The 71,016-nt window shown below is 44.9% G+C and overlaps 3 protein-coding genes across 9 annotated transcripts in view; all 3 read left to right on the top strand.

The window, feature by feature from the left end:
* The window catches only part of HOXD3 (homeobox D3), a 32,574-nt gene extending 23,493 nt beyond the window's left edge, over window positions 1-9,081 (top strand). For 6 of the 7 annotated variants that reach the window (XM_075028387.1, XM_075028384.1, XM_075028386.1 and 3 more), the window contains 3 exons: window positions 776-859; window positions 4,607-5,152; window positions 5,605-9,081. In XM_075028387.1, coding sequence (XP_074884488.1) covers window positions 4,657-5,152; window positions 5,605-6,359 — 1,251 coding nt within the window. In that variant the 5' untranslated portion in view covers window positions 776-859; window positions 4,607-4,656 and the 3' untranslated portion in view covers window positions 6,360-9,081. Of the gene's footprint in view, window positions 46-775; window positions 860-4,606; window positions 5,153-5,604 lie in introns of all 7 variants that reach the window. The other variant, XM_075028382.1, reaches the window with a different exon arrangement.
* Window positions 9,082-15,269: 6,188 nt separating this feature from the next.
* HOXD1 (homeobox D1) lies at window positions 15,270-16,107 on the top strand. Its single transcript, XM_075029297.1, has 2 exons — window positions 15,270-15,708; window positions 15,836-16,107. Exons 1-2 carry the CDS (start codon window positions 15,270-15,272, stop codon window positions 16,105-16,107), a joined length of 711 nt encoding a protein of 236 aa, XP_074885398.1.
* A 14,667-nt stretch (window positions 16,108-30,774) lies between these two features.
* Window positions 30,775-64,710, top strand: MTX2 (metaxin 2). The gene is given in 11 exon segments (XM_075028381.1): window positions 30,775-30,834; window positions 30,836-30,899; window positions 44,777-44,824; window positions 45,803-45,849; window positions 56,141-56,213; window positions 59,290-59,366; window positions 60,116-60,208; window positions 60,938-60,976; window positions 61,387-61,512; window positions 62,152-62,228; window positions 64,210-64,710. Coding segments are annotated over 11 exon segments (915 nt in total). The 3' UTR covers window positions 64,421-64,710.
* Window positions 64,711-71,016: the final 6,306 nt, after the last annotated feature.

Below are 71,016 nucleotides of genomic sequence, written 5' to 3'. Positions count from 1 at the left end.
TGTTGTGAGCTATTGGAGGCGCTTCCGTTGGTTGTTCATTAAGTGGTGAGTTATTGCTGTACGAGCCAAAGGTCATTTCAAAGGCTTATGGTGGCTAGATATCGTCTTTATAATGACCTGGGCTTCTTTGTGGGGGATTTTCTGGCACTCTTAAGTTCTTAAAGTCCTGAGTCGACACGTTACACAGCTAGACGCAAAATGCTCATTTCGAGCCACAAATATTTGCGGCGCATTGTCAAGGCTGGGGTTTCTTCACTCATCTTTCTGTCTTAACCGGGGGCCGGGGGGAGGAAAGGAGAGACCTGCGCTAGCTGCCTTTCCGCGGAGTGCTCCGCGGGCCGTGGATGCGTGGGTTGTGTCCGACGGGGGTGACGGCAGCTCCCCTCGAATGGCGCTCCCGTCCCCCCCGCCCCGTGCGCTGCCTCTCCTCTCCTCTCCCCTCCGCGCCCCGGGCCGGGCCGGGCCCTCGGAGAGGCAGGGGCGGCTCCGCGGCCGCCGCCGATGCGCGGGGCCCGGCGGAGCGGCTGCCGCAGGCCGCCCTGCCCGGGTCCGACCCGCAGCCCGGGTATTTTGCTCGTTCGTTTGCTCCCCGCCTCTCTCAAAGCGCTATTAATAAATGAAGAGAAACATCTGCCCTTTGTCTGGTAAAAGATCTGGCGCGGACGGAGCGACACGGTGAGGGGCTGCGGACGAGAGGTGCATTTATTAACACAGTCCTGAGGAAGAAAGTCCAAAACAAAGCCGTTTCCGCTGAGAGTTCTCCCTTCTGTTGCAGGTCCGTGCCCAGGGATTATCCAAAGGAACCTGAAGATCCTACCCACACAGTTAAAGTCAAAAATCAAGAAAAAACATAAGTGTGGTGAGTTCTCTGAATTTCCTTTCCCATCCACCTCTCGCTTCCCCCGGCGCGACAGGCCCTCCTTCACAGGGAGCGAAGCCCGGCCCTGCCGCCGGCCCGCCGAGCGGGGCGCGGGGAGCGCGGCTCGGCTCCCCCCGGCGCTCCCAGACGCTCGGGCCCTGCCGCCGCCCTCACCGCCGAGCCGGCAAGAGCCCGCGGAAAGTCCCGCTGACGGCTGCCCGTGGTCAGAGGGAGCCGAGCCGAGCCGAGCCGGGCTGGGGAGCGGCCAAGCCCTGGACCCAGCCGGGGGGCAGCGGGGGGCTCCCCGGGGCGGGGGTGGGCTCCGGTTTAAGAGGGACCCCACGTCGGCCCCCGCTCCATGCAGGAGCCAGCCCCCCAACCCCCGCCGCTCCGCTGTCCGCGGGGCCCCTCCGCCATCCCCGGTGCTGTCAGCCCCCCCTCAAAGGCGAGACACACACACCCCCCCGCCCCGGCTCAGGCGCAGCCCCAGCGGTGGGTGCCCGGCGGCCCGCCCGGGGCAGAGGGTCCCCATCGCCCGGCTCCCCCGCCGGCGGCCTGGCGCGGCGGCCGGCTCCGGCGGCGGCTCCAGCGCTTTCCTTATATACGGGGCTGCCCCGGGCCGGCGGCCGGGAAACGTGCCGAGCAGGGGATTCTTTTGCGGGGGTCCCTCCTACGCGCCGGCTGCTTTGCACTTCTGAAAGTGCCGGGGCTTGGGAAGAGTTTTCCTTTTCATTCCTGGCCGGAGCGTTTACTGCCACGGCGCTAGCAGTCATAAATTTTGTTACAAACCGCAATGACAGGTGCATTGATATGCGCCCTGAGAGCTCCGGCTGCTTTAATAACCGCTCCGCTGGCCGCTCTCACCGCCTCTTATTTATTCGGTATCATATTAGATATTGATCCTAAGCAGAATTAAGTGTAGTGGAAGTTTAGTAGAGAACTGCTTAATATGAGAGTGGCGGGAGGAAAGCGACTGGCAGAGCCGGGCCGGTGCCGGCGTGGGCCGGCCGCGCTCCGCGCACACGCGCGGGTGGACGCGTGGGCTCCCGGCTGCTCCCCAGATAGGGCCGTGAGAGGGTCAGTAACCTCGAAAAGCGCTGGAACGAGTGGCGGGACAAAAAGCCCCATTATGGTGTGCAGCGCCTAACAGTTCAGATGAGGTTAACCTTTCTGGAGAGGAGGAAGGGAAATCTGAAACACAGACATGGATACTTTGCGGTTTCCTACCCTCCGTGCCTCCAAGCCCACCTCCCACGGCTCGGTCTCGCCATTTGGATGTTACTTTTTTTTTTCTTTTTTTCTTTTTTTTTTTTTTCCCCTGGGGGCTGTTTCTGGCCAAACCACCAAGTGTTGAGCCCCTGCTTTGGTGTTACCTATAAAAACATCACCCCAGGCCTTGCACTCGTGGAAAATCAAACCCTGGAAAGCTCTCCCTCTCCCTCTTTCTCTGCCTCTCTCTCTTTTTAAGATCTAAAGATGAGCCACCAAACAGTTGAGCATTGTCCATGTGATTTATGGCCCATAGCCTCCTTTTTAGGTTCAAGCAGAGTTCACAAGCAGTTGGTATTTCAGAAAAGAAATAAGGCTTTTAACAGCTTAACAGCAATATTCTTTCTTAAGATTCTGCGTATTCTTTTGGGAACTATATTTTACAAGGCACATAAAAGCCTACGCTCAAGGCGGTGTTGTGCTAACAAAAGTCCTCAGTCCAGACCGCTCCCGAAAATGTAGATGATAGAAGTGGAAAAATGAGGGACAGAGTTATTTTGCACAAAAATACTTTCAAGACTCGTCAAGATTATCGCAGCGTATTAAAACTCATCTGAATCGTCACCGTCCATTTCCACTGGCATTTTTAAACTAAAATTTTCCAGGAGAGGAAAATAGCTCTTTTCTCATTTCCATCAGCTTCGCAGATCATCCCAAGCTTTTGTTCAGGGAAGAAAAGGACCCCGGCGGTTTGTGACAGGGGATAAACCGCCGAGAGCGGCCGGGGATGGCAGCTCGCTGAGGTTATTCTGAGTTATACAGACGTGCGTCCCGGTTTTTTAGAGAACAAATCAGCGGTACTTGGCGGTACCACTTGCTGCAGGAGAAAGAGCAGTACTCCGGTAGTATTGCTTAAGTATAGGCTGGAGAATGGTAATAATCGGACACTGTTAAAAAATTCCTGGCTACTCTTCTCTGGTATGTTAATAGGCTTAAACCCTGAAGAAATACAATGAACTCTTAAGACACGTTGAGTTACAGACTTACATTGTCAGGTGAAGTATGTGCTAACTTACAAAATTACTAAAAATGTCGGAGAAACCCCCTATCCGACAAGAAAAATAAGAACAGGGAATACTAACAAGCCGCAACAAAATCGCGGAACACTTTCTATCTTGCAACAAGCGCAGAGAAATTTCGGGAGCAAGAGGGGTAAAGGGAACAGCACCCTGCCCCACAGCGTCTGCCCTCAGGGCGCTCCGGGCCGCCCGTGCGTTTTCGGTCTGAGCAGCCTGATCGGGCGGCCGGGGGGGCGGGGAGCGGAGGGCCGTGAGTCGGCAGGCTGGAAAAGGAAGAGAACCCCCTAAAAATCATCTCCAGCGGCTCAGGTTCTTTCTACGGGGGACAAATAAAAGGGAGGAGAAACGTTGGGTGAGGGAATTTAATTCATCACAGAATTAAAATAGGGGAGCTGACCTGCGAGTTCCTTTATAGTGCAAAGTGAAGGGAGTGAATGGCGCCGGTTACACTTTAACTCCGGAGGAATCCGGGGGAAGAAGGAGGCCGGGTTTACAAAGGGGACGGGATTTTTCTGCCTCTGCCCGGCCGCAGCCCGGGCTCAATCCATCATGTCAGCCGTGCGCTGCCGTGCGCACGCGTGCCGGGCGGGCGGGCGGGGGGCGCCGGGGGGGCTCTGGGCCGAAGTGGGCCGGCGGGTCCCCGGGGACAGCGCCCGGCGCGGCCTCGCCTTGCTCACCGAGAGCCCCGGCCTGCAGCCGCGGGGGCCGACCCAGCGACACTCGCGCGGGAACGGTCCAAAGACAGAACAAAGCGAGAACACGGCCCCCAAAATGCCTCAGAAGGTGGCCGCTGGGAAGTCCCGCCAATGTGTCCCCGTTGCCCCCAGCACCATCGCTCTCGGGCGGCTCCTTCCCCGCTGTCCCCTGGTCCTTCCTTTGCGGGCCCTGCTCCCTCCCTGGTCTGCCCGGTTTGCCCTGGCTCCTGCCTGGTGACCCTGCTCCCTCCCTGCAGGCTCTTGCTCCCTCCTTGGCGACCCTGGTCCTTCCCTGGTGTCACCTTGTCCTTCTCTGGTGGCCCCTGCTCCTTCCTTGATGTCCCCTGTTCCGCCTCTGGTGTCCCCTGCTCCTTCTCTGGTGTCTCCTGCTCCTTCCTTGAGGTCCCCTGTTCCTTCTCTGGTGTCCCCTGCTCCTTCCTTGATGTCCCCTGCTCCTTCCTTGATGTCCCCTGCTCCTCCTCTGGTGTCCCCTGCTCCTTCCTTGGTATCCTCTGCTCCTTCTCTGGTGTCCCCTGCTCCTTCCTTGGTGTCCCCTGGTCCTTCTCCGGTGTCCCTGCTCCTTCCTTGATGTCTCCCAGTCTCTCCCCGCTGCCCCCCGCTCCCGCCCCGCCGCCCCCGGGCCCACCGGCCCAGCCGAGGCTGGGGGTGCCGGGGTGCGGGGCGGGCCGGGCCGGGCCCGGCCGCTCCCGGCCGGCGCCCCGCACTGAAGGTCTCTTTTGTGTCCCCGCTGTCCCCCTCCCCAGGTGGCTGCGAGTGGCCCGGGCCGACGACGTGAGGCGCGGGGCGGCGGTCAATGTTATTTGAGCGGGGGCCGCGGGCCTCGGCGATCGCAGAGCGGAGGATGCAGAAAGCCGCCTACTACGACAACGCGGGGCTCTTCGGGGGCTACACCTACAGCAAGGCCGACGCCTACCCCTACGGCGCGGCCCACCAGCCCTACGGCCAGGCCGGCCTGGACGGCGAGTACCCCGGCTCCGCCTGTTCCGTCCAGGGCTCGGCGCCCGGCCGCGCCCCGGCCCACAAGGGCAGCGAGCTGAGCGGCAGCTGCATGCGGACGGCCGGGGGCGGCCCCGGGGGCAGCCAGCCCCCGGGCATCGGCGAGCAGCAGCCCCCGGCGCTGCCGCCCTCCTCCCCGCCCAACCCGCCTCCCAGCGCGCCCCCGCCGAAAAAAGCCAAGGGGGGCCCCAACTCCTCGGGCTCGGCCACCGCCACCCTCAGCAAGCAGATATTCCCCTGGATGAAGGAGTCCCGGCAGAACTCCAAGCAGAAAAGCACCTGCCCCCCCTCAGGTAGCCCGACACCCCCGCCCCGGCCCGTAGCCCGCCCCGGGAGCCGGGCTGAGCGCCTCGGGCTGAACCCCTCGGGCTGAGCCCCCCCCGGCCCTGCGCCAGGTCCCCTTCTCCTCCAGCTGCCGTCGCCCCCGCCCCTCTCTCGGGGGTCCCGAGGGTCCCGCCGCAGGTGAGGCAGGCCGGGGGCGGCCGCCCCGCTCCCCCTGCCAGCCCGGCGGCGGCAGGCGCTGCCCCGAGGGGTCCCGGCAGCCCCCGGGCGGCCGCTGGGGGGAGGCAGCCGCGGGGTGGGGTGGGGGGTGCGGGCAGGGAGGGGGGGAAGGCCGCCCCCGGGCCCCCCTGCGCCCCCTCCCCGGGCGGCGGCAGAGCGAGGGGGGGCGGCGGGGCTCCGGGGGAGCCCGGGGGGGGGGCTTTCGGGGGGGACCAACGGCTCTCTGTGGCTCTTCTCCCCGCAGGAGAGAGCTGCGAGGACAAGAGCCCCCCCGGGCCGGCCTCCAAGCGGGTGCGCACAGCCTACACCAGCGCGCAGCTGGTGGAGCTGGAGAAGGAGTTTCACTTCAACCGCTACCTGTGCCGGCCGCGCCGGGTGGAGATGGCCAACCTGCTCAACCTGACCGAGCGGCAGATCAAGATCTGGTTCCAGAACCGCCGGATGAAGTACAAAAAGGACCAGAAAGCCAAAGGCATCATGCACTCCCCCGTCGGACAGTCCCCGGACCGCAGCCCCCCCCTGAGCGGCCCGAACCACGTCGGCTACTCCAGCCAGCTCCCCAGCGTCAACAGCCTCAGCTACGACGCGCCCTCGCCCACCTCCTTCGCCAAATCCCAGCAGAGCATGTACGGGCTGGCCGCCTACACGGCGCCGCTGAGCAGCTGCCTGCCGCAGCAGAAGCGCTACGCGGGCGCGGAGTACGACCCCCACCCCATGCAGAGCGGCGGCGGCGGCGGCTTCGCCAACCCCAGCCTGCAGGGCAGCCCCGTGTACGTGGGGGGCAACTTCGTGGACTCGATGCCGGCCTCGGGCCCCATGTTCAACCTGGGGCACCTGCAGCACCCCTCCTCCGCCAGCGTGGACTACAGCTGCGCCGCCCAGATCCCCGGCGGCCACCACCACGGACCTTGCGACCCCCACCCCACCTACACGGACCTCTCCTCCCACCACACCTCTCAGGGACGGATGCCGGAGGCGCCCAAGCTCACGCATCTGTAGCGGGGCGGCGGCCGGCGGGGCCCGCTCCCCTCTCCATTACCTCACTTTTCGGACGGGACAGTGTTACTTTAAAGCTCTCGAGTGCCAACAGTATTAGCGGCTGCGTCTCCCCTAGCAGCTCCCTTCTCCCTCCCGCAGCCCCGAGCAGGTCCGTGGGCAGGAGCCCTTCTCTGAGGGCCGTTGTAAGCGTGACAGTGCAATACACTGCGAGCCGGGGGACTGGTAAGCCGGTAGTGATGTGCTCGAAGGTAAGTCGTGGAGGTGCCGTGGTGTTCCGCGGCGCGTCACGCCGAGGGGTTTTAGACCAGTCGCCAGCGGTGGGAGCTCGCCCGCGCGCGGGCTCGCTTCAGAGAAGTTCATTTATGAATTCCGCCGTAACGTAAGGGTCGCATCGGACTAAACGATATGTATTTATTATTTTAAGCGAGACATTTTTGTATCACTGATTATTTATCCTCGTCTTAATGTATTTATGTGGGTATTTGTAGAGTTTCCTCACCAATACTTCGGGAGAGCGATTCAGGTCCGTGGTGACTTACATTTCACCTATTTAGTATATTCGGTCTGAGCTAGTTGAGAGAGTAGTCTTGAACAGTTGTAACAGTGGCTGGTGTTTGTAGTTTATGTAAGGATTAATTAAGACGGCAAGTCGTGAGTCGTTAATAGAGTAAAACAAACTGTGGCATCGCACAAAGAGCCGTTACACTTTAAAAAAAAAAAAATATCGAAAGTATTTTTAAAGTATTTATTTCTAACCGGCTGGCCCCACTCGAGCGCCTCGGTGGCTCGGCCGGCAGCTGGCTCGGCCCGGTGAAGCCACCTTTGGTTGGAAGCACAGCCGCTTTGAGGAGGCGATCTACAAAGTGGGGCGCTTGGCCATCTTGTTTTGGAACAAATCCTGCATACGAAAACCTCGGTGAGGTTAACATTTATTTATTGACTGGGTATCTATCGCACATATTATTATTTCGGTGGGCTATTTTATTTTCTTTCTTTTTTTTTTTTTAATTAGGCTCTGGCTATCTGAAATAGGAAAGAAATTAGAAGCTTAGAATGCAAAAAAATTAGAAACCCTCTGATAGTGCTAATTTCATTAGGGTCTCCATAGCAATCTGCGCAGCAGCTGCCGCCTCCTTTGTTATTTATACTGTTGTCCTTATACTAACCATAAATCAATTTTTTAGACATCTTTGGAAGCCCGAGCTTTTCCTCTTGTTTTTCATAAACATAAACTTTGAAAGAAAATTGACAATCAGATACACACAGCCGAAGGGGAGCCACCGAGGCGGGGTGCGGGCAGTGGCCGGGCGATGCTGCCGCGCTCCCCCGCTGCCTGGCGAGGACGGTCCCGTCCCCGGGGCACTGCCGCCTCTCTCTGCCACGAACGGGACAGCTAACACGGGGAAGAATATAAAAAAAAAAAAAAAAAAAAAAAAAAGAGGGAAAAAAAGAAAGGAGGAAAAAAGAAAAAAAAAAAAGGAATGATGCTCTGAACCCTCGTGTTTCCTCCTCTCTAGTTACCTGGCTGTGTTGAATCCCTTGCTGGATTTACAGAGATACTTCTTTTGTAAACTTTGTCATTAAAGTCTCTTCCTGACGGTACATCTCGCTCCGAGAAGACTATTCTTATCTCTTTCTAAAAGTGTCGAGTTAAAGATTAATCCGAACTTCTGTATTCCCCACCAAACTGTCTGACGCGCCACTTCCCAGTTTGACAAACACTGCAGCTCCTACTCCATCCTCTAATGACAGGACCTGGCATTCCTATTGTGAGAAATATTTTAACTCCTCCAATTCTGGTCAACACAGACAAGTTTTCTTTCTTTCTTTTCTTCTTCGTTTCTTTCTCCTCCCTGCTTTCTTCCTCGCCTTCTGGTATTTATGTTTGGCTGGACAGTAACGATTCGAAATATTACTTAGGGTTTTATTTTCCCCTCTGTGCAATTTTAACAATGTCGTGCTACGTTGAGAAGTGTATCTTTTGTTAAATTTCACTTTCACCCGAGCAAATTTGGATATATGTGTTGTAGATCTGTAAACAAAGCAGAACAGAATAAACTACTTTGTTCGGAGACATATTTTAACCATTTTGAGCCCTAAAATTGTTTTCTATGGAAGTTTTCACACAAATTGTTCCTTAGAAGCTGCAGCCAGGAGTAAACAAAACATACAAACAACGCAAAAAGTAAGGCTAAACACCACTCGTGAATTATGCTTCTGTAATATTCCATATATATATATCTGTTTGTATCTCCAGAACTTTCTGTGATCAATGTACCCACAACTGAAATCATCCATCTAGGTTTTTTTGTGTGTTCTTGAAAACATGACATATTTCGCATCACCTGCTTCTACCTGCGAAATGGCAAGGCACCACCATTTCCGCAGGGCCGTCCCTGGTGTAACCCAATGTGCTTTTCCCAAGCGTTTCCCACCTTCGTGCTCTGTAGGTTGTTCTTCAAACAGTGTCTCCTCTGACTTACACTATTAGTCCTTCATTAAATCTGTTAAGAAAGCAAAGGCCGTTTATAGATAGCCGTTCCCCAGCTCTGAGGCAGAAGGGGATTTCAGAGGAACCTTGACCACAAACACGGTGTTACTGAGGCACACTGCTCTGAATTATTTTCATATTGCAGAAAGATGGGGTTTGCAGTTTCCAGTGGGGGAGGCAGAGGAGCATGTGCAAGGGGGAATCTTCTTGTAAATAAATTCACTTTCTTCTCCGTGACTCTGGCAGAGGTGTCTCGTTTGTAATGCAATAGAAGTCCGTGATGATAACCTAATTATAGAAGTAATGTTACTTTAGCGAGATCGCTGGCATTTTTACAATGTTTGTACAAGCATCAGCAATCTAGAGGAGAGACACACTTTGGCACAAGCCAGACTTTTTCTTGGCTCATCATTTAAAACCCATAAATTATAAACAACTCCCTTTCACACTCAATAGGAACTCACCTCCTTTGCAACAGCATCTGATGTGCTGAACTCCGGTCACCTATTTAGAACACAAATCGTCAGCCAAGGCCAGGCCTGGGGCTGATCCCAGCCTTGCCTTTCTTTGCAAATAGGAGCCATAGCACCCCTTCCCCCCCTTCCCTGCTCCCTCCATCCATTCCAGACCCATAACAGGGTCACTGAGCCAGGGCCTCTCAATGCCGGCAGCACTGCAGCAGTGTTTGGGATAGGAAGCTGCCGACAGCACCGGCTGAGAGGTATCAGGGGTGCCCCGAGCTTCAGCGAGGCCGTGCAGGTTCTCTTGTTCAGATCAGTGGGTTTTGGGTCTCCATTTGCTGGTTTGGCCCTTACAGTAACATACCATTTCATGGGGCCACAGCAGTTTCCCTGCTGCAAAAGGGAGATGAGGCTTTGTGTTAGCTCTGTGCAGTCAGTGCAGGGCTGAGCTGCCCCGTTGCACCCTGTTTCTTTTGAGGGGGGCCCCATCCATGACCCACTGTCTAGGGCCTGGTGAGCAGCACCAGGGCAGGGGGACCTAGGCAGGCACAGCCCGGGGCTCCCAGGGAGGCCACTATCTTGCAGATGCCACTTGTGTGGGGCTGGGAAAACAAAGCCAAATGCCTCCTGCACCATTAGCAAGTGCTGCCTGCACAGAGCACTGCAGACTCCCAGCCCTGGTCCCTAGGCAGGCCGGGGAGGGTGTCTGGGCCACCCCACCTGGCTGCCACCATAGGACTATGCCTGGGTCACCTGGGGCTGCAGGCAACCTTGTGCACTAGCGAAGAGGAGGCAGCTGGCTTCACACCCAGGAGGCAAGGACGGGCAGGGGGGAGGCTGGCTAAGAGGGAGCCCACCAGCACCAACCAGAAGACCCTTGACTTTCCTGGGGACCAGCTGGGTCACTGGAACCCCATGGCAAGAAGTCTGAAGGCAGGATCCGCCACTGGGGTCTCTGCACGCCTCCAGCCCCATGGGAAGCCCTATGAAACAGCCTGCAGGGATGTCCAGGCACCGAAGGGACTACTTGGCTAGGGAAAAAAGGGTGTAAAGGGGATGGGGCTGCTGAGCTACCACTGGGAGGGTGCCTTGCTGAAAGCTGTCAGCTGGGGAGGGAGGGAAGGAGCTGCAGGTTGCAACGCTGTCCTTCTATGTGCCAGTCTGCCGCGTGTGCCCAGCGGCCGCACACAATGGCAGCCCGGCGAAGCTGCAGCGTGCTGCATGGCGGAGAGGCCCAGGCGTCCGGCACCACCGCCGCAGACCTGCCTGGGAACAAAAGCTGGAGCCAGACGGGCAGCACAAAGGGGCTGGTGCTGCCGGGGCAATTAGGGCCACGGTGGTTGGCTGGGCACCACGTGATGTTGTATATTGATGAACCGGCTACCTCTGCTTTTAAAAGGCGTGAGATGGGCTGGACCAGAGCTCTGTTGGCCGCAGCCACTTTCCAGGGACTGAGCGGCAGGTTAATCCCTGAACGGGCAACGGCTCTCCATTCCCATGTGAGCAGCGGCAGTGGGTACGCCGTGGTCTTTGCTGGGAGTGGGGCTGGTGGGGGAGGGAGGGGACTGGCTCTATTAGTGGTCATCAATCACATGATGAGCACTTTTCGCTCGACAGCGGTTCCTCCTACTTCTGGTTGGGCCTGAGCCAGCTGGGACTCTACCAGAAACCCCAGCCAGCAGAGGCAGAGACCAGTCCCGGAGCCCGAGAGCCATGGAGTAATGTGGCAGGATGAGACCAAACCCCTTCGGTCACAAAAGCTGAGATGCAAAAGGGGACACAGCAAGGTGTCTGTGCCTGCACATCCTCAGGCCTCTGCAGATACTGCTTGGGAGAAAAGGTGGGCCTTTGGCTCTACCTTCAGAGCCCAGGGTCCCGGAGCTCCCTGAACTGCTCTGGGATGAACACCAGAAAGGGTCAGCTGCAATGACCATAAGCACAAAGCTGAACAAAATTAGCATGGGATCTGTACTAGGCAGGATGGAGGTCTTTCAAGTAAAAAAATACTCCTGAATGTACAATTTGGACACTTGGCTTCATTTTTTCTTTATTTGCTGATGTGCAGTTTTTCTTGCAACAGCAGAAGTTTTGGGAGAGGGTAGACAACTCCATGCTGAGTGAGGTGTGCAGTCTCAATCTTTCCTCCAAGGAACCTAGGCCACCTTTTAGGACCTTTGGGAGCAAAAAGGGCTAGGCAAGGCAGAAATCTTGGCTTCAAACCCTTTGACATCCCTGTTTTGCACACAGCAGTATGGCTTACCTTGATACCTTTGGGTTATCAATACGTATAATTTTTCCTTCCTACCAAATTCACAGCCACGGGTCAGGAAACAGGGCATTACATGGCACAGGGACCTGTGTGGAATCACTGTTCTGGGGAAATCCTTACAGAAGGAGGGAGAGACTTTCCTCTTCTCTGTATTCGTGTAGAGGATCTTTGTGGTTAATCCCATGTGCTGGGAGAGCAGAGGTCCCTGTCCCAGGCCTGGTGAAACTGCCCCAGGGGTCAGCCAGGAAAGGGGAGCTTGTGGCAGGGAAATATCAACAACAGAGGGGAACAACACCTTCTTCAAGAAGAGCACAAAGTACCCTGCCTGCCTGGAAGGGCTGTGCTTGTGCTGGAGCTGAGCCTGGCTCCCCCAGAGTGGCAGAACAATTCCCCTTCTTTGCCCTGGTGTCTGTACATCCCTGGTTTTATTCACACTTTACAAAATAAATTTCCCAGGGCTTCTCCTCCTTCTTCTCTGATAGCCCTCCTCTCAGGGGCCTCTGATGGTTTGCCTGTGTTAACAGGGCCACTGCTTAAATCCCCAGTGTTTGCTTACCTCTCTTTGGGATGCCCACCCACACCCTGGCTGTCTCCACACCATGGATGTACATCTCCATGTACCACTGAGAACCAGCTCTCCCTGGCTGGCAGTGTCATGGCAGCAGAGGGGCAAGGACAAGGTCATGCTTGAACCAGACCTTCCACATCATTTTCCTGGGAGCTAGGGAGGGATCTGTTGAATCTCCTGTGTGTTAGTTATTGTGACAAGCACAGAGGGTGGAGGCTTGCTCCAGAGAGGAAAGGCAACATGCCCCAACCTCAAAGCAGTCCCTGTGGCTCAGGGCTGCCATTGCCTTCAACATGCGTGCTGCTCAAGCAGCCTCCTCAGGGCACTGCTGGTAAGTGTCTGCACCCAACATGGCTTAGGGCTTTTTGGCTGGGCTTGTTCCTACATCATGTCTTAATTTCACAGTGGCTGTCTCAGGCTTTGCAGTGGTCCACATGTTTCCAGAAGCGTGGTGGCACAGGGCTTGGTTTAGTCCATTGTTCTCACGGATGTTTCTGCTCCAGCATCTCCCCTGGCTTGTGGCATCACTGCACTTCTTGCACAGATGTGCCTAAACATCCCAGCCATTCTCAAATTGCCTTTGACAGCATCATGTTCCTCCCACTCTTCTTTTTAACCCGCTTTTCTTCTTCCTCCTTTGACTTCCAGGGACCCTTTCCCAATAGACCTCTTGCAAAAAAACCAGCTGCAGTCACTCAACTTCCTATCACTGCGACTTAGCAATTTAAGTCTGAACACTGTGAAATTCAGGAGCATAGAAAATTGCATCCCCCTCAAAAGCCAGAGCAGCAACAAGAGACGCTTTGCCTGCATTTAGCCACTGATTTCTGCTTTCCTCATCCTTGAACAGTCCTGCAAAAACAAACAGGTAATGGACGAGAAACTCGGTAACAGAATCCAGCTGGGTGTATGGAGAGATCATATGTTAGCGTGAGCACGGACAGCTCTTCTAGCATGTAAAACACAGCTTTAGGTGTAATTAAACCAGTTGCGTTCTGCAAACAGAAGACTCAAGTAAAGCAGCAGCCCTCCTCTGGAGCTAGTGCTGTTTGCTTCACTGTGGGGAGGAGTTTTTACAGCAGGGGAGACTGAAGAGCACAGATGCTCTCCTGCATGGACAGCCTTTCTCTACTAAAGAGAAAGCCTGGTGTTCCTGGGCTTCTGTTTTGTCAGAAGAAGACATTTTCCAAACCACTCTGATTGCCATGGTGTGCTGACCAAGTTAGTATATTCCAGAATTTAACCCCTCCCCAAAACGTAGGTTTCCTGACAAGGTATATTTGATTTAAACTGTTATTTTAATCTATACCTGCATCCTCTGCAGATGGAAACGTAGGTGATACCCCATTATTAGCGCAGTAGGGTAGCACAGCCCCGAACAGTGAACAAGTCTGCGTCTGGAGACCACCTAACTTCAGGACTCTGGGCTTACAGTGACTGCTCTGTCTGTAGACTCTGAGTCCCAAGCACATTAAAGCAGTAATCTGTATAGCCAGCCTTTGCTCTGTAACAGTTGCTTTATAGCAGATGGGCTGGATGAGCTGGGGAAAAACTGGGGCTGATAGAAGGCCACGTCGCTGGTCAGAGGCCATACGTAGGGAAGTGCTGCCGTGTCCTTGCAGGCTTGTGTCTGCCTGTCCCAGGGATGTGTCCTCTTGGGGCCTCTGCAGGAAAGAAAATCAGGCCTGCTCTGAACCATCAGCTGGGCATAACAGTGTGGCAGCTGGAGCTGCCCAGCACAAGTCTCCATGGGAAAAAGTTGAGGCTGAGTCAGTGAAATGGTCTGGTTGTGTCTCCCCACAGTGTCCCTTCCCTGCCACCAGCCCAGCCCTCTGAAATCCGCAAAAGACCCAGTGGAATTTTTCCTTCTCTGGGGATCCTGGTTGCCCTTGCATGGCTTGCACCATGTCCAGTCCTTGCAAAATTTGTGGCCTCTTCCTGACCACAGGGAGCAGCAGTTTGGCCAAGAGCTTGTAGAGCTCTTTGGGCTGTTGAGTCGAAGGCACTGTATGATGGATGAAGGCCTTTCAATTGCATGCTTTTATTTAGAAATAAAATAATTTTTGATAAGGTACCACCCTTGCATTTCCCAGCTGAGTCCACATCTACCTCCTAAGACTTAGAAGGCTACATGTCTAATTCAAAGCAGCATGACATAGCCCTTCTTTGTGTTCCTTGTCTGTCCAGTACCAAGGCACCAAAGTCCAAGTGTGCTCTGCCCAGCGTGTGCTTTTGCTGTTCTGAACTGCGTTGACACATGGTTATCAGCCGACGAGTTGGGTGAAACCCATCATTATCGAAATCAAGCAAATGTGTAGCTCGGAATGGTGAAGCATCACTTTTGGAGACATTAGGGAAAGACGATCACTTTTGGAGTCCAGGCTTCACATCCTCCACGCTTGTTTCTGTTCACTGCCATTCCAGGGGAATGAAGACCAAGAGAGAGAGTTGGAGGGTTTGGCTGGGCAGTGCAACTTGCTGCGCTCTCTGCCAGCTGCAAACGCTCAGTAAACAATGCCGAATCGCCAAGGGAAAAATGAAAGCCCATTAACGGGGTGAGCCCGGGGATTGACTTTTGAGAGGCTGCAGAGCACTTATCTGATGGAGCGAGACCATTAAGCGCCGCGAGGTGCAGCAACCCCCCTCCGCGGGACAGGCGGAGAGCCTGGGGGTGCCTGCCCAGCCCGCCGCGCCCCCGCCTGCTCCCCCGGGCTGCGTGGGCTCCCGTGGGAGCCTCCGGGGGCCTGGCCGGCAGCAGGGCAAGGGGAGGGGGCAGAGCTGCCCGGGGACGGCAGCTCGGGCAGCAGGAAAGCGCCGGCTCACCCACCCTCCAAACTCCCGGCAAGCGGCCCCGAGGTGCGCGGCGGCTCCGGCGAGTCCGGAGCGAGCGGCCTGCCCCGGGGAGGGGGCCCGGGAGGGCTCGGGGGGACTGCCCACCCGCAGCCCCGCGCCGGCCCCGGGCGGCCGGGCGTGGGAAGGGGAGCCGGCGGCGCCCGGGACCCCCGGTGCGGGCTCCCCCCGCCGGGCTCCCATTGGCCGCGGGGCGGGACGTGCCGCCCCGCTCCCGGCCCTATATTAGGGCAATATTGCCCCGGCGGGGCGCGGCGCTGCCCCGCGGGCCATGGACCTGGGGTACTTTCCCCTCGCCTTCCCGTCGGGGCTGTGCCGCGGGGCCCCGCAGCCCCCCTACCCCCGGCGGGGGGACGGCGCCTTCCTGCCGCTGGGCACCGGGGCCAGCGCCGCGCCTCCCCCGCCGCCTGCCTGCGCGGGGGCGGCGGGGTACGCGGCCGCCCCCCCCGCGGCGCCGGGCCCCGGCTACCGGTCGTCCGGCGGAGCCGGGCCGCCGGGCTACGCCACGTCCATTTTCCCCGGGAGCGGCCGCCCGCCGCCGCCGCCGGAGCCCGGCCGCCCCTGCCCCGGCGCGGGCGGCGGGGGGCTGCGGCGCCTCTCGCCGTGCCCCGGGGCCGCCCCCGGGCCCGGCTCCCCGGCCCCGGCGGCGGCCCCGGCGGCGCCCCGCACCTTCGAGTGGATGCGAGCGAAGCGGAGCCCGCCCGGGAGAAGTGAGTGGGGCGGCAGGGCGCGGGCGGGGGCTGCTCCCATCCCGGCTCCCCTCTGCCCCGGCCCCGGCCCCGGCCCCGGTCCCTTCCCCTGCCCCCGCTGAAGCGCGGTGTTTTTTCGGCGTTGCAGGCGGCGCGGCGCCGTGCGGGGGGCAGCCTCCCGCCTGCCCCGCACGCACCAGCTTCAGCACCCGGCAGCTCACGGAGCTGGAGAAGGAGTTTCATTTCAGCCGGTACCTGTCGCGGGCCCGCCGCCTGGAGGTGGCCCGCTCCCTGCGCCTCCGCGACGCCCAGGTGAAGGTCTGGTTCCAGAACCGCCGCATGAAGCAGAAGAAGCGGGAGCGGGAGGCGCTGGCCGCCCCCGCCGCCGCGCCCACGGGTGCCCCGGGCGGCCCCGCGTGAGGCCCCGCCGCCCCCCACGGAGGGGTCTGCCGGGGACGTCGGGGCTCGGCTGGAAGCTGCGGCCGGCGGGGCACCCCGGGTGTCCTTGCACGGGGGGCCGCGGCGATGTAGCTCCGCTGATTTTTCTATTGCAACTTACTTCCAGTTTTATTTATGAGGATTCAGGGAAGGGTGCCGGCCCGAAACGCTGCTGGCTGCTCAGTGCCGGGCCGGGCCGAGGCAGCCGGCTGGCGCAGCTGGGAGCTAACGGGGACTGCCGTTCTCCCCGGGCAGAGCAGAGAGCGGCTCCGCCAGCTCCCCGGGGTCCGCGGGGCGGTGGGTGTGCGGCGGGGCTGCCTCAAGCTCCCGACCCCTTCTTCGTTTTGCATTTAAAAAGAGAGATCCGCAGGCTCAGGCAACGTTCATGCAGAAGAGGGGCAGAAACCCCGAGAAGGCAGAGCGGAGGAGAGCAGGGAAAGCTTCCTCTCGCGGGAAGGGGCAGGGATGGTCACCGCTACCAGTATGAGTCCAAGATCCTCTTTTGAAAAAAAGTGCCCTTGTCTTCTGCCCTACCCTTCGCAAAATTGCTGCAAAAAAGAGAGGCTGTTTATGCTTGTGTTTATTCCTCATTCGTTCCCATTCCTTTTCCTGATGCCGCTGATTTAGTCCAAAATCTGTTTAGTAACTGTGAGGGAAGGTTTTAAAAGAAATAAAATCTTAGGAGGAGCACCTCTTCCTATTCCAGCTGCAGAGGTGCTGAGATTTTTCTTGCAGAGGCTCTGGGCTGCCTGAGACCGGCCATCAGCCGCTCCGCTGGCTCCCAGCACCTCTCGCATATGCCTGGGCAAGGACAAGATAATATAAAGCCTCTTACAGCATCTAGGACCAGACTTTCGGATCGTCCAGCTCTCCCAGGCTTGACTGTATCTCATGGTTAAAGAAATGCACCATATTAAATCACTTTACAACAATCTTACCACATGCAAAACCTCAAGAGCTGTTAAAGTGCAGAAAGATGCTTGGGTTTGACCACAGACCTCTGCCAGCAAAAGACCAAGGGGATTCCATGTTCAAAAAGAGTGACAACGACTGATTACCCCGTACAAGTGCAAAATTCACCGGTGATCCTCACTTCTCCCGATTTCATCTTTCCCAGAGATAAAATAACAGTATCAAAGTGGACAAAGGAGCCGAGTTTAGACTCTTTCCCATCTGTGACTGGGAAAGCATGTCTCCTCAATGTGGAGAGGACTGACATCCAGATTTACGAGAAGGTGGTTTTATTTATTTGTGGCACAAAACAATTTTGGACGACTGTCTCTTTGCTGGCTGTTGGACTTTGGGATGAAGAACAAATTGTAGCACCAGGGGAGATGGATCTCAGGGGACCTGTGAGCACTGGGTTCCTGTCTGGAAGCCAGCCCCAGACACTAACAGCTGTTGGTCTTTGTTGGATGCTTGCTGGGCAAAAGAAACACAGAGAGAAGATGAAGATGGATGGCTCAAGTCAGAAAGTCCGCAATGTAGGGGGTACTTATTCTCTGTAGTACCTTCCATTCCCCAAGGTGCCCCTCTGCTTACAGGCTTTCTTATGAAGACTTCTCTTCTGCCGAGAGACTGGGAAGCCATCGCCGATGGCAGCTTCAGCAGAGGTTGGTGGGAGCCCTGGGAAACGGCGTGCTCCCAAAAGCTGGGCAGGCACGTTGGGATGATGCTGTGGCAGCAGGCCCATGGCTGAGCGGGAGCAGGAGGCCTCCTTGGCAAGGAGACGGGTTCCCTGCAGTGAGCATCTGAGGGAGGGGACGTCCCAAGGCAGAAGTGTTTGGTCACACATCCTATCCCGACTGTACCTGGAAAGTACAATAAAGCTAGAGGCTCGCAGTTGTGCATGCACACAGGGACATTTTTGTTCTGTATATGGTGTATACGGTTCACATCCCACTGGCTTATTCACTTCATGGGTTATCACTGAAATATTCTCAGGACCAAAGTACTCATGTGAAACTAGTTGCAGCCAAAATATGTGGTTTGCAGTTCCTTATTAAAGTAGTGACACCAAACAAGCAGTTTATACTGCAGGCTGATCATTCATTAAAAAATAGAAAATAATATTTCTGCCACCTGTTTTTGAGAAGATGCTTTTCAAAGCAGAATAAAGCAAAATCTGGTAAAATCTATGAAAATTGAAGTAAATCAAATTTGTTTTGCAAGCTGAATATTAAAGGCAAGTCAATTACTAACCAACCCTTTTCAGCTGTTTTTAAGGTACATTTTTACCAAGTCTCCTGTTAGTACTCCTTGTTTTTTTTAAACAACAAATAAGCATAGACATGTAGCCAGAAGAACCCATCTTTCTAAGAGCATATGGTTCACACACGAACTTTAGAAAACAGCTGTGTTTTTAGTTGCCTCCAGATTTGTCACATGTCTATGGGGTTGCTGGTTTGTCAGCCTTTTATTTTCCTAATGATTTTGACATTTGTGCTAGGCACTTCAGGCCTGAGGAACGTTTTCCACACTGCTGGCATGCTCCTGCGCTACCAACATGGGAAGAAAGATTCTCATTGATTTCAGTGGTGCTGGATCAGGCCGTTAGAGCACACTAAGTCTTTTATAATGAATGTTTTCATGCCGTATATTTTCCTGAATAAATAAATACATGTGCCGGCCTTGTAGCAGTGCACAGTTCTGTATCCATCAAAATGACACAGCCTGAATATATAGAGATTTACTTGCAAATTAAGATGAAACCTTACAACTCTTTTATGGCAGTCTGAATCAATTTGCTGGTAAGAACACAACTATATTCTGTCTTAAGAACTGGTACTTAGTATTAAGTGTAATTTCTACTCACATGACAGGGCCAGTTTAATAGGATCTTTCTTCTTCACGAACAGTTTTAGCTGTATGAGGATTAGATATTGCTCCTTTGCACGGTTCTGTCAGCAAGATACCCAGAGGAAGGAGCTAATGCAAGTCATGTGCCAATTCCTGAATAATTAAATAAAAATGCCTGTGATATACATGGGTGCACACATGAGACAAATAAATGATAGATAAGGTCTAAAATTCACTCATTTAACATTAATCCCAAGAGTTATGTCTCACACATGTTCAATTTGATGCCTAGCAGTTGGAAACAGGTTTTAGGGTAGGCAGATAGAGGTAAGAGCACAAGCTGCAGTTCTTATGCAACCAGAACAAAATATTCCAGACTTGCCTCAGTAGATACGCACCACCGTATCATTTATCACAAATTATGAAAATACTATTTCCTGGCCTTATTTTCCCTCAAACATCATTAGAAACCACAGAAAGACCATTCTATTTCAGTCACATATTAATTTTTGCCTACTGACTATTGCTCAAAGGGCCGCAGGCTACAAAAGGATATGAACAAAATAATTTTTTTTATGTGTTCCCATTTTGCCTGAAACAGAACAAAAATATTGATTTGGAAGGCTTCCAAGGAGAAAAAAGTTGTAAAATTACTGTTCCTAAGCGGTATATGTGAATGCAGAGATTTTATACCCTTTGGACAGGTAAGTGATAACAGAAAATCACACCTCTTTGAAAACCAAGCTTAGGCAAGAACCCAGGCTTGCTTGGGCATCTGGCTTCCCATGCAGAACTGAATGAGTATGTTATCACTTGCAAATATAGCACAGGGAACTCTTTGCTGAGGGTCAAACCAACAACTCTGGTTTATGGTATGAGCTGCATATACAGGTTTATTTTGAGCATGAAAGAACACAGCAGTAAGCCAGAAAACAAAATATGCAACGCAATCACCACATTTTAATCTCCTTTTAAAAGTGTGCCATTTCCTCTATTTATTGGTAAAACCTGGAATGGTGGCTTACGCATAAAACGGTACAGATTATTAGTAGAGGAGAACAGACTATTACCTCTTTTAAGAAAAACCTTTGCAGGCAAAATTACAAAATGGAAAGACCTCCTTGTAGTTCCAAGCACTTGTCTCTAACAGCTAATAAATCATACTTATGATTTGTCCTGCACTGCTCTGTTAGCCTAAATTCCAAGGAAATCCCGAGAACACTTGCAAATCCCTGATGACCAAGGGGAAAGAGCTATGGAAAAAAACCTCAAATAAGACATGGTTGTTACCAGTTTATCATTAAGAGGTGACTGAAGTTTAGGGGAAATGCATTCTTTTCTATTGGTGATATATGGCTACATATAGCTATATGTATATGTGACTCACTCAATCTCAACCACCATTTTTTATGACTTCCTAATGTCAGTGAACTAGAGGAGTCTTTGGCCAGGGAAAGGCACCCTGTTGAAAGAAAGAAAGAAAGGCAAGCCAAATGACAAATCATTCTGCTCCCTATTGTAACAATGTCTGTTATTCACCCTCCTCCCCAACCATATCTCTAAAATGCCCCCCAAATAATTCTGGGCAATATATAGGAAAAGATACTTCCCAGAGCCAGTGTCTTGCTGTGTTTTTTTATCCAGAAATCATTTGCTGTTCTTGAGCGCTAGCCAAGTGAACAAAGTAAACCTCAGCTGTGCAACATGTGAAACTTCCTTGGCTTAAACTTACGCTTGCATAGAGTGCTAAAATCTCAGATAGAGATACAGTCCTGAGAACTATTTGTAAGCAGGACAAGGCTTCCTTTATACCGAAAAAATTTAGACCACTGGCCCACAAAAGAGCTTTTCATAAACAATTTTGTTTTTCTTGTGTTTTTGTTTCCTCAAAAGGCAATAGCCCCTGGTGATCAGCAGATTGAAAACCAGCAGTTTAAGTAAACAAACAAATACGCGAACAAATACAGTCAGTTACTTCTCTACCAGCCTATCAGACTTCCCACCGCCTGGAAAATAGATCTTTTTACTACACTTCATCAGAAAGCACAGTGTTACAAATAATAAACCATAAGAAATTTCAGTTTATTCTGGAAACTGAGGCATTTTTAACCACGATGGCATATCATGCCTTATGAAAATGTTTAACAGGTCTAACTCAGGCAGTCTGGCCCATGGCCCGGGCCTCAGGGTGAGACCGCTACACCTACCAGCATGGGGGACATACCTAACCTGGGCGGTTGTGCCCTTACACGGGGAACAAAGACCGTTGCAAGGCATCGATCCACGCTGTTGCAGGTATGCATAAAATTACACCCATGTGTACAATGGATCAGGAGAGCTGCTTCTGCTGGGCAAAAGGAACCATTCCTTCTGCCCATCCATTCCTTCTGCCCATACAGCCTATGAAGAATACCCACGTCCCAGTAATAGGACTTGGGTGACATTAGTACAGCAGGAGAACCTGGGAGCTAAGGCTTCCCAGCCATTACTCTTCATCTTAACAGTTGTGCTACACTAAATCTACATTCCTAATGCCCCCTTTTATGTCCCTTTAACAAGTAAGCTAGATGAAACACAATAAAGTTTAGAGTGGTATTTGAAAATAGATAAAAATCTCACTAAATTTTTTAATGACTACTCAGATCAGATTTTGCCCAGTTACTGTTCAGATAATGGAAACAGTTTCTAATCCTGGCAGTCTCTAGTATCAGATCGATATGTTAAGCATAGATATTGGAATAATTATTTTTAAAACCCACACATTTATGGATTTATAAATTATACCATTTATATGGGGTAATATTTTCTTCAACATCCGAGTGTATCAAATCCAATGATAATTATCAAACAGTTTTAAAAGCCTATCTATAAAACCCGTCTATCTTTCCCTTTAGAAATTCAGCTGAGTAAATGTGTGGTAGGTACATGACACCAATGGGTTATCAAACTCGTCTTTTCATGCTGGAGAGACTAGATCCCAAAACACAGTGCATGCAACAGGGTGATGTCTTATAATAGGTCCAAGATTTTGTAAAATTTTGTAATTGTAACCAGCACTGTGAGCACTGTGACTTTCATTTTAATGTGACCAGGCAGACAGTTCAAAAAAAATGGGACAGGACTGTTGAACACTCTTAATGTCACGTCTCACTTAAGAAATGGACCACCTGGTGCTTCTGGTTGGTTTTCAAATCTAGTACCAAATCAAATAGATTTGGTAATCTGATTTGGGACTTCACAGGTGTGAATTGTTACAGCAAGAGCCACAAGAGAAAAGGACTATCACAACTCTGGGGCTAATAATAAATGTGAAAGGGAAAGGAAAAAAAAAAAAGAAAAAAAGCATTATATCCTGTCTGCATGATGTCAATGTCATCTGTGATGCTGTTTGTCTGTCACCTGTGATCTCAGGCTCGCAACAGAGCTCACCCACCCCAGAGGCAGATGGCTGTGCTTTCAAGGACTGGAAGAGCATGGCTCTGGCCTGTTCTTTTGAAGATTTCTTCCTAAATTTAAAATCCATTGTATTTAATAAAAAGGTGATGGCATATCTGGATGCTGTTGGCAGCAGTCACATCCAGACAGGGATACCCAGATCTGTGGTCACAGCCAGCCTGCAATCTGTTTCCTAAAGCCTTCATCAGCCGCAGGCTAGCCTGAGCCTCACTGGTTGCCACATGATGTACAAGCAGTGCCACCCACCAGTTGCTCACATTTGCTGGGTTTGTCAGTCTTGAGGCTTGTTCTGCATTGGTCCTGTCTGCATTCAAGTATGTTGATGGTTCAGACTGGCCATCTGACTCATCAGTGCAAGTCTTCTGTGCTAGAGTTGAGATACATTGGCAAGCCCAGGCATTCATTTCACTAAACACATTTAATTCTGAACATCTGACTAAAAAGGCTTCAGATCCTAATAACATTACTCTTGTAACTTTTGCCAGCCTTCAGGGAAATGAGAGGAGGTAATGGATTGGGTATGTCATGCTTACACATGGCTGCTGGCTGGACTAGGCTGGAATTTAGCTAGCCTGTGCTCTCTGCATGCTCATGGAAACTGAATCTGGCTCATGTGGCTCAAAATATTTCTCAATCAGGCATTCCTTTGCCATGTTCCAGTGTTCAAAAAGCTTCAAAGTGCATATTATTTGCAAAAGGTTCTGAAATCATTGCTGCACTACTTTTTATTTCTGGCTGCTTGGTCTCAAAAAAGACCAAAGGAAAGGAGACACCTGGTGCTTTTCTCACATCCTTCTACTAGTGCCAGGAAAAGGATCAATCTGATCTGCCACATCTCCTCACAAATCTCAGGAGGTGCCCAGCCTCACCAACTCATACCCACTGCTAAAAAGACCATATGTTTTTAATCTATATACATTGAAGTTATTTCAGTCAGCATAATTCTTTCCCTTACCACAGTTGTACCCTGGGGAGAAACTATGTCAAGTACGAACTTCTACAGCTGTAATGAAGATATGGCAAAGCTTTTCTTGTTCCTTTTATGGAACAAGACAATGATTTTAGATGGAGTAGATTCAACTTCTGATGTTTCTGCTATGTCATATCTAGTGAATCAGTTCTCAGTCTCCCTTAGAAATAGAGCAGGGCACTCCTATATGGTCAGGCTATGTGTTTAAACTGGAAGTGTTGACAAAAAAACCTAGAGAAAAGCTTCTTATTTATGAGGCACGTGGGGCAAATGATTCAGTAAATAAAAAGTCACTTCCTTGTAAGCTTTTTATAAAAGGAGGTTTCCCATCTGGAGGCAAAAAGTTTACAAAAGGTCATTCAGCTCTGCAGCATTTAGCTGTAAAAACAGAAAAGTCAGTATAAACAACGGATTGCTTCTCTGAGGACCAAGTAATCAGGTAGAAGCAGTCATGAGGCTTTTGCTGAAGTGAGACGGACAGCACAAAAAGCCAAGAGCTAAGCCCCATCCCAGCTCAGCAGAGACAGCATTCACATGAGATCAACAAGATTCATGTCCCTCCTCCAGTGTGTTGGTCTCCTCCCTAGAGCACTGCCCAAGGATATGGAGGTTGAATGGAATGGTTTGGACTGCATGATTTCCTTACCAAACTTTCTTCTTAGGTGTTAAAATTTTCTGTTGGGCTTTCATGTTGCAAAAGTGTCCTACATATACGACTGATGAGGGGTTTTTGTAGGTGGGTCTTGCTCTCTTACTATTTCTAAGATCTTTTAAAGGGGGTTTGGTTTTATCCCAGTGTGGAATAGCAACAGATTTTTAATCTCAAAAATCTTTTGGGACAAGGAAACCATTTCCTGCCCAGCTCTACAATTAATCACAGCACATCCCTCTTACAGTGTGCTGCAGATAAATAATTCATTACAGCTGCCTCTTCCCTCCATGCAGGGTAGGCAGTTGTGATCATTTCTACAGGAAGAAGGAGAAAGTTAATTCTTTCTATGCCGGCCTCCAGAGAAGGATTTAGACCCTCTCACAAGGAGCTTTGATGAATTAATAAACCTCCTCAGTATTTACCACACTTGTCCAGAAACTGAGTTCAATTGCAGCTCCTTAATTTTCCAGATAACATCTTTAGAGTTTGAGAAGACTTGCCTAACCAGTGCCTACAGTCAAACTGTGAACAATTATTCTTACTTTCATTAACAAGATGGATCAGGATTTTGCTGCAGCATGAGCTATACAAATATCAGGACGAACATTTACAGTCATCACTACTGCAAGTTAGAGTCATGATTGCTGCTTTGACATTCGTGGCATTTTGACAATGCAGCCCTGATCCATGCTTTAAAAAAAGATTTGTTGGTGTTTGGTCAATTAGGGATTAAAAAAAGATAGACAAGTATGGAAGCTGTCTGTTAACACTGTTGGACCCAAGGGAGCCAAAGGTAGAGTCAATTTGGCAGGGAGGGTAAAGGAAGGCAGTGCGGACCCGTGTGGTAGCATGGACAGGGAAACTAGGGCAAAGTCCTGTTGAAGCCATTGTCTCCTTTCTGGGAGCTCCTGCTTGCAGCCCCTCTGATCTGTGATTTTGTTTAAAAGCCAAATCCTGGTCCTATATAGCATAAGCTATGTGAAGCCTATCGCTCTAAATCCACCACTTGCGTGGAGAAACATGCACCACGTGCAGCTGAGACACTGCCAGGGTCCTGGGGGCACTGATGGGCCTGCCCAGCTCCACCTGGGACCCCTGCCACATCCTGCCCATCAGCCCAGTGGATCTATTTAAAGCTCAGCCCAGGGCAATTGCTCTTTTTGCTTAGCCATGGTTCCTGCTTAGTTGAACCCTGACCCATGAGTTGTTGTCCCTGTCCCCATGGAGATGTCTGATGCCCTGGGTTGAGAGCAGTGGGATGGGCTGTGGCTGTAGAGGCTCTGCCCTGCCAGCCTGTGGACCTCCAACCCCTGCCCCTGAAATTTTGGGTAAAGCTGGGAAGATCAAGGTCTGACTTCAAGATCTTAGCTATTTCATAGCATGGGGAAAGCTTCCTCAGCAGCTGCTGTGAATGGCAGGGCTATGCAAGAGCCTGGGGGCTGATAACGCCTCCAGTGAGGAAAACAGTGAAGTTGGGATTTCTGCACAACCGCTTTGATGCCTGTTCAGTGCAGCTGCAAGGATGACAGATGTGCTAAAATAGACTTGGCACCCCTGAAAATCTGACCCTGCTGAATAAAAGGTAAGAAAGGAAGGGAGAAAGGGAGGAGAAAAGAATTCATCTAATGACTTTCATAAACAGTTCGAGATCCCGTTTTCTTTCAGAAATGGTATTCTTGTGCCTCTTAAAACTCTATGAAAACTCTTTCTATCCTCATGTGGGTTGTTGGAAATGCATCAGCATTAACTGATTTGTCAATTAAGTATGCAGTATCTTCCATAAGCGCAAAATGGTTAGTGTTAATGCTCTGACTATTCCATTTTTATAGAAGCATGTTCCTAGAAATCATACCTTACCTTGTTTACACAGCTATTAGACCAAAATTTGTACGTGCCTGATTATGAAAATAAGAGAATACTGTCAGCAACATGCAATTACTTTTATCACAGTATGAAAAACTATTGTAAGATACAACTGAACTGCCATAAAAACAACTTCATTTCTTACTCCATCATGGATGCTACCACAAGACACACGTGTCAGCTTCCCAAGGAAGTGCACAGGAGCTGCAGAGGTGAAAGTTTGGCCTCAATTTTGAGTTCAGGTTCTCATATAAAATGGTACCTCATTAGTAAACTCACAGGACTGTGTGTGTAACTGAAAACTTGCAACTTGGCTTGTACTTGGGCAATTTTGGTGCCATTCCTCACACTGAAGAACAGTGGATTGCACGAAATGGCTGACAGACTTGCATTAAAGATATAACAAATGCCCTGTGAGATCCATTTGATCACGCTAATCCAGATCCATCTGTTTCTGTTGCTCTGTGTACTTTGCCAGACTGTTTAGTGTACAGAGAACCTCTGGCATGAAGTCATGCTAAAAACACCCTCCTGCTGCTGCCTGGCACTGGATGTGTTGGCAGGGAAGGACTTACTCAAGTCTTCCTTCATTGCAGATATTCCCTGCAGCCATAATAGCTTTTTAAAGACACTGACAGGCATCATAATGCAGGGCAGCCCCCAGGATGCCCTAAGTTACACCAGAGGGGCAGCCTGGCCACGGGCCAGGCAAGGAGAAGGTGTTTCAGTGCTGGTTTGTTTGCTGTCTCTCACTATCGCTTGGCCTATTCTCAAACACCAACTGTACTGCACAAGCAGTTGTCAGAGGTTTCACTCATCAGTGAAATTTCTGCACAGTTCTCTTTCAGAGAGAACCATTCCTAATTGAATCTACGACTGTTGGCACTCTCTCTGTGTCTTGGAAAGGCCTGACTTGTTACAGACCTGCTCCATGGAAATGGAGAGCAGCGGTTTGGGCAGAGGTCCCCAGTGGTGTGCTGAGAAAGCGCTCTGATGAGGTCTGTCAAGCAGCCTGTGGCCCCAGTTGGTTGTCTTGGGATGCAAAACAGTCATATTGCAACATGAACAACTCTGCAGTGTCCTCTACCACCTCCACAGTGCTCCAAAGAGGAATGTTTTCTATCAGTGTTTGGCACACAATACCACTGTATCCCCCTTAAATTGGACTTAGCCTACACTGTGCTTCATGAACTTGAGAACTGCACATGACATAGCAGAACTCAAATTTGGAGAAACTCATTCAAATGCCTCTGCTTTCTGGTGATTTTTTTAATCTTATGTCCTGTCATACACTTGGCCAGCTAGACCCTAATTTGAATGGCCTGCAATAGTGGATGTGTTAAAAAGCAAACAGCTTAAAAAAATGCAGGAGACCAAAAGTCTTTTGTTGCCAGCTCCCAATTCTTCATGTAAAAATATTCCTAACAATTCTATCTGCAAAGGACTTATACTGCAGGTATAGGTATGCACTATTGATAGCCATACATTTTATTAAATATTAACATGGAACAAAAGAACATTACAAATTAAACATACATGTTAAAAAAGCTGTCTAAATAACAATAAGAGAACTGAAGGCAACTAATAAGAACAGTCTTTTTTTTTCCCCCTAGGCAGAAAATTAACGCTATTCAAATTCCATTCTGTTTGAAATGGAGTATACATATATGTGGTCTAGTCCTGTTTTGCCAGTGGACATTTTAACCCTAGCAATTAATGCCTTACCTGGTAAATGCGGCCCATGTGGAGTGATGGGCTATGAAAAAAATTGTACTCCATCTTTTGGACATGCCTGTGTAAGGTGAGACCCTTATTAAGGGGTAATGGTTCTGCTAGATCTACTCCAGCTGACTTTCTGGAAGGCAAGCCCAAGGGACAGACTAATTCTGCCTTTTGGTTTCCCTTGAAATCCTATCTGAAAGTGCATCCTTCTCTCCGCACTGAAATCACAGGGACTAGCACCTTGGGATCTGCTGTTATGCCTTTAAAATCTGTGAAAGCTGGGGAGCTTTCCATGGCATGGAGCAAGAATTACCAGAAAGAAGTTTGTTAATGGTGTGGCCAGCTGAAGAAATGATTTGCATGCTGGCCCTGCAGGAAGCCAGGCTCACAAGAGCGATGCCTTTCCTCAAAACTCCGGGGGAAGAGAGAGGCGTATCGAATAAAGGTGAAGGTGGTGATGGACTCAGTTTCATTGCTACTATCTATCATCACTGGAGATTTCCCTGGAGGATCTCCTACAAGATACTCTGCTAAAACAGTCTTTTCTGTGGGAGCAGGGAGAAGGACTGGGAATGCAGAAACAAAAAGCACCGCCCTGATCTCCTGTCCCAGAGAAGGGAGCCTGAGCATCTGTGTCCTGTCACATGTTGGAGGCATGGCATCGGCTGAGCTCCACTCGGTTTTCCTCCCATTTTGGCTAATTGTTTGGATTTGTTGATAAACTTATGTTGGTATGTGTTTGTTGATACTTGACGGATTGCTTCCTGATTTCTGTTCCCTGATTTAGTTTGCATCATCCACCTCCATTTCTGGAGATGAGCTCTTTGTATCAAACTGAGGTCTACTGAGAAACCTTCCTCTTTAATTGGGTGCTAACATCTGGATTTGGCCTAGCTCATACCTAGTTCATGCTCAGCCTTATCAGGGCAACTTTTGCACTGTGTCTGTCTTGTGTTTTTAGCCTTCTAAGTACTGTTGGTGATGAAAGGACTCAAATCAGACACACCAGCTCAATTTAGACTGTTGTAATCTCCTAATACAAAGCCACTCAACTTCTCAAGACTGCTTGGAGTTCCTGTAACTTCAGTACTATTCAACTTAGAACTGTAACTAGAAATGTAGCTTTCACCGCATTTTGAAATAGTCAGTCCTCTTCCACATCTCTGTTTTGAGTCCTCAGTCCAATTTACATTCCAATGTATTTACTGGCTCTTCTGCTTTTGCTACTGCTCTAATAGCATGCTTCCACTACCATGTGAAGAATATATTTAGTAATGATGCTTAGTGATTCAATAGTGAGTGTCACCAGAGGACTTTCACATACTTTGCAAACATCAATACATTTCTATATTTGTTCCCTATCTTCTAGTGCTTACAAGATTCAAGATCTTACAAGACCAAAATATCATTGTTATCTGTCCATCACAGTAGAGTAAGTCTATTTGATAAAATGAGATATTCTTAATTCTTACTGAAGTGTGGCTAAAGAAATGAGGATCAAGAGGCACTGTAGAATAATGGAACAAGACTTTCACATATCCACTATCTTCTCTGCAGTCTAAGTACTGGATGCATAATTTAATTTTATGGCATTTATCCAAACTTTGGATAGTCTTTATATGATAGAACTGTGGTTGTTTAAAGGCAAGGTCTACATCTCAAAATGCAGAGCTTGTCTTCTGGAATCTTAACTTGGGATGAAGAAAAGGCAGCTGTACCTTTTACTGAGTCCCTTTAGTTATAACCCATTGTCCCCAAGACATTTCAGGAAGCATTTTTGGTACCGGGATGTTGAAGAGAAGATATTCAGTACAGGCAGTAAAGAAAGCACCTATGATTCTCAGGACAGCCTCCTGTCAGACTCAGATCATTTTATGCCCACCTTGCCGCCTCTCCTCCATCATTTGTGCTTTAAAGGTAAAAAAATTAATGGTCCAGCTGGTACCCTGTTCTGAACCAATCCAGAAGAGCAATATATTCCAAAGCTGTATAGCCAGAACTAACACTTTTGTTCATGTTTCTATCAGGGAAGAATTCTAACTCGCAGTTAGTGTGGTACTTTCAGGCAGTTAGAGGTTGGCCTTTTTTCCGCTTTCAGGCTCTAAACCATATTTAGCTGTTTCTGTTATCTTCAGAGAACTAATGGGATTAAACCTTCATATGTGTCAGAGCTCCACATAGATGAGCGGCAGAGGAACTGAAGATGGCTTGCGTCACCTTTCCTGGGAGATCCTAGAACCGGTTACAGCATTCCCAATAGCTCTTTCTACACTGAATTAAAAAACCCCATAAAACAACCCACCAAAGACCCTGTTGGGATTCTTTCATAAAAAATAAGTGTAAAACAGTCTGTCCTTGCGTCTTTCAGCTCCTTAAGATATTGCCTCTACGTGTCACGTGGATCACGTCAAGCTGACTTTCCATCAATAGCAGAGATTCCCTGTGACTGGAGACTTTGTCTGAGCCACAGCATTTTTAAATGTGTTGTTTTTTTTTTTTTGGATGTTGCTCTATTGGTCCGGTGCAGCCTTGCCCCCAACTCTTCTCTGTGGGACCACAGCCTAAGCTGCCCACGCATGGTATACCACCAGGAGCGAGCTGCAGAGGGTCTGCAGTCACCCTTCTGCACACGCCTACTTCATTTTTCCACCAGAATAAAGCTGAAGTGCCTGCAGTGCCTCAGAAGCCAGCCGCGTCGGTGCTGCCGATGGGCCCGCACCCTCTGAGCTCGGCAGGTAACGAATGCCACCGCTCCCCCGGCGACGGCTGTGCCCCTGCTCCCTCTGCGCCGGGCCACGACCGTCCCCCACCGAAAACGCTCTCCTCGGCCGGGTTTCTTCCCGCCGCCTGACAGGCCGCAGCCGTGTTTTCCCTCCCCTTGTATTTCCAAGCGAAGAGGGCTGTGGCGCCGCGGCCGAGTAGGCCGCTACGCCTCAGCAACGCCTCCGCGGGATGTGCGCGCAGGGGGGGGTTTCCTCAGCTGCGGGGCGCGGCAGTAACTCCCGAACATGGCGTATTCGCACAGGTCTCTCAGGGGTTCCCTCCTCTGCCCGTTAAGCGCGGCGACCGCGGGAAGCCCCCCCTTTGCACACCTACGGCCCGCGGGACGCCGGCTCTCCGGGGGGGAGGGGGGCGGGCGGCGGGCGCGGGGCCCCGCCCCGGGCGGCGGGGGCGGGGCGGGCCCCGGATGCAGTTGCTGCCCCGGCGGCGCGGCGCCCAGTTCCTGTGCGTGCCCTCGGCCTGCTGCCGCCCGCCCGCCCGCCCTCCGCGACATGTCGCTGGTGGCGGAGGCCTTCGTGACTCAGCTGGCCGGTGAGCGGCGGGGGCGGGCGGGCGGGTGGCGGCCCAGAGAGCCGCGGGCGGGCGGGCCGGGCCCCGCTTCGCGTCAGGCGCTGCGCTCCGGGTCGCGGCCTGAGGGCGGCGGCGGCGGCGGCGGCGGCGGCGGAGCAAGTGCCGCCCCGCGGGGGTGCGGAGCCGACCCGTGGCGGCCTCGGTCCCGTGGGGGCTGGGGCGACGTGGGAGCGAGCCGGCCACGCGTGCCTCGGGGAGGGGCGGCTGTGGAAGGCTGGCGGCGGGAGTCGGGGGTGCTGGGCCGGGCTCGGCCCCGGGCGCGTTTCCTCCTCTCCGCACAGCTCCCCGCAGAGCGCGGGGGTGCAGGTTCACCAGGTCCCCGCCTCCACGGGGTCCCTAACGCCGAGCTATGCTAGGGTGCATCTTCACTTTGATTTAAGAACTCCTCTGTCTTCAAAGCTGTTTTCTTTTCTTCAGTGGTCCAAAAAAGCCCACCGTACGTACAGTTTCAGCAGCTGGACTTGAGTCCCGCTCTGTGGGAGAGCTCAGCGCGGTGCCATCCTCTCCCCGCTCCCCACGGATGCATGCCGTGTGTCCTGTGTTGCTCTTGTGAAGCTGAGAAATGTAGCGGTACCTTTGCTACTTGACAGTGCTCTTGTGATCTGCTGCAGCTGGGCCGGGTAAACTGGACGTGAGCCTTGTCGTAAAACAGAAATGTGTATCACTGTGGAGTTACTTAGCAAAAAATGATATTGATCTGCTCTGAAGGGAAAGAAAACCCCACAACCGTGCACCTCAGATAATTCCTGGCTAGGAAGTTCAAAATACATTTAGTATGTTGCACAAGCGAAAGTCAGTGCATTGGCCAGTTTCTCTTTATTTATTGTTCTCTGTTCCTGATTTCTTGCTGCTTCACGAGCAATAAATACTGCAAACAAACAGCATTTTAATTGCTACTGACCTGTTGAGGCGGAAGCCAGTGTTTTGTCCCAGGAGCTGGGTCTTCTGCCACTCGGTAGAGGCCCAAGTGTAAGAGTCCAGGTTGAATTCTCTACTATGAATGTACATGTTCCAGAGCAGGCTTGCCCCTGACTGGTAGTTAAAGTGAAGGTGGTGGATCTTGAATCTGGGTGTGTAGAGGTACCCACAGACAAGCTTGAGAGCTGCGCTGGGCTCTTGGGTTGGCATTTGTTGATTCACAGACGTTAGCACAAGCCATGCTTATGTTCTAAGGGCCAGAGTTCTGGATCCTCAGGATGTCGAGAATATGGTCATGATCAGCATTGCTTTGTGCCATTTACTAACCTTTATGATCTCTTTAGTATATTTTATTTATGTCGTGAAACACAAAGATAATGACATATGTGAGCAGGTGTTGATTCTGTTGCGTTCCTCTGCTCTGTGACCTTTATGAATATTCTAGAGTGACAGCTTCCTGATATTTACTTTTTTCTGGAATTACAACTACAAACTGAAAACTATACTGTATGTAGGCATCTCATTGCTTTCTTATTGAAAGCGCTGGTTTTTTTCACAACAACTTCCTGCTAAACAAGCAAATTGTTGTGGAATACAGCAACGACAGATCCAAATTAAGTATAGTGTAAGGAAAATGTGTGTTTGAAAAACCGGAAACAAGAAGACAAAGTTCTGCAACAGCTGGCTCTTTCCCTCCTTGCTGAAGCGTTCTTCATCTGTTCCTTTAGAGATTCTTGCCTCCCCTTTGGGATCATGCTGCTTGTCCTACTCTCAGACTTGCATGTTAACAATTGTACTATTAAGGTGGTGCTTTGAGGGCATCAGAGCTGCTCAAGTACTTCTGGACCCTCCTACAATTTAATAAGCTTAAAACAGTAGCACCTGATCTTCTACCTGCCAGTCACAGGTTAAGTGATGCTCATTTTCTTTTTATATGCGAGTAATATGTAGGCATCTAATAGAAAAATACTGGCAATATTCCTCTGTTTTTGCAGAGCAGAAATGGTTGGTGCTTATTTTATTAATCTTGTACTTCTGCTGGCTATGCAGCTACTTATTGTGACTCAAGGTACAGTACAAATCCTTGTTGCAGACCTGTCCACTGGATCATTCTTTAAAACAAAATTATGACATTGCCTTTGCTTTCCCAAAAGAGAATCAGTGCCAAAAGCAGTTATCTGCCTTGAAAACAAAAAACCCACCTTTGCCAGTGGGTTGTAGCCTTCCTAGCTCATCTGTATTATGTACCAGTCCCAGACTGAAACGAAATAATGGCAAAATCACTCAATTTGTTCATATGGAAGATTTTTCGGCGAGGGGGGGGAGTTATCCAGGATCTTGGCCAATAGCCACCACGCTTTTAGATTTCTGGAGATACTGCATATACACAGAGAATATTTTATTCTGGTACCAAGGAGATATAAATGTCCCACAAATATAAGAATATTTGTGAGGAAGAAAAGTGGTGTATCTGCAAGGAAGAAATACCACTTAACAATGACACTTGTTTTAATAGCATCTTATCCTCATGGTTGTGAATACTGCCTTTCTGTTATGTACGGATGGAAATGTAAGAATGATTGAGAATTTTTTCCATATCCATAAAAATGAAATTTGATTGACTTGTTGTCAAAGGTCCTGTTCATGAATATGACTGCGTTGTCATAGCAGTTGCAGTGAACTACTGCTGCTCTAACATGTAACAGCTGTAAAGCATGGGTTGTTGCATGCTGGTGTTTAAAGACAATCATGCCAGCATAGTTAGGTTTCTAGAAATGTTTGAAAAGCTCAGGGGAGGGTTTTAGTAGAGAAGAGGATCATAACTTTCTTTTACACACTGACTTGTGTATGTATTAGAAATTTTTTTTTTTTTAAGGACTACCTGTCTTCACCTTTCCTGCACCTTATGCATTCTGACACTTCTGACGTGGCTATTCACTGTCTCGGCACAAACTGAAACACAGAAAATACCATCTGAACATAAGAAAACTTTTTTTTACTGTGAGGATGGTTTGATATTGAAGCAGGTTGCTCAGAGCAGTTACAGAGTCTCCATCCTTGGAGATGCTCAGTACTGAACTGGAGATGGCCCTGGGCAACCTGCTGACCCTGGACCTCCAGAAGTGCCTTCCAACCTCAGCCATTTGGTGACCTTCAGTTGCTCAGCCTGCTTGCACTGCTGCGGTAATTCGGCACCCTCTCTGTGCAACATGCATTCACCTGAACATGCTGAGCATAGCCTGCTGCTGTAGTGCATTAATGATTAAATACAAAATGATGACTACATCACTTATGTGGAGTAAAACACTTGCTTTAGTGCCATTCAACTCTTCGCGTACTCAGAAGTATAAAAAGGTTGACGCTGTGTCTCAGGGAATAATAAACAAATATTTCCATAGCTTCATGAATTGCAAGCATGTTATGTCACATTTTAAATCATCTATTTCTGAACTGTAGAAAATATTAATTGGATAATGAGGTAGAGAATTTGTTTAGAGTAGCTCAGCATCAATCATGTATTAACGGGATAGGAAATGAGTGTTTATACTGTAAGAAGAATTAGAGTGCCAGCTTTCAAGTGGTCTGGAACATTAATCTTTCTAACTGTAGTAGTTTTGAGAAGCTGACTGCTCAAATCATCTTTAAAAGATTGTTGAAAAGATGTTTAATTGATCACTAAATTACTCAATATGCTTTGCTTTTTTTTTTTTTCCCCCAAAACATTAGTTTTAGATTAGTGATCAAAAGAGAGAAAATAATACCCTTTTTTGTCCTTTGATCTCTGGAAAATTACTTCTGTTTATTGCTGTTGAGTTACGTCCAAGGGTCTTAGGCTAGTTTTAATACTAAGGGAAATGAATGCAATTTGAAAAACAGATGCCCTCCTGCCTTTAGATATTTTATATTCTTAGTGAGTCTACCTCCAATGCAACATGCCAGAGCAAAAATAAATCTCTGATGTGCATGTTTTATGTATTGAGACAAGCTGCAATTTGGCTGAGAACAAATACACAGGGAATGAAACCTGACGACCTAAATTGTTCCTGCACATACAGACATAAAATTTAAACTGAGCATGCATTTTGTGCATCAAAATGTGCCCGGTAAATGTTAACGTTTCCTGCACATGTGAGGTGAAAAAAATAGTTATTCTTGCTTAATAATAGGTTATCTGCAGCACAGGTTGCTTAAGCTTGCTGCAGAGGTGCTTGTAGTCAAAAAGAGGTGATTTGAAAATACCAGATTTGTCAGGCTGTATGATTTTATCTTACAGTGTTCTTTTACATGTGCTTTTTTTTTTTTTTTGTAATCAAACTAAAAGGAATCCCTTTAACTCTTGTTCAGTTTCAATAAACAAGTCTCCTACAGTGCTCTTGCCAATTTGTGCTCAGACACATATGTTTTATGGCTTGATTTGAACCAATCTTTTGAGTGGATTGCCTATCTAATCTTTTTTTAGGTCGGGAGAAATGACTTTCAGAATTATTATAGTACAGTACATATTTCATTTTGAGATATTGTTATTTCTTATTTTTAAGAAGCAATATAATTACAGTTTATAATAGATAGAGTTGTTTCTGGCTCCATTAAGACTAAGCAGTCTTTCTCTAATCAGCATTTTATTGTTACATGTTTTCTGCTACAGTAGTATCTTCTTTTCTCATGCCAGGAATGAGCTTGCTCTAGAAATAACAGTAACAAAGCTAGTAAACAAAAAGTAACATGTGTTTTGATATTGTCCAGTTTGATTTGCAAGTGAGCTTTCATCAGTTGTAGAATGATTCGGATACCAGTGCTGTTTAGGAGCCTAACTGTTCAGCTCACAAGAGGTCATAGAAGAATGACTTTGGAGAAGAACCAGATTTTTCTTCTCTTTCTCACTCCTTTTTTTTTTTCTTCTTTTTTTTTTTTTCTCTGGTTCTTGGATGCTCTGTTCTCTGACTGTCCCCAGGCACTAACCTGGTCTCTTCCTGTAGGTTTGGGCCCTATGAACCGCTTCCATTCCAAAACAAGAATGAATGAGTGAGCTTGGTTGCTCTCCTTCTTTGCTCTAGTTGAACAGGTGTCGCATATTGCTGCGCTGCTGGGCTTTTTCAGCTGTCTCTTTTGAAAGTAAGTGAGAAACTCCAGGTGCATGCAAGCCATGGGGAGGACAGAGAGAAAGTCCACACCAGGTTCTGAAATTTTTATTATTATTATTTTTAAAATCTGGTCTTTAGTTATTAAGAAGATGACATAGATGTCCCATGAACATGGATGTTCTAGTACAAACTGGAAGAAGTTACATGTAGTAGTAAAACCTGTGAAATCTCTTGGAAGGATTGGAAGCATCAAAGGCAAAAATTACAATGGTGCTGCAAAGAATGCAGGAAAAATTGATACCAGTCTCTTTTGGGGCTGAAAAAGCCCAAAGAGAAATTTGGAATGTGCATACTGAATTGGAAAGTAAAAATGCTGAGAGATGGGAATTTTTAACAGTTCTCCCTTCTAGCTGTTGTATAATGAAATTGAAGCCAATGTAATGCTTGCATCCCTAGCAAGAACTTTCAAAGTCCAACTGCGTCTGTATTTTTTTTTTTTTTTTTTGCATTTGAATGCCATATTGGAGAAACTCTGGGTGTATTTGAGTGTGTTCACTGAAAGCCTTGGAAAAGAAATGAGGAAGGCTGTGAGGATATGATTAAGAGAACAAGGTAAACATTTTCAGATTTTGAAGCAGGGAGTCTGCAGTGTTTCCAAAGGTGAGGAAGAGTCTGAGAGGTGCTATCGCAAATATCACTGTCTGTTTTGGGCTGACTTAAAGACTGTGGGCCCTAAAGCAACGTCATCCCCCTGGCTAGTGGCAGTGCTTGGCTGGCTGACTGCACCAGTGCTAACTGCATTTCTACCCTGCAGAGCTCTCTCTCCTGCCTAGAGATCTCAGCTCTTCTTGCCCCTTTGCAAGATTCTGGCACAGAGTCTCTGTTGTCATCACTTTGTATTTCCTGTTACTGCTGTGCTTAGGGCTGTGGGCAAGATAGGAAAGAGAGAATGAAGGAGAGCCTTAATGAAAGGCCAGAGGGGCCAGGGCTGGGCGAGCAGGAATTATGTGTGTAGGGAGCAGCTTTTGGAGCAGGTATGGGATATTGAGGTCCTGTCTGGCAGGACACATGTGTAGGATCTCTATTGTGGATCAGAGTTGGGGTGCTGTGGATGAGGAAGCAGGGAGCTCCTTGGGGCACTTTGCAGAAGTGCTGTTCAGGCTGCCAGTCAAACATCCTTAGGGGAGGAGATGTTCAGACCACCACAGAGAAGAGGGCATCTCAATCTAAGAGAGCTTTCAAAGGACTATTTTAAAGTATACAAATGTAGATAACGTGGCTAAGAAGTGTCCCACTCCAGCAGGGCACTTAAGGCATTCATGGGTATCGTACCTCCACTGTGCTACTCTTCAGAGCTCCTGTGCTTGAAGTTTCACTTCTTGAGTCAGGGCCAAAATAGGGCAAGGGACTTAAGTAGCACAAAGGGAAGGGATTGATTTAGCTTTATAAAAAGCTATAATTAAGAATTATAGAGCTTCTTTGAGATGGAGCATTTATGCTGACTATCAGGAATAAGTAAAATAGCTCCTTCTTGTCAGGACTTTATAAATAAATCTTTTGAGATCATTTAGCTGGCACACACTGATTTTTCTGAAGAAATCCAGATGTTGATTTAGGAACAACTTTTATTTATGGATTTGAGTTTGTTGAGATTTTTTGGCCTCCTCTCCAGACGGGAGGCGTGATTCTGCAAGTGTGGAGATGCTGAGCGATCTCCCTCCTGTGGCCTCCCCCAGCAGTGAGAGTGCTGAGCACCCTGGAGGATTGAACTGCAGATGTGTACACTCTGCGAAGTCAACTCAAAGACAGTAACAGAATTGGACTAATGCTTAAATACATGCAATTAATAGCTTTCTTGGAGGGTGAAGAAGCAGATTGTGTTATGCTAAATGGCTGCTGCGGTAATGTCACATGCTGGCTCTCTTAGTGGTGCAGCCACAGGAAACTCAAGTTTGAGAATTGCTGCTGAGATTGAGTCTTTACAATGACAGTCTGCTTGATCAATAATTACTGAACAGTCATGATTTATCTGAATTGTAATATCTCAACGAAGGAGGCCTGGGATGGCTTTAAGCAAATGATGTAATTATTTGATACATGATTTAATGCATACTGTTTAACTTGTGTGAAAGTCGGTTTTCATTTGGCAAGGCGCTATGAAACACTTTTTGGTCCTTTGTCAGCAGAGCCAGGGAGTTGCTGATGCTTTCATTTTTTTCTTGGCCCATGTTAGTTTACAGGATCAGGCCAATTACATGAAATTGATCTGTACTCAGTGTGGATGGGTTGAACTGGTGGGTCTTAAGGAAGCTAATTCACAACTTTCCCGTACTTCCTTTATTGATCACTGTTAATGTATGAGATGTATATTTTTAACTGCTTTGATTCCAAAGTGGCTGCAGCTTCACTGTATTAATCAAAATATACCCCTCATTTCCTGTAATAAGGATATAGAAACACATCAGTTCCTGGCATTTTCTTTTTAAACAATGTATTGCTACTTGAAAATATGACCAATTTGTATTATGAAAAGAGAATGAAGTGATCATCTGCTTCTTTTTGATGCATCTTAACATCAAGCAGCTAATAATCCTCTTTCCTTCTGGAGTCTGTGGTGTAGCTTTCCGTGTGGTTTTCTTTGGGTTACTACATCTAGGTCATAGTGAGCAGCAGTCTTGGGAAACCAAAAAGGGTAACTGTCTTCCTGCTGATTGTTATGATGTTTGCTGCATAATGTTTGGAGATTTGTAAGTAATGTTGTTGGATGTGGATGTTGCCCAGATGTAAGACTAAATTTCTTTTTAGTGTTTACTCTTGTGAGAAAACAGTTTTGAGGTATCTCATTATAATTTAATCAAATTTCTACCTAGGGAGAGGCTGAAGGAAACTATGTGGAAATAATGTGTAAGTTAATCTCTCCAGCTGTAATATTGCAATACAGTGATTCAAATTAATGCCAACTTTCTTTTTTTTGTTTTTAATAGAGGATATCTTGCCTCTTGGCTGTTTTAACAGGCTTTTAATGCCATGTGAACCAAACTGGTAAATACAGATGTTTTAGCTTTCCTCGTTTTTATGCAAGTTTAATATCAAAGTGTTTAAGAAGAATATAACAGAAAGGAAACTGATCCATGCAAACCATGCAAATGTGGTGACTTTAGAGAAGGAGTAGTCTTAATTTCTATACGATCCATAAACTTCTTAACATTTTAGGAAATTGCTCTGAGAAGATCAAATGTTCCCAGCCCAGGTCCTAGCCTCCCCTACATAATAGCACACAGTGAACTGCATGGAGGAGATTGTTAGTTGACTGAGTACTTCATTTACAGAAGCAGAAAGAAGATATCAAAGGATAAATTGCTGGCATACTGAGAATTCAGTAAATTTTAGTTTGTAGGAGATTTGGGGCAGAAATTGTCTTGATTTACTTCTCACTGTACAGTTTCAGTACTTGAGAAATACTCAACAGGATAGTAACATCTGGTGTTAATTCTTTAGCCTTGATTCTTACTAGCCATAGGCTAGTTTTATCACAGAAGATTATTTCTATCTGTGTTGCCTTCCAAAAGTGTTATTGCCCCACCAAAATTCTATGGTATTGCTAAGAGCTGGCAACAACCTAATTTCCAGTTGAGTGCTTTCCTACAAAAACTTTTAACCTGTTGATAACTTCATTTCCTGTGCAAGAGGGAACATCTTGATGCCTGAATCCAGAGGTCTCTGGCATTTGTCTGTAGCTGGTATTCAAGAATGCTGCAGCTTGACAGCAAGTGTGCTAAATGAGTGGCAGACTAGCAGCGCAAACCACACCACATATCCTACTGCTTGAAACTGGCTATTCATACTAGACTGCTGAAATGGCTAAATTGTTGTTTAGCATATTCCACAATTTAACTTGCAAAGTATTTTGTGTCTTCTATTTTCACAGAGTCTTATTTTTTTAAGTAACAGGACTAAAGGCATAACTGTAAACCATGTATTTCATTACATCTCTTTCATCATTGTGAAGCTGCTTGGGGAAGGTGGATGGAAATGTCTGTTTCCCCCATTCATCCAGGCAGCACTGACACAGGATGAATAGTTTCCCAGTAATTCAGAGTGTAGGAGTTGAAATCGAGTTTTGTACACTCATAAAGAGACTCTGAACAGCCTGGACAAGGAATTGGTGGGGCTGAGGCACTGTAGACCATCTTGTAAATGTGGTGCTTCCTCTTGCACAGACTTCACTGGGGGAATGTTTATTGCAGCCTCTCATTCTTTGAATTAAAATTCACCGCTGTGCAAATATAGTATGTCCTGTTTTGAGAGCATTAGTTGGAGCTGAGATGTGTGTAGGCCCCAGGTGAGCTGCTGATCCCCTGCTGATAGTGGGGTCCGGTGCTCTTAAGTATCTGTTCTTACAGTATATGTGCATTCTCTCTTGCTGTCCCAAAAGTATTTGGGTAGATAAAGTCTTATTATTGAAGTGCAGTCTGAAACATCTGGAAATGTTGAAGTCAGAATGCTTTTTGAGTATCTGTCTCTGTCCTTAATGTTGCTCAAGTAAACATGTCACCACAAAATCTGAAAAATGTACCTAATGCAATACATTTTTTCAGTGGCAAGGAATTTGACATGACTGTCATGACTCATTCTGTGTTTTGGAAGTTTTTTTGTAAGAGCAGAAATGATGTATTTTCTAAGTCATTCTCTGACATGACAGGTGAGGAGTCTAGGAATCTGTTTTAATAGATAGTTACAAACCTGAGTAATTAAAACTCTACTGGGAACATGCAACACACCAATTCACAGAATTTTCTTCTAAAAGTCTAATTTGACACCTAAGAGCCTTGTTAACACTTTGAAATCTTCATTGTCTATGCTAAACTGTTAATAAGTAAAACACTTTGACTAACAAACATGTTGAGCTTAGTGAAATTTTCATGCATTTTTAGTCATCCACAAAACCAAAGAAGATTTTATGTAAGTGGTTTACTTGTTGTTTGACTTTTCCGGTTGTTGTGATGCTGCATCTGCTGAATTCTCAGCTTCTAGAATAACAAGGCTTATGCAGTGATGCTTTCTGTGTCCATCTCCCTTTAATTCTCACTTCTCAGTAACTTTTGAACTCAAGCTCATTTCAGACAAATTTAACAGGGAGGACTGATCCTGCAGATGGTTGTTTCCTATAACTGGCATTAAAACAACCAGTGTGGTGAGGAGAAGTAGGGAAAGACAACAGCATGCGGTTTGCTTGTCCTGAACAAACAGAAGACAATCCACATGAAAGACTAAATATTTGAATTCATTAAGCATGGGAAAAGTTTCAGTAGGGTGGGAAAACAACTTTTACTAAAGACTGCAAGCCTGAGAGACAGACCCATTGAAAACCACACAATAGTAATTCCTCCGATTATGGAGGCACAGGGAAGAACCAAGTAGTTCCTTATTCTTAAGATATGTAGAGAAGCTATTCCTTTAAGGCATACTTCTAGGCAGTTATTTCATCCTGTGAGTAGCTAATGATAAAAATGTCTGTTGCGTAGGATCTAACACATAAATGTGATTCTGTGTTGAAAGCTTCTGAAACTGAATTGACATCACATTTGTTAATTTTCTCTTTATATACCTGCTGCCTCAGTAGCTGTGGTTAGCAGGGAAACGAACATCTACAGACCAGAAGATTATAGTTGCTGAAGGATAAACTGGATTTGACTTCATTAGTGCACAAATGATAAGTTTGTGAGGAGTTATTATAGCATTAATCAACTTGATGGATTGGAAATATGACAGAACTGAAGCAGCGTGTAATATTAGTGCCTATTATTCTACAAATTGTGTCTTCACCTACATTCATAAGGCAAGAGTCATTGCTGTACATTAAAGATGTTACACACTTTCTCCTCTTGTGGAGGCATGTGACATCCCTTCAGCAATTCCTCCTCCTCTCTTCCCCCAACGGGGTTCTGGTCTCCCTTATCTGCATGTTTTCACCTTACAACGAATCAAAGGCAGCTGGGGAGCTGATACTTGAATTTAGCTTGCACCTTACGAACCTGGACCTCTCATGTAGCAGTGTGTACTTGAACTTCTTGCTCCATCAGAAAAAAATATTTCATACTCTAAACATCTTGGAAGAAAGACAGTGAGTAGAAATTGGAAGATACGGGACAGATAGCGAGTAGGTATTTAATTCTTTGATTTCCAGAGGATTGCTCAGGCTTTGTGCATATACCTCCAGTATTGTTGAACACGATCTGCTGCGTGCAATTCTGAGTGCATTCTGCAGAATATTTTTTCTAGGATATGAGTAGTAATACATGAATCTTAACATGAAGTTGATTGTTTTAAAATCGAATCTGTACAGTGACAGCAAAATCAATTATCTTTATCTGGTCTGCATACAAAGAACTGAAGGCCTCAGTTCCAGGCTTGTGAGCCTGTGTCCACCTGATCCAAACATGGTCAGAATCATGAGCTACCTCTGGAGACTGTCATGTGCCAAGTGCAGGGGGTATTATTTATTCATTTTCTCAGAACTGCAGAAATTTGGAGTTTAAGGTGTACTAATAATGAAGGCTGAGATTTTCATACGGCTCTTTGTCCTTGTTTCATGTACTTGTCAAAAGACATGGATTAGTACACAACTAAACTGTGAATTGAGTGAATGCAAAGATTTTAAACGACCCTTGTCCTTTCCTTCCCTCAAGCTGGGCATATGCTCCTGGGTACTAAGACGGTGGGATAAAGACTTCATATCATGACTAATGAAATTAGGGTCAGCAGATACGGTTCATGAAAATCTGTATGTGATCAGTAGAATGTAGAAAGAAAATTTAAGCTGATAAGGGTAAACAAGTTACAAAAAATATTCTACTTGTGTTTTATTTTATAGCATGGATATTGCATGCCTTAGCAGCAGTGTAGTTTTGGATTCTGTGTGCCAAGAAACTGTTTTTTATCTATATATCTATATCTACAGCTGCATATAGCTTAGTGCCAAGATCAGACTGGAATTAGTGTTTGAATTTCTTGAAAAATACCTAGCTCTTTTGTTGGAAAATGAAAAGTTCACTTGATTTTTGTGGGCCTGAAATATTTCAGCCACGTGCTTGTGTGAAAATAGGCCACTTCCAGTTTGGGCTGGAATCCACGAATTAGATATAAATCTAACATTCCAGTCTGAAGAAGGTCAGGCAAAAATTTTCAGTAGAAGTGGGCCCATGCAATTTGAAGTTCTCTGTACCATTTTTTGGCATGTAAAAAGGATGTTTTCACTGGTTGGCTGGAGTATTTATGAGATCAATGTACCTTCATGACTTAGTTACTTCTGTAAGTATCTCAGAGTCCAGCACTGATAAGTCTGCTGAAGTATAGTAATAACATTCTTAATTTCCTTGCTCTTGCAAGACTTCAGTGGACCTGCATAAATGTATCTTAGATACATTATTTTAAACAGTTAAGGCCGTGGTACTGCAGACGCTATCTTAGTCTCTTTATTTAAAGAAATAAATGTACTTCCACCTCAAGAATTTTTACTTTAGGGCAAAACTTTAATGGAGGGGTGTAACACCGATAACTGCTACAATAAAACATAAAACATTTTTTCATGACACTTAAATGTGATTAGTTGCTTTCTCATGCCCATACTAGTATAGCTTTGATAGGCTCTGTGCCTTAAAGTTAAGAGGTAGTGACCTTTGCAAAACTGTGTACAGTGTTACAAACTTTACAGTTCTATGTGACTTCCATAAAAGTTAATATTTCATGAGTACCCAAAATGAGTTAGAAATTTGTGCATTTTATTTTTGAGTTCTGAGGACAAAGACAGTTGAAGCCAGTGGCATATTTCTGTTTGAACCACACATAGTTATTTATAGACATTATTGCTTAAAAAAAAAATAATTTATGTGATTAGAGCATTAGTTTTGTGTACAAAGAGCTAGTTTTGGTGGAACACAAGGTTTGAATTGCTATTTAAAAATAGATTTTTAATCAGACATTAACAAGGAATGTAATGGATACAAAATAATGTGATGACCTGTTATCTTAATGCTACCATTAACAGTAGATCAGTACTGATTACTGTTTTTGCCTTCCCATAAATTCAAGTAGTGTATGATTGATTAAGTGCAACAGTTCTCAACTGGAAGGTGTGATTGTCTTTTATTTCCTTGACTTTTTTTTTAACAACTGTTTGACTGTTTTGAACAACTGATGATGCAGTTTTTTAAATGCATATTGACATTCCCATTTTAGGGTTGATCAGTACATCATTTAAAGCAATAGGTAGTCCCAGTCATCCTGGTGGATAGGTTTCTGACATGCCCGAGCACCTGGCTGTATGGGTATTATATAGGACCAGTAAGGACACAAGTTTAAAAGGCAGAAAGCTTTTCCGTTTCCCTAAAGCATTCTTCACACTTGGTTTGGAGGTTTGTGCCTCTCTCCTCTGTGTCTTGTTCTGTTCTTTCCAGAATTCTTTGTTTAGTACCTTAATAAATAGTTGCTCTTGAGAGTGTCCAGAATTGTGATGGAAATGGGCATAAGGATGTCTTTATGGTGGAAGGAAAATAGCTGCTTTAGCTGCTTGAGAATTACAAGGCCATTCTGTAATGTAGCTTGAATTTTAGCTTTTCTTGCAACATTAAATTTTGGGACTTAGTTTTCTGCTCTGTGTTGTCCCTCTGTGAGCAGGAGAGAGGTACGGGAGACAGGGGGACGTTTTTAGGGCAGGTTAAATCTTGCATCAGCATCTTTGCAGTTTGAGTTCCTGCTTTAGGTAACGTTTGTGTTCAGTTAGCACCTGCAAGCACATTGTTGTTTGGCTTGCTTAATTAATTCTTCTTCTTTCCACAGCCGCAGAGCCTTGGCCTGAAAATGCTGCGTTGTATCAGCAACTGAAGGGTGGGTACACTGGTTTTTGCAATTAATAACTACTTTATTTTTAGAAAACACACTAAATATGCACTAAGATAATTAACTGCAAGGAAGCACAGAAACTGTTACAAGAGTCCTTTGTGTTGTTTGTCTGGTCAGAGGTTTTAGCTACGCTTGCATCTGCCAATATAAACCAGCTATTCATGGCCTATGAGGTCCTTGGTTTATTATTGACTCATTATATTGGCTGCTGTAGGCAGTGTAAAATGATGTGGTTGCAGGCACAGTTGGCAGATTTACTGCACCAATAGCTGAGGCAGCAGATTTTTGAAGTCTTGTGGTAAAGTGGGCTCTCAGTAAAAAGGAACTGTTAAAATGTATAGGCTAGGATGGTTCAGGCTCCCTTTAGCAGCTCTTCATATATCATCAGATCACATTATGGCCCCCATTTGGGGCTCAGCAGCCTGCTACAGTTGTCAGAAGACTGCAAAGTAATGAAGACTAATAGGTAGCAGCCCTAGTCTTCTAAGCATGGAATTTTTATTGCAGTGAACTTGTCATCTTTCTTTTGTGTGACAGACCTAGACACAGTGTGCAATATTAACTGCAAGCCGCTTTTATAGGTTTCTGAATGCTTTTACTTTTTAGCCAGAGGAGTTATGAAGATGTGGTTTTATTTAACTTTGATTAGAAGAAGAGTAATTGGCATAAAACTCAAGCGTTTGGTTTTTAGTTGTGAGCATTTTTTTATTGTACATCGGTGGTAATGTATGATAAATGCAGTTGCATTTGCAGGAGAAATATTCCTGGTATTCTTTTTTTTCTCTTTCTTTTTTTAATATTCATATCACAGGTTTTCTAGTCCAGCTGCATAATAATTATATATGTGCTCCTTGTTTTATGAATAAGAAATGCAACCCAGAATGGCTTACAGTTACAGGTCAGTAGCTAAATGGGCACTGTTTTTTGTAATTACATTTTTTGTGTTTTTTTTTCTTTCAACAGAGGAACAAATTTTGCTTTCTGATAATGCGTCTTCCCTTGCTGTTCAGGTAAAATGTCATCTTCTCTAAACTAAAGATGTTAATTCCATTTTATTTTTTGAATGATTATGTAGCTAAAGTAACTCTATTTAGCTAAATTAATAATTTAAGAATTATTTCTGTCAAAATCAATTACTTATTTCCTGCATCTGATGTGCTTTACACTGTCATTGAAGTGTCAGAGCCTAAAGGACATGAAGATTTTGAGAGTCCTATAGAGTGCTGCTGCTTGTAATCGTATTTATATTAGTTTATGTTTGTACAGTATCTGCTTGTCTGCCTACTCTGGGAATTGTGTGTGGTTCCCATCTTTTGTCACTTGGTATGCTAGTTTGTCTTGTAACATCTTGTATGATGCTTGCTGGTTATTTAATTCTCAAAGCTAATACTGCCCCAAACTCAAAGCATGTTTGCTGTGGGCTGTGGCCATCAAATCTCTATATGTCTCTGATAGGTTTTCTCAACTTCATCATGTATACAGAGTTGAGATGCAATGTGGTTTTTAGAAATAGTCCATATAATTGACAAACTTGCATCTCTGATTGACTTAAAAGCACCTCTGTGGCTGTGAAGTCTACATAAGCTCCATTAACCTGTTAGGTTCAGTAACCCCAAATCTCAAGGGGATGTTTTCCCCATTAGTAGAGAGGGCCTGGCTGTCAGAAGTGGTGACAAGCAGGATGTCTATAAGGTTCCTGTTCTTCAAAGCAACTTCGCTGCTGCTTTGCATAGTAGGGAGTTGCACTGTTCCCCTGCTTCTTGCTTTTTGTGTGTGGTCTAGCTCAGAGCAGCTACAGCAAGACTGCTGTCTTTGAGGGCTGTCCGAAAAGGTCACATCTCATTTAGCCAAAGTGGGACACTTGGAGACTAACTGATACTACTGGTGAAAAGGTTAGGATCACTTGATCATGATAACTACTTATAGGATCTCTTAACTTTTTTCCTTCCAGTCTGGCAATCTAGGAAATACCTCTAAGACTAAATTCTATCACAGCAAGAAGATACCTTTATCCTTTGCTGGACAGAGGAGTCATCTTTGATACACCAAATAAATGGGGCACTGTTTATTTGTTTGGGCAGTGTGTTTTGTATCATGCCTCACAGTAATGCAAATAAGTGTTTTTGTTGCTCAGTTGATTTTGGTGTTCCTTTTTACTCCAGCAACTGTATTTTTTGTGGTTCTTATGAATTTTCTTACCATCTAACAATACGTATAGGTGGGGCTTGTATTTAAAACACACACAAAAAATCCCAACAACATAACCCTAAAATTTCCTTTTCTAATGCATCATTTTGCTTTACTGTTTCCAGTCCATTGTTATCCTACACATGTCACTTAGATGATAAATTAACTATAATATATTAAAAATGCTTGTTTTTCTTCAATATTCTCTAGCTGGACAGCTGATAGTAGCCATGACTATAAATATGGCTGTGGTAGGTATCTGATCTTAAACTTTATAGAACAATTTTGTATTGAGGAATCATATCTATTTTGAAGAATCTGTGTAATGTGGTTGTGACTGTGAAAGAATAGCTATCCTTGGTGTCTTTGATCCATTTGGAAATGATGCTAGGATCTGTAGTTATGTATTACTAGCTTAGTGATCAGAAAGCTTTAACTATACTGGTGTGTTTCGCATAAGGAAATTGCGGAGTTCCTCTGTTTTAGAATTTACTTTTTATTCTGATGAGAGCCTGATTATCTTTTAACTGGATATCTTTTTGCTGGTGGGTTTTTTTTTGGGAGGAGGGAGGGTGGGTGGTTTCTTTTCCTGAGGAAGAAATGGGAATGGGGGATAAGAGGAGAAATAGGAGCTGGTACCTGGGGCTTTTTTCCCCACTATTGCCGTTCCTTTTCCCCCTGTTACTGATTTGGGGCATGTGAATATCACCAGAGCTGATACATAGCTTGTTCATGGCTTGTTGAATTTCCACATGGTGAAAACACATCAGAATTTTGAGTCCCTCTGATCAAAAGAGCATGTGGAGTCAGCCACCATCAAATCTTTAAGAAACATTGTTCACAACAAGACTCTAAATGTACTGCAACTGATCTGAAAGATCTTTCTCAAAATTTCCTTGCAGCACATCTTCATAATGCTGCTCTGGGATAGCTCTCAGAAGACATATATGTAGATAGCTACATATAAAATAAAGAATAAAATCCAATACCATAGTAAGTAATTAGTCAGAATAAAAGTTGACTTTTAAAATTGATGACCCTGTATTACAGATGGCATTTCATGTACCTCATGTCAACAGAGCAGATCAAGCAGCCAGCAGAGCAAGTTGCTCTCAGGTTAGGTGTAACTGACTGTTGCAGGCATTTAGTTTGAAAAACCAGAAGTGAATACACAACTATATTTCAATAACAAAACAACTTTACAACTTCAAGGAGGGAAAAATGGAGTTTTAAATGGATTCAAACTGAATTACTGTAGGAGAGTATATTTCAGTCTGAAGCAGAATGCCTGTCCAGGCCCTGTCTCCCTATTGATGCCCAGTACAGGCAAAGCCTTTTTGTGTAGTGCCTGTGTGGAAGTAGTGTGGCTGAGTAGAAGAGAGGGGGTTAATACAGCTGCACTGTGCCAGGCCTCTTGCCTCAAATGGCAGCAGCATGAGCGTCTCTCTGCACTGTTCCAACTTGTCCGGATGAGGAATGTGGATGTTGAGACTACCTCTGTTATTACAGGTTCTTCTGAAACCTTTATGCAGGTGGTCTCAGAGTCTTGCTTAAAAGGCTGTCTAAAATGTTCAGGATTGTGGGAATTTTCATAGCTATCCTGAGGTTATAGAGCCTGGAGCTCGTTATGTTAAGATCTGTATTAATTGCTTGTGCAGTTGATGTCCTTGTAAATGGTCTTAATATATTCCAGCAAAGTGCATTTAGAATTGTCTGTTCTTAGTCGTGAATGACAGAAGGATGTTTGAGCAATTTAAAATTGTGTTACACAGACCAACTGCTTATTTACTTCAACAAGTAATCAAATAAATGTGTAAATCACGCATGATTAATTGCCCTCGACAGATTTGTTGGGGTTTTGTGTGTGTGCGTGTGTATGAATTGTGGTTTGGTTTTTCTCTAGATAAAACCTTAGCAGAAATTTGAACTTGTTGCTGAGGCTTGAACAAAGGCTTAGTACTGAAATGAAAATCTGACAATCTCTTTTTTTAAAGAGAATAAAAGCTGGAATTCTTCATGATGAGAAACGCAGTATCAACATAATCAATCTAGCAGCATTGTGTTGTAGCTGAAAACATGCTTAAATCCCAAGCCATACAGGTACTGTTTGTGAGTGAAACATCTTTCATATAGTTCTAAGATGAAATTACCCCTGAATGAATAGCATCTTCATTTATCTTCAAAACCTCTGTGCTACCAGTGAATCTACTCTTTCCGCATTCTACAACAAGAATTACATTATACCATTAGAGCAGTGTTGTGCTGCAGTGTAAAATAGATTGTTTTGGAGAATGAATGTGGCTTTGCTATAAATTATGTTCACAGGTACAAAGGAATTTGTAATTTTGTTTAAAATAGTCACAAATATAATTAAGCTCTTAATTTATGTTAAACTACAAATGTGGCCATTACCATAACTGGATTAGGAATTTAATCTGTCACTCAAATAATGATACTGAACAGTTTTCATTTATAACCTTAGACACACTATTTCAGTTACAGGGTCTGCAGCTGTTTGATATGAAAACTGAATTATTCTGTAGATTTGTTCATGGTTTTTAATTTTAAAATGTGTTCCTGCAATAAAGTAGAGAATACCTCTTTAGTTGTCATCACATATTGTCCTTTGTATGCTCATGAAATAATGTAAAAATGAAAACAGAAAATGCCTTTCACTCTTACTTCACAACAGTATTGTGAGAGTGCTTTTAGAAGCACTGCTGAATAAGAGATGGCTTGGAATGGCTTGTTCTTTATTAAAAACTAATCATGAATATATCTTCTTCAAATGAAGCCTGGAGTGTGCCATCTGAAAATAGTATTCCTCATGTGGGGACGTAAGTTGTGAACTATTTGAGTCTTGGCATAAGTAATTTCATTCTTGCCTCTGATCTCAGAAACTGCAATCTGGATATGATTTACATTAAGTTGTAACTCATTTTTAATGAGTATATGTGTTTGCTCATATGTATTATTCTGAGAGGGGACTGGAGGGGAATAGGAGAGCATTTTGGTGGAGCTCTGACAGGGTGATTCGCTGCCTGGTGTGTGTTTCCAGCTGACAAACAGCCCTTCCTTAGCTGGGGAGGGTAAAGAAGGGAGAGCCAGAGTAAAAACAGCACCTAAAACAATTAACTGTAGGAATAACTACAGAACTCCTCCCTCCCTTCTCTTATTCCTTCCCATTGTATTTCATGCACAGTCATTTTCTGTCCTTGTCATCATAGGAAGACACAATGGCATCCCTTTCTTGCATTGTTTCGAGGGCGGCAGCAGCAGCAGAGATGAGAATGTCAGTCGTGTGAGAAGAGGAGGAAGGGGAGGGTGGAGTGAGTTGCCCTGTGGCTGGCTGTGGTTTCTGAGCTCTGGGCTTTTGAACTGTGCTAAAGCAGCACAAAGGTGATTGCTCTGATTATTTTTTTAGATAATTGAAATCCAATGTACTACCTATATTTTGAATTTGAAATTGGTCAGGCTATAAGAAAACAGAACAAACCTTAGGTTGATTGTGTCCTTTAAGCAATGCTGTTGTAAATGTACTCCGTAATTCTGGCAGGAGGTGTCACCTGCCATAATTGAAATGAATGATGGGCATAAGATTGTTGATTAATTTTGTAATAAGTGTCACCTCAAAGCTTCCTATCAGCCCTTTTCACATAGCTGCTGATACTTCGTTCTCTCGCAGCAAAAATATGAACTGGCTTGTTCCATGCTGATTTTGAAAACAGAGTGGCTCATGCTACTCTCTGGGAGAAGCAGGCAGTGCAATGCAAACCATAGCCCTGTGTGGATCAACGTGTGGTAGGGCATGAAAAGCATGGAGAGGCTTCTCCATGCTTTTTGTTCAATTTGTTGTCCTCACTCCCATGCTCTTTCTTCCCTAGTCTATAACAGTTAATATTGGGAGGGTAGGGAAGGACAGACATAATTCATCTGGTGGCACCTTTTTTCCTCCCTCTCTGCTGTCACTCCTTATGGATTTGCAGCAGCTCTCCACCTTCCTGTCCACAGCAAAGTCTCCCATTAAAAATAAGGTGCACAGAGGCAGTAGCAACTTTGTAGACTTGGTACTTTCAGTCTGGAAGAAGAAAGGTAGCATTGCTAAAAATATATTGTTCACATTTCTCACTTCCCTTCCCAGGTGCCAGCAGAGTAGGTGATGCTACAGGTAGAGAGGCTGGAAGACTGTGAGAGGGGAGACACTTAGCCTGCAGGGAAGAGAGACAGAGAGCATGCATGGGAGAGAAGCTGACAAATGCTATTAAGCCAAATCTTTATTTTTTTAATGCCTTTATCTGTTTCTCATATTAACTTAATCCAAAGAAAGGACACACTTTGTTCCAGAAATAACTTACAGAAAAGTGTTTGTAGCAGACATTATATTGAACGTAAGTTACTAAACTGGACAGTTTTCTGGGCGTCTGCTTCAGTCATTGACCAATGCCGATACTGCACAAGAAATGGTGCCCCTGTTTTTAAAATTACAGAAATGCAAAGAATCAATGGAACATATGGATAAAGGAGGCACTCCTGCTGACGCCAGGGGAATAAACTCAGTTCTTCCCAATCTGAGATTTCATTACCCTTGTTTTATGCTGCATTAACTAGTATGAGCCGTGAAATTACTCATTCCGTTTAAAAGCCTGAGCGTTTTGGTTTGATGTCCTTCAGTTGTAGTGAATTCTGTATATTTATGCTTGAATGAAGTTTCCTTTATTTGTGTAAAGTCTATTGAGCATCTCTTGATCTTCTGTAACATGAGCAAGGGGAAATAAGAATGTTAATCCCCCCTCTTTATGAATTGATCGAAACAGTTAACTCTTTGGATAGGTGTTAAGCATTAAAAAAAGTTTATCCTTTCCAGCAGGAATTCAGTTCTCGTTTCCATGCTTAGAGTTTGTTTGGAAGAGTTGTTTTCAAAGTATTAATAAACATATTCAGTGAACATATTTATGATTTCTTTGGACCGGAAAACTTTAGATGAACTAATGTGTACCAGTTTTACTACAGACATGAGAGCTATTTTTTTTTTGTGTTCTGAAGAACTGCAACGGCTGTAGTATTATTGTGTGAGAATCCTAGGTGCTGGAGGAGATCCAGTTTGTGGCCTACAATAGCCACCCTGTTCATTCTGTGCTAGTACATTTTTTTTGTCTAGAGGATAAAAGAGCGGGAAATTTAATGCTGTTCTTTGGAATTACAAGCATCTTTGCAAGGTGTGGCAGGCTGTGCTCAGTTAAGTGTCTTGTTTCTAGTTTAGCTGTTACTGTCTTGCTTACCATTTTAGAGAAATTTTCACAAGGGCTTGATTAACTAGCTTATGTGTCACTTGGAATTCAGTTGGCCCCTTTCAGTCCCTTTTTAAGTTGATCAGCCAAATTTATGATGTTAACAATAATCTCTGATGTACTAGATTAAGCCTGGGCCCTTGATCTTTCAGATTGCTCAGCTTTTGATGCTGTGTCTTTGAAAGGGTGTTGGTATCTTCATAAATCTCAGCAGAATTGTACTTGGGTGGTTTCAGCCTTCAATCTCTGGTCCTTTACTCCAAAAGCATTCAGAGGAGCTGAGCTCACTCCCAGTTGCTGATGGTTTCTCTCACAAGAAAAGCAAGGGTTTACTTGCTTGCTCAAATTATATATGTGAAGTACCCAAAGGGAAATGAGATGCTCTGAGCTGGCATAATCAGTGTTCCACTGCATCTTTTATTAGAGTTGGAAGCCATGGTGGTCTGATACCATCTGTAGACCAAATGTGCTGGTTCTTGACATTCTACATCAGTGTGGTCAAAAAGGAACAAATCCTCCCTTGATCACTGGACTAAAGCGTTAAATGAGCTAAAGACTCACAAAAATTGCTGCTTTGTCCTATATTGTCTCTGTAGGATTTCTTTGATCTGTGCCAATTTCAACTATTTTGGTAAGAGTTCATACCACTTACTGTCTAACATCAGTTATTGTCTAAAATCTAATTTATCTAGTTGAATGAAGAAAAAAAAATTGAGGTTTTCTGGTGGTGGATGTTTATAAAAATGCATTGGTCACGATCCTTGTCCATCCCTTTTTCTAAAAGAAACCATAATTTCCATAAATATGAAATACATTCACTGTGCTCGAAAAACAAAACACGCCTGTGTTGTTAATACTAATAATTTCCAAAGCCTGTCAGTTACATCAATGAAAGAATGTAAGTACTGTCATAGCAATGCAAATTGTAAGGCTTATTTCTTGGGCTGAGCCCTCATAGTTTGGTGTAGCACTGTCTCCTTTTATCAGCTGACATGTATTTTTTAGTCAGCTTGAAGGCTATGCAGTGGACCATTAGTTTAAGCTGAACCAAGAAGTGGGTACTGGTCTACTAAGGTAATAATTAGTTCAGCAGTATAGATCCAATAAGGATTAAACTGCTCTCATATTGTGGAGCTTTCCTTCATTTTCCTGCAGAACAATATTTAAGAAGCACTTAAAATTGAACAGGTCATGCTTTGGATACAAATTACAGCTCAACATATTGGTCTTTTAATTCCCTGGGCTTCTATCTTTTTAAAGATGTAATAGCAGTTTTTAGTTTTTTAAAATATTTTTTTATTTTTAGGTTTATTGTATGGCATTAAATGATTTTGTCTTCAACTCTCACTGTTCTGTTTTCTCTTGATTTTGTTTTCATTACTATTTCACTACTCATCTTAAAGCTGATCCTAAATATAGACAAAGACTGAAGTGGAATAGGTGTTGGCATGTGGATGCTGAAGGGGGTTGCTGGAGCAGGCCTTGTAAGGCTGCTGGCGAGGCAGCTCCAGTGGTCAGTGTTTCTGAACGTTGCAGGAGAACTGCTGGAGTGAACGCAGAACTGGATGGATTTGCCCAATTTTAATCTTGAATCATTCTTCAGTTTCTCGAGCTCAGTCCTGGTCTCCCATCTACGAAGTGTTCATCAGAACTGAAGATGACTATCCCAAGGAAGTTTTCTCAGGTTTTTGGTTTGGTGTGTACTTTAGGGTCTTTTAAAAAAATAAAAAAAAATAAAAATTTTTAACCTCACTGAGGGTAGACTGACTTATATCTAAGCTTACTAGAATCTGCACTTTATTATGCAGAGTAGCAAACATTTTTATTTACTTAATATTTGTTCCCACATTGGAGCTCAATTCTAGTTCAGCCTCCTCTCTTATCTTTTCTTTATGAAGTGCAAAAAAGGCACATGGACCCAGGATGTTTGCATTTCCAAGATGCCAAAATGGCAACGTATTCTAAATCCCCTTTGCACTAGGCCAGAGACTGAGGTAGAATTTCCCTGCCAAATGTAATAAAGGTCAATATTTCTTGGTCTGGGGATGTTTATTGAGGAGAAGGAGAGAGAGTAAGGTCAGATTCAGATCTTTGATGGAAACTTGGCTGAACCCTTTACACTGAAAAGATTTTATTTATAGTTCAGCCTCTATGCTGAGGACTGTTTTTCACAGTCACAAACAGTGTTTTTCATAGAAACCTTGTACAATGTAGGAGCCAATGTATGATACGATGTACAGTAGGCAAGAATTTGCCGAAGCAAGTCATGTAACCCAAGTGTTCTGTGCCAGTGTGTCTCATTTTTGACACACTGATATGAAAAAGTAAAAACAGTTCTCTGATTCACCTCCTTTTGCTTAAATATGTCTCTGCGCTTGCAAGTGCTTCCCCCCACCCCAAGTTAGAGTTAGGCTGAGGAAATCAAAAGATGTAGAAACCCAGGTTTCTGGTGGATTTTGCAGAGTCTCCACAGTTCTGAGGCAGGCTCTTCTCAGCTGTAATCAATGTCTTGTGTAACAGCTTGTGACCATAGTTCCTTGCTTTAAATTGGGATTTGGATTTGAGTTAGGTCATCTAAACCTGCAAGAGCCAAATGTTGTAATAGACTGTGCAGTTCTTGTATTTGGTTGGAAAAGGACCAAAGCTTTTTTTCCCTGGATTGGGTTAGGGTTTGGGAATAGAGGACTTGGAAGAGTGCAGGAGAGAGGAGAGGGGCTGTTTGGGTTATTTTTGTTTGCCTGACGGATACTACAGAAGCCACAAAGCTAGGAACAGGGCTAATGCCAGTGTTAGTTCATGCCTTACAGTCTCATCTAGTGCAGAGGTGAGCAATCTCAAGGTTAAGGTTTAGGTTACCTTGATGTCTGTGATGGGGGTCTGAGTGTCTAAAGCTGTGAGAGTGCAGTTTACTGCCAGATCCTGTGATCTGAAGAGCTTGGAGGAGGCTTATGTAGAAAGTGCCGTGTTACAGCAGCATTTTTCTTCATGGTGGTAGCCTTCTTGGTGTAGGCTTTTTTCACCTCAAGCCACTGTGGATAAATAGGTATGATTTTGGAATCTGGAATTGTGACCTGTCTAATTGCAAAGACAAAATGAGTGATAGGACTTAACTGCGTTGTGAGAGACTCTAGAGGGTAAGAGGTTCCTTATTTGCCACGTTCTGTTCAAATTGCTAGTATTTTTCTTGATATTTTGGTATGTCAGCAGAAGCGCACTAAGGATTTTGTGGTGATGGCAGGTGCTGACAAAAATTGGTATCCTACTGAGAATGCTTTGAATCTAAGGTTACAGATAGAAAGAAACAGTAAATGGATCACTTAGGGTCCCCATGATTCACATAAATTAAAGATAATAAATACTTCCTACCAAAGCAGGCTTGTGCTCTTATAGTCTCATAGAGCAAAACTTCTGGCAGCTATTGTAAATATAATGTGGGAAGGTGCTATATGTGTTTGCCATGTTAAACAACATGAACTTGGTTAGCCAGCTTTAGCCAGAAGTAGTAAGTACTATGACTTTCAGGAGGGGCAAAATGTCACTTGATTTTGTACAGCCACAGCACTAATTACATCTGTCAGATATTGCTTCTTTGCTTGTCTTGAAAAAACAGTAAAAATAGGTGACACTTCATAAGAAGAATTCTAGTCAATGACTGGATGATAAGCAGTTGTCTAAGGAAATCCCCTTGTTTTTCTTTTATGCAAGGAGCTATACTTCATAAGCATGTGCTAGCAACTAGCAAAAACATAGTCAAATGTATTGAGAAGAATGCATTTGTTTGTCAGTGGTGTATTAACGCTTTTAAAATGCGACTCTTTGTTTCCAGGCCTTTTTGCAAATGTGCAATCTGCCAATCCGGGTGGTTTGCAGGGCAAATGCCGAGTACATGTCCCCATCTGGTAAGTGTGGTCTTCATTTAAATTACTATGTTATACCTCCATTTTGATACCATGGCAACTATGCCTTGTCTTGCTGATAACAGTCAGTCAGTGCTACTGTGTGTGGGTTTCCTTCCCCCCTCCTCTCCAGTGCAGTTTCTCCTCTGCAAACAATTAAAAGAGTCAAATGCAAAGTAATGTTGGCACAATGTGTAACTGTGCCTGTGAATGCAGTACCTATATAAAGTGTTCAGACAGTTCAAATGCCTGGTGGAAACCTTCTCTCAAATGCCTGAGAGTGGTTGTGTCCTGAAGCAGAAAGACGTATGTTTCCACAAGTGGCTTTATTCTGCATCCAGGGAATATTCCAGTGAATGCTGTTATATTTTCCCATTGCTGGGATGAGACAACACTGGAGAAAGATTATCTTTTGTTACCCAGTCTGGAAGATGGTTGCCAGGATATTGTTACAGGAGAAGACCGAAGGGTGCATTGTCACTGTTAAGGGTGACAGGCGATTTTACATCTTCCTCTGATCCATGAGACTGTCTGGAAAAAAATCCAAACCCACCAACAATAAATGAAGTGTTAGAAGGGTACAGACCCTGCCTTTTGCTGGAGATGGCTGGTTGCCTAAAAACATCCAGAGGCCAGCTTCAGAAGGTAGCCTAAAAGTTAAGAGTTGCTGAATGCAGGGCACAAAAGTCTGGCAATCCTTGCACTCCTGTCCCAGATTTTTGTTGTATGAGCAGGTACTTATTTACCGATTACCTGGCTCTGGCTGATGACTGCCGCATGGAAGAGCCTGTCAGTATATGTCTGCCAGCTGTATGGGTGCTGTTGCTGCTACTGATATTTTGGTCAAAGCAGTGGAAAAAAAACCAAGTTGCTTGGCAGCAGTGAAAAAAACCGGCAAAATATGGAGGTATATAAATTGTTCGTTAGTAAATAAAGGTAGCTTTGAAATGCTGAATCCAAGCACAGAGGAGCATCTTGCATGTGCAGGTGTAGGACTGGTGGTAGTTGCATGCTCTCACTTATCTGTCACTCGCACCCCATGTCTGCACTTGCTGGCATCTGATATTGTAATTTGGGTCTGAACACTTCTTCCTTCTGCTGAAAACAAGGAGCACAAGAGGGAAAATTATACTGCTTCAATTTTAAATGTAAGTAGAAATACATGTATTCTTTTTGCCCTTACTCCTGGAGTCCTTATTACTTTTATTCACTTGCCCCATTTTCTTTCTTTTTTTTGGTTCTTTAATGACAATTCAGACAAGGTTTTCATTTCTTCCCTTCTCTCCCTCCCCACCACCCTCTGTCTCACAGCAGCAGCAGACAAAGATCTGCATCTCATCATTTTGGGGAGAAGGTTATTTATCTCACAGTCGCAATGACAAAACACATTTTGAGGGAGTCAAAAGTATGATATCAAAGGATTGTCTTGGTGTGTGAAGTACAGTCTGACTGAAACCACTGAATTTGCAGCACAGAGGTCTGCATTTCCTTTCACAACATGCAGTGTGTGGATGCAGATGAAGCCTTTGTTGGTGTGATGCACTTCATTTATTACCCTTAGGCTAATCGAGCCAGTGAGGAGTGAATCTCATGATAAAAACCATGACTGAATCTGCTGTTAGCATGAACAGTGTTTGAGCTAGGCCAAACAGTAGGGTTTTTGTGTTTCAGTGAAAAGAGTGAATGTATTGCTAATAACATATTTGGAGTCAGGCAGGTACTGATCTTGCTCTTTGGGCTGTCTATTGAGAGCAGAGTTTGCCCACAGCAAGAGGCGGGAAGGTAAAAGGGTGCCGTGCCCCACTGCACTGGGCAGGCTCATTTACAGCCTTTGGGCTTGAGGACGTTTTCAGTAATACAAAGCATCCAGCATTTATCTCCATTTTATGCATTGTTTCAATCATGTAAATAATCCTAAAAGTTTTAGTCTTAAATATAAGGTTGATGTTTGTCAGTTGCACTTGGATGAAAATTTGTAGGACAAGCAACCCGGTTGGGGTCGTTTGGAGCAGGAGCCCTCAGCTTCACACGTTGACAGCGTGTGACACGTTGGGAAAAGGGGCTACAGTAACTTCTGTCATGCATCATGGCTTGCCGTGTGTACCAGGGCTTCCTCTTGTGTCTCTGCCTGCCTTAAAGCTTTGGCTCAGTTCTGCACGTAAGAAAAGTTACCAAGCAGAGCAGGTGGTGTGTACAGACTCGGGAGCCCTTCGCACTCCCACACATTACACCAGTGACACAGCCATTTCCCAGTCTTTTGAGGACTGGCAGTTTTTAGCCCTGCCCCATGCTGGACCCTCAGGGCTCAGCTTCATAGACTGAATGTTGAGCCTTACTAGTATTAAGCTTTAACCCCACCTTGCTTCTGTGATGATGAAGCCCCTTCCCCCTCCCAGCCCCCCAGATCGTGAAGCTGTGGGTCTCATACCGAGAACCTCTTCCTGGCCCTGGGACCAGGGGGCTCGAAAATGCCAGCTCACAACTAGAGAGTGAAGACTGGGGCAGCCAACAGGAGCTGGGTGGCCCAGTCGTTGGAAATCTGAAGGACTGGAGGAGGGAGAGTCAAGACCCTGCCTTGCTGAGTGTGCGTTTGCACTTCCCCTGCTTGCTTTCCTGGGCACAGTGCCACATCTCCCATCATCCTTTCAGCAGCCCTTTCCCCACCAGTGGGTTAGAAAGGAGGGTGGGAATGCGTTGTGTCGTAAAACTTGCCAAGGGCTCTGTCTGCTTTCCTGGGATTTCCCAGCTGCACTTCAGAGAAACATTGAATTAAGTCTTTCCAGCAAAGCAAAATCCATTATTAAAATACAAGTTGATAGATCTCACTCTCTAACTTTGAAATACACAATTGCAAGTATTGCATGTAGAAGAGGTTCAAGAGGAGGAAGATCACGAGGAAGATGTCTGTTAGTACAAACCTTCACTAGGTGAGCTATGTATGTTAGAGCTTTACCTATGCTCATTTGAAAAAAACCACTGATGTTCAGGTGTACCTGCAATATTTAATTGCTTTGAAAATTGTAGATGATGTTCTACAGGCATAAAAAGCTCTTACTAAAATACATTTCTCATTTTACAGGCAAAGTACCCTTTATTCACGTGGGAAATCAAGTAGTATCTGAACTTGGGCCCATAGTCCAGTTTGTAAAAGCCAAGGTAATAGTACATTGTTTGCATCAATTAGTGAATAGCATGTTAATCCTGCTTAGCATTGTGCTAATTTGGTGTACTCTTCTGGAATGTTACTTAATTTGTTAAAACAGCGTAGGAAGCTGGTGCCATTTTAAAAGAAAGATATCCTAGAATAGGAGTTTGCTGAGATGGAAATGTTTTTCTTTGTCATTTACTCAAATTCTGGAAGTAAATTCTACGCAGGATAGCTGCATACCAGTGCCAGTGTCTGAGACTGTTTTTCTACGTGTGCTGTCTCTGGGTCTCAGAACTCTTAAACCCAGAACTGACTGGTTTAAATCCTGAAGTGTCAGATACTGTTCAAATTTGCCTTTGCTTCTCCATGCCCCCAACCCTCCTCTATATTTAAAAAAATATTGTCTTCTCACTGAGCAGTTGATAAAGCTGTATCACAGATGTAAATTTGTGTTTATTTCTTGCCACAGAGATACACTAACCAGAAGGCTGTGTGCTCAAACTGTGTTCATCTATAACTGATAATAGTCTACATTTGTTGTGGATTAGCTATGTTATGTTATGATGATTTCTTTTTAATTCTAAAGGACACTTTATGTAGAAATTGCATATGTAATTTGTTACCGAACTATGCAAGAGATCAGGATCTGAGCCAAAGCTCATTGACTTCAGAGGTCCTTGGGTCAGGCATTGCTGAATATTCCAATATCCTTTCTTACATGTGTGTCTTTTTTTTTTTTTTACTTTTCCCCCATTAGGGCCATTCTCTCAGTGATGGGTTGGATGAAGTCCAAAAAGCCGAGATGAAAGCTTATATGGAATTAGTCAATAATATGCTCTTGACAGCAGAGGTACAGCAAACCATAGTAACTCCACACACTTACATAAGTGACTATAGGCAAGAAAGCTTTAGGATTTTTCCCCATATTGGAAATACTGTTTGTTCTTAGATTAGGTCATCAACTTTTGAGGCGAAAGGAGGCAGGAGTAAATTCTTTGTACGCTATGGATTGCTTGCTGAAATGTTCCTGTAGATGCGAGCCACGCGTATGATTCCCCTCACCTAACTGAAGTATGTCACGTAGCTGTAGAAGTAACTGACTGGAAAATGCCAGTGGTTCTGGGGATCCTACCCTAGCCCACAGCTGGCCAGGCACCCTGCTATCACCTTCTACAGTGTGTGTGCTCACGTGCCTGGTGGGAGGCTGGGATCCCCTGTGGTTCACGTCCGTGGCCAGTTAACGTGACGCAGTCCCGGTGTGGGAGCAGTGCTGGAAATGCTGGTGAGCTGCAGGTGGCTGAGGAGCTGAGGGCTGGTAACCTGTGTACTGAGTTGTGTGCAGCGTGGGCAACAGGAGTGGGCCTTTGGTCTCAGCTTGGTCCTGGTGCTGGCGAAGTAAGGACTAGCAACTGGGCTTTGCCTTCCAGTTTTAATTTCTTTTCTACATTCAGAGGTCTAACAGGAGGAATGAAATGGAAACTTAATCTAATATAGAAGAGAAAATTCTACTAGTGAGAAATGATTGTCTCTGTATTCTCCTTTATTAGGAAGTTTTAGTAAGTGTTCTTTCTGTTCCTAGCTCTATCTCCAATGGTGTGATGATGTTACAGTAGAGGAGGTGAGTGGTTCTGCAGCATTTATCTTAATTAAAATTTAATGAGAAAACACTTTTGCTCACAGTTGCAAGTCCCTACTCATAAATGAAACATTGAGGTTTATACCATTAATGATACAGTCTTTTCACTTTAATTTCACTTGCATATACATTTTAGGGAAGTTGTGTCATTACTGGAGGTAGCCGACTGCAGGATAGATATGGGTTTTGTATATGTTTCTGAAGTAATAGTTTTAAATGGTTATGCTGCAAACTATAAATTCTGCACAAATAATTACAGCATATCACAGAAATCCCTTTCTCTTTTACAGCTCCCTTTCTGATAGAAATATTTGAATATTAGCTATTTTGTGCATACAGATACCTGTATTTTCTTATATGATAACACAGTACCTTTCTGTTTCTAAACAAAGATTACTCACCCGAGGTATGGCTCCCCTTACCCATGGCCTCTTAACCGCATTTTGTCCTATCAGAAGCAATGGGAGGTAAGGCGAAAGATGAAAGCCATTGGATGGGCTGGAAAGACGCTTGAACAGGTCAGTATGAAAAGTGAAGCTTATTTCTTTACCCTGTTTTATTTTTTCTTTTTTTTTTTTTTTAAAAGGCCTTGGAGATTAACACTTTTTTGGAACAGATGTAGTAAAAAATATATTCCGTACTTAAAATATTATCTGGAGTCAGGTATTTGCCTTCAGCAGCAATAAATCTTAAATTATGTGCAACCTGATGGGGTGGGAGGAAGGATGTTTTACCATGAGTGTACATCTCTGGTGATGTTAGTTTAGGCCGTAGTCCTGAAAATAGGTTGTAAGTCACAGCCCCCACTTCTTGTATGGCGTTAATAGGCAAGCTTTGCAAGGCTTCCTTTGTCAGAGGTCTGAAAAAAAAAAAAAAAAAAAGGAGTCAGTTTTGAGGTACAAGTTAGTACCTTTCATTAAGCTAAGTTATAAACGTTATGGGAAGCACTTAATCAGAATTGCCTTACATCAAATGTTAGATTAACTAACACTTAGCTACCTGTCTACTGTGTAGGTTTGACTGACTTTAACAGCTTTTCATGTTCCAACTATGTTCCTCGTTCCCACTGTCAGTGCAAATAGAGTAAGGAGGCTATTTTTTGCAATGTTGGTATTTCCTGACAATATGAATCTTTTATCTCTTGTGTGCTTTGATAGGTGCTTGAAGATGTAGATCAGTGTTGTCAGGCTCTCTCCCAGAGATTAGGAACACAACCATATTTCTTCAATAAGCAGTAAGTTACACTTTACTGAAATATTATATCCAGGAATGTGAGATATAGATATGTATCCACATATATTTATATATGGAAAACTCTTGTTTTATTTTAATGCTACATGATTAGTTGTAGAAATAGAAATGTGTGACTGGAATATAAACATGAAATTTCAGAAATAAGTAATTAAAGGGTTTAAAAGGAAAGTTTCTGTAAATTTCCATTGGTTGTTTTTTCTATTTGTGATTTAGTTTTATTCCTGCTTGTTTTCTCTACAGAGTCTACCACAACTTACATAAGCACCTTACATGTACACCTTTATACAGTTAGTTTCTTATTAAAAATGATACATTTAAAGCTTTACTTGTATTTCTTGGGTAACATTCTCTATGAGGTAGAAGGGAGTGAATGTATGTTTTGCTGTCCTGACCAGGACAGCTTGTCTTGCCCTTCTTAACACCAGGGGCAGTTCTGAATGAACAGAAGTAGCATGAGGGTGCCTGTGAGTTTTAAGAACTGGGGGAGAAGCTAGCCTTGTATCAACAAAGGATCAGTTGTAAAGTGAGAACTAGGATTCACATTTGTAGGGGAGAAAAAAGGAACAATCTGGTCTTCATGGGATGTCCTCTGTTTTCACCAGTTTCTTCCAATTGCAAAATGCTTTTTTCTTTTTTTTCCCTATAATAATTCAATATTTTTGAAATGTTATGGATTTGAATAACATCACATTAGCTCCCTTGTATCTCCTGTGCATAGATCAGACTAGAAATGCTCAGGTCTGGACTTGAGTTAGCTACATTTGGAGAGGGAGACATCTTCAAAAGGCAGCATGTGATCTTGGTTACTTTCCTGCGTGTGTCTTTGCCAAGTTGAGACTAGGCAAGTAGTGTAAATTGAGTGGATACAGAAATATGCTTTATAGAAGACAAGTTTGAATTGCATCTTCTCAAATTGTTCTTAAACATAGTATCTCCTAAATTTTCTTTCTATATTTGTAAAGAATTGCAGCTTGGGGATTTTGCTTTTGTTGTTTGTTAACCAGGCTTTCTTTGTACAGTTTCAACCTTTAAAGTTTTTAGCTCTGAAATATTACTGTGAAAGTATGTGTTCTTAGTCCAGTATTTTTCAGTCTGTGACTTCTGGGAGCCTGTAGGAGGTAAATAAGAAAAGCAGCCTGTTGCTGACAGATTTAAGTTTGTTATACGAGGGTCCACATCTCCACTGGAGAGTTCTTAGTGATCCACAAATAAAGGCAAAAAAAAAATCTGTTAGAAAACCCTCATGCTTGAACATGAGTAAAGGACTATTAAGTTATTAATGTATTTGAAAAAAAAAATTATTTGCACATGGGCTACTTACATACAAAGGTCCAAGATGACAATTCAGAAGGCTTGTACCTAAAATAAGGTAGGACTGAAAACATTCAATAGACCACTGTTTCCCAAAGTACCCATTTTCTTCTGTGTAGTCCCCTTTAGTCCCCTTTCAAAAAGATGTTTCCAGCTGCTGTCATCCTGGAGCTCCTTTTCTTATTGGTTGAATAGTTTCTGACTATTGAAAAGCACAAAAAAGGGAATAGGGGTTTTATGTTCCCCCCCTTATTTTTTTTTTTCTTTGTGAGATAATAGCTGGCGTTTTTTTGTATACATCTGTAGAGGAAAAAGAAAACCCCCTAAAAGACCTGATAAGCATTTGCCCTTGTTACAGAACTAAAAGGTGGAGCATGGTTTGATATTGGATCAGTAACTCCGCCTGATCTAAGAAGTGTTATTTCCACATTTCCAAGCTACCAAAGGCAAAGAAAGATGCCATACTGAGAACTAGCAGTATGCTTATATACTCTTTAAACAGTTCTCATGCATTTGGTAAGTTCAGTGTTGCCTGATGTCTTCCCAGTTCTTAGACTGCATGGCTATCTAAAAGTTATTCACAACAGCAGGGTTTTTCTTGATCAGGATTTGCCTTCTAAAATACCTGTTCTTTTTTTCTGTTTTTACAGACCAACTGAATTAGATGCTCTGGTATTTGGACATCTGTTCACAATCCTTACTACTCAACTAACCACTGATGAACTATCTGAAAAAGTGAAAAACTACAGTAATCTCACAGCCTTTTGTCGGCGAATAGAGCAGCAGTACTTTGAAGGTCATGATAAAGACAGCTCTACAACTGTTGCAGCCCGATCTGCTAAGAGGTCCTTACTGAGATGAGCGTGTTGTTTGGTGGTTGGGGTGGATTGCATTTCAGTTTTGGGTTTTGTTGTTCAGTGAATTGATTTTGAGGATGGAGACATGTATTAGCTTTTTGAAGCTGCCAAATCATTCTGGAGCAAGAAAAAACTCTAAATGCAGTTTTTGTGTTGTAGAATATACTGTGCACATTTAACCTGAAACAACTGCATGGGCACTTCCATTTTAATAACCCGTACACCACTTACTCTAAAGTGACCTTGGAAAAATATTGTATCTGTATAAAAAAAAATAAAATACTTTAAAAAGTTTCTCTCTGATCTTTTAAAATGCTTTTCTTACTAAGCTTTATGTCTATGTAATTAATGTCTACATAGTTAACAAGTGGGATCCTGTTGGCAGGATAACTGGAAGACAGTTGTATGGTAAACTAGTTAGAATTATTAAGCTGAGAATGAAAAGACTCATTAGAGTTCTTAGGTTTGCCTGCCCCAGCCAAAATTCATTCAGAAATTGGGTGACAAAAATGTCTTGGAGCTCTGCAGCACGCAAGTGATATGATTTTATTCAGTCAGTTCTTATCTTGTGTCAAAGTAGCTCTTGGCTGTCATTACTACTTGTGTGTGTCCTGCCTTTGCTTTTATTTCTTGTTCACCTTTGGTTTTTGGATTTACATTTTTTTTTCTTTCTATGATTCCCCAGTTTTAATACTCATTCCTGCTGCAGGGGACCACTCTTGTGAGCTTGACTGGAAAATGGAGCTGAATTCTTACTGCCTGCTTTTTGATACACAAGTCTACTGTAGTCAAATCCACATAAGTTTCAATGTATAAGGGGGTCTTGGCCTTTTATCAAATCACTCTTTGCCAGGAGAGGAAAATTGCTCTTGTCCTGCATTTCAGTCTTAAACTTTCACACATGTATGTTGGTTACCTTTTCAAACTAAACCCCATCAATTCTTGACTGCTTAGTGACAATTTCCGCTACCAAAGCGGTCAGTAGCTAAGAACCCAAATACTTCTTTTGAACTTGCTTTTCTGCATTAACGCAACTTCTGGAAAAACTGGAGAAGAACTTGTTGTGGTTTTTTTTTCTTAGTTTGGAGAGAATACTATGATACACAGTACTTTGAGAGAAAAAACACTCTCCAGTAGTCTCTAAAGCTAGCAGTGCCACGGTGATGGGGAAATCCTGTGTGAAAAGAGCAATTAAACTTGCCTTTTACCTCCTGCTATTTACAGAGCACCATTCATGAGTAAAGATTTTAACCTAGCTTCTGTGGTTTTGGCAGTTCTGCCACCAGTAGACTGAACTACAGGAGTAATTTACTTAACAGATTTCCAAACCCACCTATGCACAGGCTTTAACTTATGTGCAGTCTGAAAATGTGCAAGTGGGCATGTATTCCTCCTCTTTCAAGGCTACAGTGGCTGTTAGCCACCTTGTAACCAAATTTCAGCAATTGCTTTGAAACAGCATTAAATTAAACCATGTTTTTATATTTTGGCAAGGTTTCCTTGAGGTAGAGCAAGCACTGGTAGTACACCACTTTGGATGCTGAATAGCTAGTTATTGCAAGTTTTGTGTGGTTAAAATATAGCATAAGTTCAGAGGATAAAAAACCCCAAACCACTGAGGTAGCCATATGCATTAAGCCACTTTGAATGTCTGATCTAGAAAATATACTCAAATGCTGTGGAAGTGGTTTGGCAAAAGATACTGATCTGTTACAAAGTTTGTGTAAATCCACCTGAGCTACTCAGACTGCACTTAAGGATACAGAGAGAGGCAAATTACACAGAGTTTTCAATATTGGAAGTGAGAGGACAAGCAGAGACTGAGCTCTGGAAGCTAAACTAAAGAGTTTCTGAAAGTTTAACTTTGATAACTTAATTAGTAAAACGAAATTTAAAATGGGAAAAACCATTCCTTACTTCCTTGACTGAAGAGCATACTTTCTATATGGCATGTTTGCCACAGGGCAGGTTTGTAGTTCAGGCTGCACCTCATTCTAGGCAATATATAAACTTAAAACTACAAGGAAAATCTTGGCTTTGCTACCAGTGTTGAAAATAGCTATTAAAGTCCTAGGCAAAGGACATACTTTGTACTTCATAAATACAAGAAACCATTATAATTTTTTAAAATGACATTTCTAGCATGGCTAGAGCTACAGAGCAGACTGAGCTGAGCACTGAGGACTGAAGCTCATAAGCCATGCTATAACTCTGGGAAGCTGCAGTCCTCTAAAGGACACTGATACTGATTGCTCCTGAAATGCCATGGACAGTTCAAGAAAAAAAATGAAAAGCTGAAACAAGACCAGCAATAGAGCCAGTTAAGGGTGGAAAAAACCAGCCAAAACCAATCCAAACCCAATAACCTTTAAAGCAAGGAAGTTGAGCAAGTCAACCAACCTGCCTTATCCAGGCCAAGTAAAGAGGGCTTTCTATCAGTCTGAGTGGCCCTCTAGTAGACAGGGCTGTACAGGTGCAGTCTGTGAGAATTTTACTCTTGCGTTGTGTGTTTTTCTGGAAGATCTCTCATGACTGAAGCGCAACTGATGCACCAGAGGCAGGAATCAGGCCAGGAAGGCCTATGGTCTGTTTCATGTAGCAGGACAGTGTGGATGATGATTTTCTTTCCTAGCTTTTCAAGCTCAAAAATCCCAAGCTCCCAGACGCTATTTTGGGTGAAGAAAGCAGACAGCTGGAACTTCTGAAGTTTCCCAAAATTAAGACAAAAATTAGATTTCTAACAGAAAGAATGTCAGGAGCAGCTGCACCACGGCTTAACGTATATCCTCTGAATATGCCCCACCAGGAACTGTAGGAGGCACTCAACCAAAACAGTACACAAAGTCATAAAAGCACTCATAACTACAAGTGAATAGACATTACTGAGTCTGAACAATGTATAAATCACTTGCCCATGGTGGTTTGCTTCTCATAGCCTTTTTGTTCCACAAATTAATAGGTTCATACGGAGATGCTCAAGTTGAACTAAATGCTAGTTGGAAAGTAGCAGATGCTTTCCTTGCCTGATGGAGCTAAAATGATTGGGAGAGTCCTGGTGAAAACAGGACTGCTCCTCCGTTCCCAAGACGCTTCTTTGGGTATGTGGAAAGGACTAATCTTGCTCAGCATAGGCCCTGCTCAGCACAGTTACCTGGTTGTGTCCTTGCTGGATTTTGATGTCTCTTCCTATCAAAAACACATGGTGCCAATTCCAGACATTGTGGAGATCTTGTTCACCTGACAAGCACAGCATCGTATGCATAGCTAAACCGTGGATCCCATGTACCCTGCGGCACTGTGTGTACAGCATGGAAAATGGAGCAAGCATCCTGCTCCACCACAGGCTGTGGCAAACCAGCTTGTGACTTGAAAGTGGCCAGGATTTCAGCCACAGGCTAATTTATAGTATTGGAGCATTGTTTCCAGCTGACAGCCCTTCCTGAGCCCCTGGCTTTCCTGTCCCTCTCTGAAGAAAGCGCTCCTTGACTGGGGAGTCTCCGATGCTACATTTTATGATGTTGTGATGAGATTTCAAGACGGACATGTGAAGGAGCTTCGCTGGTAGCAGCTTTTGCTAGGATCTATCACTATTCGCATATCAGTTAGTAAAAATTATAGTATTGAGTGGTGTTAATGAGATATTAATCTGCTATTTTCTCTGCCTTTTATTTCCCCTCCTTCTCCCCAAGGAAAGAAAAATAACCTGGCAATCTCCTGCTTCTCAAATGTACTTAAAGCTCAGTGTTGTGGAAAAAAAGAGCCCAGCACAGACCTGCACATGGAGAATGCTGCTGAGCTGCACTTAATGATGCCTCTTAGGATCAGCTGTGCTGCTAGAAAACGCTTCATTTCCTGTGGCTTGCTTTCTTTGCAAGCAGAGTGCAGCTCCAATGGCTCTCACAACAATTAGCACCCACTTGTTCTGCAGGTTTGAAGTTTTTTGCATTAGTCAGGTTGAGAAATTCATGGTATTAATCATGACTGAAGTTGTTATTTATCACCTGCTGGGTGAGAAATAATAATTTTGGCACTACTGGGGCAGCAGGCCAGAGGTACCAAATTAAGTAAAACATCTAAACACTAGCAAGGATCATTTCTCTGATTAATGAATTGTTACAAAGAAAAAGTGCTACTTGTTATCTGATCTTAGGATAAAAGTAGGAGTTGGAAGTAGAAAGCATTAGCGAAGTCAGGCTATACCCTGATGTAGTTTGAAACTTTCCTGGCTGATCTCTCTTCTGTCATTCACTAACTGCTGACATGCACTCATCTGCATCAGAGGTTTGCAATACTTGGCTCGCGCCCCCAGCGCCACTTTCTAAAAAAGTAGCATTTGGCAGGGAGCTGAAGGCCCATTGTGTAATCGCCTCCGAAGAAACACTGAAATGACTTTAACCTTCTAGGGCTTGTCTAGGCTGGAAGGTTTTGCCATAGGAACAGTTACCAACCTGGCAAAACACCATTATGTGAAGGCAATAATAGGGCTGCAGGAAACACAATCAGCGACATCAATAGAATTAAGTTTGCACCCAGGTAACTGTATCCATACTGGGACCATTAGTCACCTACAGGATTAAGAGCCCAGAAATTGCAGCCGCCTGATCATAAGTATTTCATATGTAAATACAAAAAGGGCTGGCCTATACCGAAGTGGTTACGTTGAAATGAGGTCTGTGTGTGCTGTTACAACCCTAAGCCACCAAAGTCACTGGGACATACCACATCCTTCTCCACTATGGAGAGCTGAGAGCATAGCAATGCCCACAGAGATGCTATTTTGTGGCTTCCTACATGAGATGTAAAACCTGACTGTTAGCCTTGAGTATGGTCAAAGAACTCAGCCCGGGAAAGAAGTGCCAGCACTGAAAGCAAGCAGAAAATTTGGTTGCAATTTTGTTTGCTTGCTGAGGCTTACAAATATAAACAGTGAGAGTTTGAGAGACCCTTTTTGGCTCCAACTAATTCATTTGCTTGAAAGAAGGCACAGGCTTTTTCCATAGAGAGCATCAACCATTCTCATCTATTGCTGCAGACTTCAAGTTTGGTACTAGTTGAGGTGAAGAACTTCCCACTGTTGACACAGATGAACTGCCCCTGCTGACATCTGTGGCAGCCAAAGTAACTCCTGTCCACCAAGCCACTGTGCCCAGAGGCTGACTTGGAATAGTGAGCTGACATGAGGTCAACATGAACTCATGCCTCTCCTGTTTGGCTTAATGCTGACAGTAAGCCAGTTTGTCAATAAAGACATTTTTGTAAGCAAGCTTTATGTCACATAAATACTCTCTCATCTAGAGTTTTTTTTTTTTTAACCTAAAAGTTTATTCTGCATTTAAGAAGAAAATTGGAGATCTTGAAGATGTAGGGCATGATGGTCGCCTTCCCTATAAGCACTGCTCAGATCATCCGTCTTCCAGGGTTTGTGACCTCAGTTCAGTGACAATGATTTGAAACAAGAATGAAAAGGGTGATCGTTCATAGAATATAAAAGCAGCAGCAAAGGGCTTGTTGCAAACAGCAGTCTATCTTCCTAGGCTAAGCAGGCAGCCATCGGAGGGTATCTGAATGAACCTTGTTGCAGGGGCTGTGGGGAGGAACCAGTGCAGCTTAGCCATGACAAATTCTGTAGAGCAGGGGAAGAAGACCGGCCATCACCCAGCTGGTCTGGTCAAACTATGGCATGACCCAGCCCCCAGAGCATCTTCCTCTCCAGGTTTGTCTTCTCTCAGCATGAATTTACACTTTCTACCACTTCTTCCTGGCAAAGATTTGCCAGCAGCAAGTGCGCCTCCCTAGTCATACATCTCAGGTTGTCTCTGTCATCCTCTCATGTCTGGTGACATCTCTTCTTTCTCTACTTTTAGCTCCAAAGTAAAATTCTGGCCTGGTTTTCTCGACTTTGAAGCTATCTGTTGCTGGTCACACCATTCTCTCACTGCAGTTTTGTCACTGATGCACAGGATTATTGCCTGAGATTATCTTGTGAAAATTATCCTTCATCTCTCAGATGTTATCACTTGGACTGTTAGATTAAGAGCTGCTCACTTTCCTTTCTTGTCAAGACAATAAAAACTTCCCTTTAGGTCCACTGCTGTTTCTAGCTTGAATCTGGTAAACTTCTTTCTAAAATTCCTTTGCAGTTTTTGTCAGCTCCTTCCCTCAGAAGTGCGTAGCATCTTGATCTACGATGCCTCCTAGCCAAGAATTATATAGCTGAGATTACTGACTATCTCCAAGATCTCTTTCATTTGCAGCTTTAAGTCTGTGTTGTGGCATGTTTAAGGAACCAGTTGATGAAGATCAGTAGTTTGGGGGCATTATGGGAAGGGTGTGCTTTTATCTACTTAAATAAACTTCTCTCCAGCGTATTTTGTTGTAGGTTATAACATTTTTGTAAAAGGCAGGTAGATTTCTGCATGTGTGTGTAAAGATCACAGACCTGACTCTGACTTGTGTGTTACATGCAAGCGCTAGTGCAAAGGTCTTGCTGTTATGCCAAAACACACTTGTAGCAAAGCCTAAAAACACTGCTGTGGAAACCGCTGCCCGTCATCTGATGGAAATGCTTTTGACACACACAGGACAGCTCCTGCAGGCCTG

The sequence above is a fragment of the Buteo buteo genome, chromosome 5, assembly GCF_964188355.1.
Source record: "Buteo buteo chromosome 5, bButBut1.hap1.1, whole genome shotgun sequence".
Taxonomy (NCBI): Eukaryota; Metazoa; Chordata; class Aves; order Accipitriformes; family Accipitridae; genus Buteo; species Buteo buteo.
This window is presented reverse-complemented; position numbering and strand designations above follow the sequence as displayed.

Bases quoted from the DNA above. Each gene is read 5' to 3' on its own strand.
- HOXD1 (XM_075029297.1), top strand. From the start codon at position 15,270: ATGGACCTGGGGTACTTTCCCCTCGCCTTCCCGTCGGGGCTGTGCCGC. The intron at 15,709-15,835 runs GTGAGTGGGGCG...TCGGCGTTGCAG, and splicing joins GCGGAGCCCGCCCGGGAGAA to GCGGCGCGGCGCCGTGCGGG.